The 61909-nt window shown below is 44.4% G+C and overlaps 1 long non-coding RNA gene across 2 annotated transcripts; it reads right to left on the bottom strand.

The window, feature by feature from the left end:
- Positions 1 to 1485: 1485 nt before the first annotated feature.
- Positions 1486 to 53439, bottom strand: LOC107393337 (uncharacterized). 2 transcript variants are annotated; one of them, XR_011521329.1, is made up of 4 exons: positions 53224 to 53439; positions 41102 to 41239; positions 23145 to 24785; positions 1486 to 2101 (listed from the first exon to the last, which is right to left on the bottom strand). It is a non-coding gene; the product is annotated as an uncharacterized lncRNA (long non-coding RNA). The 2 variants fall into 2 exon arrangements; XR_011521328.1 differs by lacking the exon at positions 53224 to 53439 and adding an exon at positions 49356 to 50539.
- Between the last annotated feature and the right edge of the window lie 8470 nt (positions 53440 to 61909).

The raw sequence follows: 61909 nt of genomic DNA, 5'->3' as shown, positions 1-61909 counted from the left end.
TACATTGTGCAAGGAGGGAAGAAAAGTAGTTAAATTTTTGTCCACACGTGCCACTTTTTCTCCACTTGTCTGCACGTCAGTCGCCAGGAGGGAGCAGGCCAGAGTTGCACACTGTATACAGACTTTATGTGACATGATCCGTAACTCTATCCATAGGTGTTATGGTATCATTCCCACCATTAAAGAGGTTTTCCACCTTCCCAATGACCCCCGCCTCGCCTCACAGGACACAGAAAACGACCTGATGGCAATGACTTTTACTGTGCAGAGCTGTGTGTGTGTCTGTGTGTGTGTGCTGTTGTTGGTCACTGAACGCTGTGTTGTTAGAGAGTGTGTACGTGGGCTTGGCCTTCTCTCCAGTGAGAGTGGGGGAATCTGGCACGGCCAGTAAGCATGTATATCAGGCCATCTCACGGCTGGCTGGATGCTCCCTGGGTGGCCCGCCATGGTCAATACTGCACCGCTGACTGGACACACAGAATGGGATAATCTGCTTTCTTTCAGGGTGCACACATACAGGTCTCCCTTTATTCTGACCAAAGAGACTCGCTCGCCTGGTCCCAATTTCAGGTCAGGACCAGTCAGAGGGGTGGAGGGATGACAGAGCCTGTTTCAGCCAGAGTAGCAAGGCACACTGGGGGCACTGGGGCATCGCCTCCGCTGGCCGTCGGGGTGGAAACAAAAAAGGGTGTGAACCCTGCAGGAAGATAGAACCTGTGTGTGTGTGTGTGTGTTAATGAATGTGTATCTTTGTTCTGAGGTTTCTTCAGCCCCAGCAACTCGTTTCAACACCCCTGCTGCTCTCGTACAAAGACACATAATTGACACTACAGATTTAGGCCAGAACGGGTTGTCCCTCCAAAGCTTCAGCCACTGCTGGACGAACCGGAGGAATCAAATCTTACTGCCACATCAACAAAAAAACATTTACTGACCTAATTTAAAACATGCTTTTAACTTAAAGGAATGTGGAATTGCTAATCTTCTAATTATAATCATCTAATTAATGAAAAAAAAAACCACAACGTACATTTTAGGAACAGAATCTTTGTAATGAGTTTCTATTTCTTTATTTAGAATAAATGCAAATATGAAGAAATAAGTCATCCTGACGGTGGCACAGGAGTTTAGTGCTCGCTCCGTAATCGGAAGGTTGCAGGTTCGAGCCCCGTTCAGCCTGTCGCTGTCGTTGTGTCCTTGGGCAAGACTCTTAACCCACGTTGCCTGCTGGTGGTGGTCGGAGGGACCGGTGGCGCCAGTGCTCGGCAGCCTCGCCTCTGTCAGTGCGCCCCAGGGCAGCTGTGGCTACATTGTAGCTCATCCCCACCAGTGTGTGAATGGGTGAATGACTGATTGTGTTGTAAAGCACCTTGGGGGGTTCCAGGACTCTAGAAGGTGCTATATCAAATGCAGGCCATGTATCCTGTTAGATTTAACCCAAATTATGAAGCAGAAGCAGAAAAAACAACTCGGGAGAGATTCTCATTTAACTTTTTCACGAACTTTATTGAAGACATCAGAACTTGTTTTGCCGTTTAAATCAATACTTTAGAAACAATAAATCATTACACCACAGCAGTGATATACAAATATGCATTGGCTGATTTCTTTTTCCCATGCAGAAAACAAACTGCAGCAAACTCTTATCGAGCAATTTTACAGTCTAATACTTGAATTAACCGGGTGACAAAATAAATAAATAAAAGAGACCACTTGGGGTCTCATTCAATCTCCGAGCTAAAATTGGTTTCAAAAATAGTTATTCATATCTAACGAAACAAATTCTGGGGAAACATTATGCTGCGGATCCACTTTACACTTTCTACAGCTCTTAAATAGATTTGACTGTTAAACTTACCTTTAGAAGCGGCTGAGGCTTGCCTGTTCGCATCAGCGGGGGCTGTTGACTAGACGGCTGATTGTCTGACTTAATGATGTGTCTGAAGCACCGACTGCTGGTGCAGGTGTGGAGCTGGCTCGTCCGTGTGAGGCTACAGCTAAACATGTTCAAACAAGCTAGCTACAGGCAGCATGTGGGCTTTGTTCTGGTGGAAAATCTGCTTTTCGTCCTTAAGGTGGATTTTATCCCCCCAAACTGCATCTGTGGAGACAAAAGCATACAAAAAGTTTTCTTTAGTGAAAGAAGGATTCTGCAGATTGTGCAGTTATTCCAGCAGGAATTCTCCGGTTCCAGCCGGGCATCTAAAAGTAAAAGTTAAGAAAACACTCTGAGGGTTTGTTTTTTCTGGTTTTGTTGTTGCAGAAGAGCACAAAACCTATGCAGAGCTATTTGGGTTACAAAGTTGAACGCCTAAATTATCCAAACAACACACACACACACACACACACACACACACACACACACACACACACACACACACACACACACACACACACACACACACACACACACACGTAACTGTTAATGACAACGATGAAGGAGGGAGGAGGACGTTCGCGTGTGCATGGACGTTTGTGCGTCTATCAGCTGTTTGCATCAGTGGCGCGCGTGATCCTGGAGCCTGCAGACAGTCATGGGTCAAAGGTCAAGGCAGAGCCTGTCTGGGACTCTCGACTGCTACACACACACACACACACACACACAGACAGACTGGTAGGGGGTGGGGGCAACGGTTCTACCAGACTAATATCCCCTTTGGGATTAGGATCCAGACAAAAATACATTGACCCCAAACACACACACACACACACACACACACACACACACACACACACACACACACACACACACACACACACACACACACACACACACACACACACACACACACACACACACACACACACACACACACACACACACACAGCTTCTGATGCTGGATCTGCTTGGTCAGAAAGCATGACTCGGTCACGCGGTGTGATGTAGATGGAAGCAGCAGCAGTGCTGAGTCTGAGAGGAGCATCCAATTAGCTTCGAGCGCCACCTTAAAGACGAGAGAGGTAGAAACTGCAAAGGTTTTAAGCATCATCACAGACCAGAGGTCATCAGCTTGTCTGGGCCAGTGGGCCTCTTGTCTGGGACTGTTCAAGGCCCGGATTCCTTTTGAGCAGACTGTGTGGCTGTCCTTTGATTTCTTTTCCTTTTCAGACTTAGGTTTTTAATCTGACTTGTAATGTGAATCAGTGCATAAATGTGGAATTTAACAAAATAAAAAAATGCTGATGATAATCATTACAAATGTAATAAAAACAAGTGAGATGAGACCTCCTTGAACCGTCACCTTATCGTGGTGGAGGAGTTTGAGTGCCCTAATGATCCTAGGAGCTATGTTGTCTGGGGCATTTAGTGCCCCTGGTAGGGTCTCCCATGACAAATTGGTCTTAGGTGAAGGGTGAGACAAAGAACGGTTCGAAGGATCTTTCATGGCGGTTAAAACGAAGAGTCGGAGTACCCGGCCCGGAGGGTTACCGGGGTCCCACCCTGGAGCCAGGCCTGGGGTTGGGGCCCGTGAGCGAGCGCCTGGTGGCTGGGCTTTCGCCCATGGGGCCCATGGGGCCCGGCCGGGCCCAGCCCGAACCGGATACATGGGCTCGTCCAACTGTGGACCCACCACCCGCAGGAGGAACATGAAGGGTCCGGTGCAATGCGAATCGGGTGGCAGACCAAGGCGGGAGCCTTGGCGGTCCAATCCCCGGACAAGAAAACTAGTTTTTGGGACATGGAACGTCACCTCGCTGGCGGGGAAGGAGCCGGAGCTTGTGGCAGAGGTTGAGCGGTACCGGCTAGATATAGTCGGACTCACCTCGACACATTGCATTGGCTCTGGAACCCGAGACCTGGAGAAGGGTTGGACACTCTACTTTGCTGGAGTTGCTCCGGGTGAGAGGCGGAGGGCTGGGGTTGGCTTTTTGTTAGCCCCAAGACTCTCTGCCTGTGTGTTGGGGTTTACCCCGGGGGACAAGAGGGTAGCTTCCTTGCGCCTTCAGGTCGGGGAACGGGTCCTGACTGTTGTTTGTGCTTATGGGCCAAATATCAGTTCAGAGTACCCACCCTTTTTGGAGTCCCTGGGACGAGTGCTAGATAGTGCTCCATCAGGGGACTCCATTGTCCTGCTGGGGGACTTCAATGCTCACGTGGGCAATGACAGCTTGACCTGGAGGGGTGTGATTGGGAGGAATGGCCCACCTAATCTGAACTCGAGCGGTGTTTTGTTATTGGACTTCTGTGCAAGCCGCAGTTTGGCCATAACGAACACCATGTTCGAACATAAGGATGCCCACCGGTACACTTGGTACCGGGGCAGCCTAGGTCACAGGTCGATGATAGATTTTGTAGTCGTATCATCTGACCTGCGGCCGTATGTTTTGGACACCCGAGTGAAGAGAGGGGCGGAGCTGTCAACTGATCACCACCTGGTGGTGAGTTGGATCAGATGGCAAGGGAACATGCCGCGTAGACCTGGCAGACCCAAACGCATAGTGAGGGTCTGCTGGGAACGCCTGGCAGAAGAACCTGTCAAGACGGTCTTCAACTCCCACCTCCGGCAGAGCTTTGACCACGTCCCGAGAGCAGTGGGGGACATTGAGTCCGAGTGGGCCTTGTTCCACTCTGCGATTGTCGAGGCGGCTGTTGCTAGCTGTGGTCGTAAGGTGGCCGGTGCCAGTCGTGGTGGCAACCCCCGTACCCGCTGGTGGACACCAGAGGTTCGGGGAGCCGTCAAGCTGAAGAAGGAGACCTACAGGGCGTGGCTGGTCAGTGGGTCTCCGGAGGCAGCAGACAGGTACCGGATAGCCAAGCAGGGTGCAGCAGTGGCAGTTGCCGAGGCAAAATCTCGGGCGTGGGAGGAGTTTGGTGAGGCCATGGAGAAAGACTATCGATTGGCTCCAAAGAGGTTCTGGCAAACTGTCCGGCGCCTCAGAAGAGGAAGGCAGCAACTCGCTCACACTGTTTACAGTGGGGATGGGGAGCTGCTGACGTCAACTGAGGCCATAGTCGGACGGTGGAAGGAATACTTTGAGGAGCTCCTCAATCCCACCAATGCGCATTCCGAGGAGGAACCAGAGCTGGGAGGCCTGGGGATGGACTGTCCGATCTCGGGGGCAGAAGTTGCTGAGGTAGTCAAACAACTACACAGCGGCGGAGCCCCGGGGGCGGATGAGGTTCGTCCTGGGTATCTCAAATTTATGGATGTTGTGGGGCTGTCATGGTTGACACGTCTCTACAACATTGCGTGGTCATCGGGGGCAGTTCCTAGGGAGTGGCAGACCGGGGTGGTGGTCCCCATCTTTAAGAAGGGTGACCTGAGGGTGTGTTCCAACTATAGGGGGATCACACTCCTCAGCCTCCCTGGAAAGGTCTACTCCAAGGTACTGGAGAGGAGGGTCCGATCGATAGTTGAATCTCAGATAGAGGAGGAGCAATGTGGTTTTCGTCCTGGCCGTGGAACTGTGGACCAGCTCTATACCCTTGCAAGGGTGAGGGAGGGGGCATGGGAGTTTGCCCAACCAATCCACATGTGCTTTGTGGATTTGGAGAAGGCTTATGACCGTGTCCCCAGGGGCACCCTGTGGGGGACGCTCCAGGAGTATGGGGTGGGTGGCTTTCTGTTAAGGGCCATTCAGTCCCTTTACCAGAGGAGCGTGAGTTTGGTCCGCATAGCCGGTAGTAAGTCGGACCTGTTCCCAGTGAGGGTTGGACTCCGCCAGGGCTGCCCTTTGTCACCGGTTCTGTTCATCACTTTTATGGACAGAATTTCTAGACGCAGCCATGGTGTGGAGTGTGTCGAGTTTGGTGGCAGGAGAATCTCGTCTCTGCTTTTTGCGGATGATGTGGTCCTCCTAGCTTCATCCAGCTCTGACCTTCAGCTCTTGCTGGGTAGGTTCGCGGCCGAATGTGAAGCGGCTGGGATGAGGATCAGCACCTCCAAATCTGAGACCATGGTTCTCAACCGGAAAAGGGTGGCTTGCCACCTCCGGGTCGGGGGAGAGGTCCTACCTCAAGTGGAGGAGTTTAAGTATCTCGGGGTCTTGTTCACGAGTGAGGGTAGGAGGGATCGGGAGATCGACAGGCGGATTGGTTCGGCGTCTGCAGTGATGTGGACACTGAACCGATCTGTCGTGGGGAAGATGGAGCTGAGCCAGAAAGCCAGGCTCTCGATATACCGGTCGATCTACGTCCCAATCCTCACCTATGGTCATGAGCTTTGGGTAATGACCAAAAGAACGAGATCGCGGATACAAGCGGCCGAAATGAGTTTCCTCCGTAGGGTGGCCGGGCTCAGCCTTAGAGATAGGGTGAGGAGCTTGGACATTCGGGAGGGACTCGGAGTAGAACCGCTGCTCATCCGGATCGAAAGGAGCCAGTTGAGGTGGTTTGGGCATCTGGTCAGGATGCCTCCTGGACGCCTCCCCGGGGAGGTGTTTCGGGCATGTCCTGCCGGCAGAAGGCCCCCGGGTCGACCCAGGACACGTTGGAGAGGTTACATCTCCAATCTGGTCCGGGAACGCCTTGGGGTCCTGCTGGAGGAGCTGGTGGACAAGGCCGGGGAGAGGACGGCCTGGAGCTCCCTAGTTGGGATGCTGCCCCCGCGACCCGGACCCGGATAAGCGGAGGAAGACGACGACGACGCCGACGACGACGATGAGACTTTAATCCCTTAAAAAAACAGAAATATCAAATGCTTTTATTGTGAAAAAAACAGAGTTAGTTTCACCATTAGACATGGCTATGGGATAATTCTGTAAACGCATCTGAAGCATTGTGATTTGTTAACAAGGAAAAACTAAAAAGAAAAACCTCTAGACATTACGGCAGGACTCAAGCATCGCAGCAATGAACATCCGCTGGTTTGGGCTGATTATTTGTAAATGATTGATAATTTAAGACTTCACCTTCCAAATTACAAACAGAATGTGACCAAAAGTGTGCTATCTGACATTGATTCATGGTAGGTGGAGGCAAATGTGAACAAAGGACAGCGCAAAGTTAATTAAATCAAACAGAGAAGAGTTTATATGATCAGTTCATACTCATCATTGGTAAGCATAAAAAATTGGGCTGCTGCGGACAAAAACATAAGAAGGCCAAAAGGTTTCAGCTTTATAGACTGCATCTAAGTGTGGAAATTCAAAGGGAGAGCCTAAAGCAGCAAGCTGGATAAGAAAACACCAGAACGCTAGACATTAGTGAAAAAAGTCACAAATCAAAGAGACGAGGAACCACAGGATCTAAGCCCAGAGTGAAATGGGTAAAAAGGTCAAACTCAGAGAAGCTGATGGGCTTCACTGCAAAGCCATTGGGAAAAGTCCCCAAATAAACCAGAGTGTTAAGCCTGCTAATCCCCATATTACTGCAACATCTGTGAGGCCCAGACAAGCTTCACCAGTGATTACCAAGACAGATGTAAACAATGTTCCGGATAAAAAGGAGCAGAGAGGGTTTGGCTAGGCGAGAAGCTGCTGGTGTAATAAGAAGGTTGGGAAAATATGGAGAGCATAAAGCAAGTCAGCTGGTGACGGGTGCAGTGGTGGGGGTAGGGGTGGAGACGAACAGGGAAGAAGCAGCAGCCACAAACTCTAGGAGGAGACGGCAGACCTGGGGGTGCAATGCTGCCGAGCCGGCTGACGAGACGCCGGGCTGACGAGACTAATTTATGCAGAGTTGGACTGTGGGTGAAGAATGGAGGGTGTCTGGGAGCTCCTGAATAGCCCAGGGAAGTGAGGGGCGCTGCTACGGATGCTAGCAGTGTGGGGCACAGGAAGGATGGGGGTTAGGGATCCAACAAGAGACTCAGAGGCCGCTCATTCTGCTCAATTCAGCCCAAGCTGTCCGTCTGACGTCCCATTAGGGTTTGGGACAGGGGGTGTGGAATGAGGCTCTTACCACTCACTCCAGTTCAGTTCTCCAGTTTGGGTTCAGCCACGGGCTTGTCTGCCTCTGCGTGCTAATTCCTCTCAAGGGTCAGAATAACAATAGGCCTACACCAGCTCATGTTATCATCGGTTTAAAAAGCTTTAAAAACTTTTATGTGGAGTTTTATATGAAATCGTTTCTAGTTTCTTTTGATCGGTTCTCACTGGCTGTTGGTGGTAAACCAAACAAGAAACATCCAGACTCTAAAATCTGATTCTTAATCAGGGGTCATTACTGGAAATTAAAGCTTTGGAGATGACTTAATTCACCATTATTATTTAATTATGACTGTTTTAACTTTACCTTTAACCTTTTCAGCAATGTTACAGGAGGTACCAGTAGCAGCTGGTGCTAACCTTCAGAATCTTCTGTCTGTACTGAGTTGAGTGTGGGATACAGAATGTGTGCTTTGTGTGTTTAAAATCTGGCCAATTGCCAATGTGTGTGTGTGTGTGTGTGTGTGTGTGTGTGTGTGTGTGTGTGCCATTCAAGGGCCTGGCGAGAAGCAGAGCGAACAGCCGGGCAGGGTGATGGTTGAGTCTGGTGATGCAGGCAGACAGTTTAATGACTGTCCTCACCCCTGAACATACAAACCAGTGAGCGCCTGCCGTGCTTGCAGATGTACACACACCATATGACAAATGCACATGCATGCGTGATATATGGTGTGACGTTTTCCGCAAAAGACGCCGGGTCTTGTGAAAATGAAAATGAGAAGGAAAAAAAACAAGCTTTCTGTTTATGACCCTGGATAAAAAAAAACTAACTTGATGGGTTACGAATCGACCTCTTTTGAGCATTCATGTGTCCCCTGAAAAGAGATGAGTGTTGAGCTTGTCCTTCAGTGCTGACAACAGCAAATACTGGGTAAAAATTGTTCTAGTAAAAATAAACTGCTGGTTATCACACGTGTTTAAAAAAAAGATGTGTGTGACGTAGCGACCCATTCACAGCCGTAAAACAGACGCTGGGCCCCCTGTGCTTTGTGTGTGCTAAGTTGAGCCTGGCTGCGGCCTTGCATCTTATTCAGCAGGACTTTACTCAGGTCCAGACTTGAATTTGGTCCCCAAACAAAGACATAGAGCCAGCTCATTAAAAAAACATGCCATCGGATCAGACCCGGGATGAATTGTGTGTTTTTTTTTCCTTCGCCCCTTCCACCATAAGTGACCGTGACGTGCTTTGGGCTGAATGAGAGGCCGGTTGGAGATCCGCCACATCCCTATGGGAACCACCCCTTCACAGAGGGCTCTGTGTGTGTGTGTGTGTGTGTGTGTGTGTGTGTGTGTGTGTGTGTGTGTGTGTGTGTGTGTGAGTGGTGTGAGGGGGACACAGCTTTGTTGGTCTGTTAACATAGCTTTTTAAAGCAGCTCTTTATGGACTCAGCTAAGCAAGCTGCAGCCTCTGGATTCACAAAAAGTGGATCTAGAAATAACTGAACTAAAAAGTAAGAAAACATTAAAAGATAAATACGATAGCTCTTAAACTGAAAGGCCTAGAACTTCTTAGCATGATCCTTATCACTGAAAGTTTCATCTGAGATCTTATATTGAGATATGAAGGAGTTTTGTGCTGCCTGTGTCGAGGAAGACGCTCAACCACAAACCCTTCAAATCGTGACCCAATGTTAGTAAGACTGACTGAGTTACAGTCACTTAAGTGCTTGCTAAGGTCAATTAGCGGTGGCCTTCATCCTGAATGGGATTGATTGTAAAGGTTAATCAGATGTAGAAGTACCTCAAATGATTACTTTGAGAGTTTCATTAAAATCCTCCAGTTCATGAGAACATTCGCTAATGAACACCAACACACACGCAGGTGCAAGAAAAGACCCCAATAAGAAAGAACCTGTTTCACCTTCCAGCAATGGGCAATAACAAAGGCAGTAGGCATTTCATAAACAATCGCCTAATTTTCTTTGATTTATTATGATTCCTTAGTCTGAACTGGTTTAATCCAGCCTTGTTAAAATGAATCATGCACAGTAAAAACAGAGATTTGCTGCAAGCAAACGCAGCACGAGCAGGTCAGTGATGTGCGTCCTCTGATACAGTCAGCCCACAATCACCCAGAGGACCACTGACACACTAGCAGAAACAATAGCTTTGTGCTAAATGTGTGTGAGTGTGTGACAAACACAGTTTTGCTTGGGAACGCTGGGCTGAAGACCCACTTAGCTCCTCTGGACAATAAACTGGAGTCAGGTTCAGAATGTTGACAAAGCACAGATTCACAAGTGTGTGTGTGTGTGTGTGTGTGTGTGTGTGTGCGCGTGTGTGTGTGTGTGTGTGTGTGTGTGTGTGTGTGTGTGTGTGTGTGTGTGTGTGTGTGTGTGTGTGTGTGTGATAATTACGTCAACACTCTCTCTGTATGAACAAAGCACATGGGCTCCAGAGATTAGCACCCGCTAAAATGAAAATGCACATTTCCCTTCTCTCCCCTTCCCGCGCCCCGCTGGCTGTGCACGTGCGGCAAGGACCCCCGTTCTCACTGCTCTGCTGCCTGCTGCACGCCTGATGAAAAAGCGAAACGACAAAGGGGTCCACATGCCTACAGGCAAGAAAACGCAGGTTTGTGAATTGCACCCCGGCTGTAAATATACAACCATATAACGGAGGGGTTTCTCTGCAGCGTTGCACATCGCCAGCTGTGTTGCACGTTTTTCAGCCTGATGGGAGAGACAACGGGACTATGCAGCCGCTGATCGTCCACCAGGCCAGGGATGTTGACGGAAATGCTCGGAGCTCATCATTGTCATCAGAAATTAGAGCGACGACTGTAAAGCGCCGAGATTAGGAAAGGCTGCTCAAAATCAGCAGACCCTTGTGTCTTCAGCCCACCGTCATGTTTAGGATGCGAGGGGTGTACACGATCCAGACACACGGATCATTATGGAGCTTCACAAGAGTACAACAAACACAGATTACACAAATAATTTCCTCCTGGTAGGAGATCAGACAATAGCTCCCCATGTGGCAGTTTAGATACATGAGAAAATAGCTTTTCTTTACATCACAGCCAGGCATGCACCCAAACCTCTTTATTGAAGGTAAATCTGATCCTTTTGGTGACATAAATTCTTCAGACACACGTGTTTTTAAATTATTAAGAGCTCAGTGAAAAGCCACTTTTGCATTGAATGGAATGGTGCAAAAATAAGGAACACATATAAATGGCAGTGCCTAGAATCTGTGGTATGGAAAGATTCTAGCTCAGATTTATCAGCGGCAGATTGCATTAGAAGATAAACAGACAGAAGTTTACAGGATAAGATTTCTCCGTACTTTTAATCAACCTGATGAAACACAAAGCCGGCTGTTTTTTACCGCAAAGAAACATGAGGCAGATTGCAGAGGGAGAAAAGGGAAGCTCGACGATAAACCTCTCGCAGATATAGTCAGCTAGTCAAACCATCCTGTCAGATCATCGCCGGAGGAGAGCAGGAGGGGGAAAGAGAGACGGCGAGGAGTGGAAGAGAGCAAAACTGGGGTGAAAAGGGTCGGCAGGGAGGAAGGCTAAACCCCAGAAGCAAGCAAAAGATGGTGTGTGTAGTGCATTCATATTTTAGCATGCGTGTGTGTGCGTGGGTGTGTGTGTCAACCCCAGCTGGGCAGACATTTACTTGACATGCTGATAGGGATTTAAGCAGTGGGTGGGTGGTGTGTCTGACCAAGGTGAGTGAATGAGGAGAGAAGGGGAGCCTGTGGGGATTGGAGGATGATGGGAGGAGGTGGACCAGAGGGGCTCACAGAACTGCTGCTACTAAGCTCGGTTTTAGCGCGAGCTGAGGCGATTAGGAGGCAGAAATGTGTGAGGAGAACGAGGACGGAGGGAGGTGGGGTTTTTTATTTGGTAGGGGAACCCTCCAGGCTATCGAAGAGAAGAGGGACACGTCTATTGAGGTGATGAGGGAAAGCGGGTTTTTCTTTCAGACAGTGTAATGAAGCACAAGTCCCCCAATGGAGAAAGAAAGCAGGCTGCTGCTGCGCGTGTTAGCTTGTGCCTTCGCTCCTCTCCATTTCTACCCTCTCTTCATCCGTCTTCACTTTTTCACAACCCCTTTTTCTCCTCTCCTCCCCTCATGCGCTGCAGTCCCTCCTCTTAAAGGGCTTACGCTGTTTATATCAAAACGCTGTTGCTCACAGTAGCAGGCCCACTGTCTCGTATGTGACACACACATTTCTAAGTTTCTAGGAGCCGTGTCTCTTTAGCAAGAGCAAAACAATCAGCAGTCTTAAATCTTTTAAGGGTTTTCTGCCTGCACATGGATTATTTATGTACTTAAGTGTCAAGTGGGATTTTTATTTAGTATAATTATTGTTGTATTATTATAGAATCACTTGATAAATTTAATATGAAAGTTAATATTTGTTATATTATCATTACCAATCAAATGTTTAAAATTTTTATAAATTTGAATCTTTTGAATATTATGTAACGTGCTGGGTCTTAAAGGGTTAAAAAAAGCTGGCTACAATACAGGAAAAAAAAGGTAATTTGGGTGTGATCGTTTAAAATGTTTTAATCTAAAATCCGATTCAAAGAAGCCCAAAAGCAGCGCGCGTAATGAACGGCATACATGTGTGATTGAGGTGTGCACAGCCGATGAAGCACAAGCAGACATGTTAAATTACAGGAGGCATCAGACTGAGACAGACGGGGTGGGGTGGGGGGGGGGGGCTGTCAAAGTGTCTGACTGTGTTTGGCTGGGGGTTGTTTGACCATGGGGTTGACTGGGCTGCAGCTCTGATATCTGCCACGATTTGGCTCTGGTCCGACTGGAGACTGGCCAGAGGCTGACTGAAGGGGAGGGGGTGGGGGTCCCCTTCCCCTCCGGTGGACTCGCCTCTGGAGTGAGGCAATAAGAAGCGGCTTATAAAATAAGCAAACACAGAGGCAGCTTTCAGACAAACCATACAGCCAACCGGGGATGAGCTGCAGACTAATGACGCGCGCGCGCGCACACACACACACACACACACACACACACACACACACACACACACACACACACACACACACACACACACACACACACACACACACACACACTGCAGCGGTGACCCCCTTCCCCCCTCCTTCTCTAACCTTGACCCTTGAGGTCCTTCTTAACCTATTTCTGAATGGAAGCCCGTGCAGCTGGGGTGTCTAGCCATGAAGCAACCACAACCCCCTCCCTCATCCTCAAGCTTGTTCCCACGCTTCACCACTGAGATGCTGTCTCTTCATCTGAACGTTTCCACCTAATATATCATGTGGCTGCTGTTGCTGCATCATTTGCCCATTTCTACTGGACACAGCGATACGACAGACGCGTGTTCAGTTTGTAACTGTAAATATGGTAGTTTAAAAAATTATGACATTTTTGATTAAATCTTAAAAATATTTTCCATTGCGATCTCATGTAATATTGCAAGATGTTAAATTATTTGAAAATGTAGCTGAAAGCTATTAATTTGAAAGAGCTTCTAGTGAAAATGGCTTCCATGACTGATTTCCGCCAGGATCACTGTATCACTAGTGTCTTCCTCATTTTATTTCTAGCTTGTGTTTATTGTGTTTGATTGTGTGAAAGGTGCGTTTTAAATATTCATTTACTAACGGCGTGAAGATTACTCTTACCTACACTACATTTGAGGTCAAACTCCGACAAACTGATTGCATTGCTGAGTTTTTGCTCCTATTTAAATTTGTATTTTCCACATTTTACCAAGTTTTGCTACCTGTGTTTGTTTTACCTGTTTAGTGGTGCAAGGTGACTTGGTGACAACAAAGGACTATTATTCTGTTCTATTCTATTCTAAACTGTCAAAGTTGGGGTAATCAGCTGTTTCTTGATACCAAAGCACTCTAGTACATTCTCACATACTTCATTTCATTCAGACATCATTTGGATCAGAATCGTTTCCTGTTACATCATGGCAACAAGCGCTGCTACATGCTACAGTTACCTAAAATAAAAATAAGTTTAGTTCTTTCCATAACAAAATAATGACTACATTATATATATATATATATATATATATATATATATATGTATATATATATATATATATATATATATATATACATACATATATATGTATAAATGTATAGATGTATATGTATATGTACATACATATGTATATAAGTATATGTCATGTTAGCGTTTAATTTTCTAACCCACATGCAGAATCAGAGCCGGGAGACAAAGGTAAGAGACAGTAATGATATTTATTAAACAAGGGGATGACAGGTGAGGCACTCTCGAGGAAGCTCTGATGTACGGGGCAGAATTTTATGGTGGAGAGGTGTAGATGCAGAGGAGAGGGTAGGTCTGGCCTGAGGTGGAGAGGAGCTCAAAACAGGGTCCAAGCCTCAGAGACGAGGAATAAAGACGATGACGTGTCCAAAACATTAAGCGAGGCAGGTGGGGGAGAGAGAGAGAGAGAGAGAGAGAGAGAGAGAGAGAGAGAGAGAGAGAGAGAGAGAGAGAGAGAGAGAGAGAGAGAGAGAGAGAGAGAGAGAGAGAGAGAGAGAGAGAGAGAGAGAGAGAGAGAGAGAGAGAGAGAGAGAGAGAGAGAGAGAGAGAGAGAGAGCGGGTTGGCTGGCTGAGCAGATGAGACGATGTGGAGAAGAGATCCATTGGTTATGGATGGAGAGATGATGTAGAGTGATATCCTAACGAGTTAATCATCCAACATCGTGTAGGTCTCTGACTGCTCCTCATGTAGTCCGCCGGTGATTGCAGCTGAATGGCTGCAGCAGGGCAGCTCTCCGGCACCGCCCACCTGCAGGAGAAGGGTAAGTGTGGGGAACGATATACCTCAGGCCATGACAGCACCCCCCACCCACCAAGAGGCGCCACGCGGCGGCCCCGAGAAGGAGGAGGAGGCACGAGAAGCCTCGAAGTCACGGACCAACGACTGGTAATCAATCCAGGAACGGGGAATCCATTGCCGGTGTTCAGGTCCATAGCCCTCCCAGTCGACGAGATACTGGAACCCCCGACCCCGAGGGCGGACGTCCAGGAGGCGTCGGATCTTGTACCCCAAGCCCCCACTGGCGAGCTGGACCGGAGGTGGAGGGTCAACCGGAGGACACAGCAGGCTTGACTCGACGGGCTTGAGCAGTGAGACATGAAAAACTGAGTTTTCAGAGACGAGGGGAGGCCGAGTCAGAAACAGGTGGGGTTGATGACGGCCGAGATGGTGTAGGGGCCTATGAACCTAGGCGACAACTTCTTGCAAACAGCCTTGATAGAAATGTCTCGTGTGGAGAGCCAAACCTGTTGACCGGGAGTGTAGGAGGGCGCCGGCCGCCTATGCCGGTCTGCCAGATGGCAGTTGCTATCAGCAGTCCTTTGCAATGCGGCCCTCGTGTGCGTCCAGATGCGACGTGCGCCTCGAATGAACTGCGGGATGGAGATCGGTGACTCAGATGGAGAGGATGGGAACAGAGGGGGTTGATAACCGAGTGTGATCTCAAACGGAGAGTAGTTCGTGGAGGAGGAGGTGTGGACGTTGTGTGCATACTTGATCCAGGGAAGATGCTGACACCAACTAGAGGCAACATGGCTTCCAGCTCTTGATTCATGTGTTTGCACTGACCGTTAGTTTGGGGGTGGTATCCTGAACTGAGCGCAACTTGGGCTCCCAGACTAGCAGCAAAGTCCTTCCAGAGTCGCGACAGGAACTGGGGACCACGGTCAGATACGATCTCCGTCGGGGTGCCATGGAGCCTGAAGACATGCTTTATCAAGAGCTGGGCCGTTTTGATGGAGCTGGGAAGGTGCTTGAGTGGTACAAGATGACAGGCCTTAGAAAAGCGGTCCACAATGGTCAATATATACCATACCATACCATACCATCTTTATTTATAAAGCACATTTAAAAACTGCATGGCAGCCGACCAAAGTGCTGACACTCATACCTTGAGATGGGGGAAGACCAGTCACAAAATCTAGAGCAATATGTGGCCAGGGTCTAGAAGGAGTGAGAAGGGGTTGAAGTAGCCCGAACGGAGACCGTGTGCTGCTTTTGTTTCGAGCACAGGTGTGACAGGCCAAGACGTACTCCCTGACATCGCGGTACATGAGGGGCCACCAATAGGTTCGGTGTAAGAGGGCCAGTGTTCTACCAACCCCTGGGTGGATGGAGAACCTCGCTGTGTGAGTCCAGTGTATTAGAGAACCCCTGCAAGAAATTGGAACATAAGTCTTATTGGGAGGCACAGTACCTAGACCGAGGTTGTTCTTGTGGGCCTCCTCAATCTTCTCTTGGACCTCCCAGCTTACGGTCCCAATAATGACTGAGGGAGGAAGGATGGTTGTGGGCTCTGTGAGGAAGGATGGTTGTGGGCTCTGTGTTGGTATCTGAAGAGAACTGCCTGGATAATGCGTCGGGCTTAGTGTTTTTGGATCCGGGTCTGAAAGAAATCACAAAGTTGAACCTGGAAAAGAACAGAGACCACCTGGACTGGTGAGGGTTAAGCCTCTTGGCTGTCTTTAGGTATGAAAGGTTCTTGTGATCGGTCCAGACTATGACCGGGTGCTCGGAACCCTCCAACCAGTGTCTCCATTTATCAAAAGCCATCTTGATGGACAGCAGTTCCCGATCTCCCACATCATAATTGTGTTCTGCAGGCGTCAGTCAACGGGAGAAAAAAGCGCAAGGGTGCAACTTGTTGTCTGAGAGGCAGATCTGAGATAAGACTGCTCCCACCCCGGTGTCAGAAACGTCCACCTCTAGGGTAAATTGCCTCAAGGGATCAGGACGGGTGAGTACTGGGGCGTTGGTGAAGAGGAACTTGAGTTCAGAAAAAACGGTAGCAGCAGAAGGGTTCCAAACGAAGGGCTTGTTTATGGAGGTCAATGCAGTGAGGGGTTCAGCAGTTTGGCTGTAGAAATGCAGTTCTGCGACATAAATTGGCAAAACCCAAGAACCATTGCAGCTGTTTCCGGGTAGTTGGTACAGGCCAATCCAGCACTGCCTGAGCCTTCTCAGGGTCTGCTCTCAGCCGCCCGCTCTCAATGATGAACCCCAGGAATCTCATGGCTGGAGCGGGGGACTCGCACTTCTCCCCTTTTACATATAGTTGGTTCTCCAAGAGTCTCTGTAAGACGGCTCGTACATGTTGACAGTGCTCCAACATGGTTTTTGAGAAGATGAGTATATCATCAAGGTAAACTGTTACAAATTTATCAATGAAGTCGACCAGCACAGAGTTCACCACTGCCTAAAATACAGCGGGGGCATTAGTTAACCCGAAAGGCATCACAAGATACTCAAAATTACCTAGTGGAGTCTTAAAAGCGGTCTTCCACTCATCTCCCTCGCATACTCGAACCAAATGATAGGCGTTGCGAAGATCTAACTTGGTAAACACAGTAGCATTCTGAACTGGCTCGAAGGTGGACGACAGCAATGGTAAGGGATATTTGTTCTTTATCGTGATCTGGTTAAGACGCCGATAATCTATGCAGGGACGAAGGGAACCATCCTTCTTTGAGACAAAGAAAAACCCAGCTCCTAGGCGGGAGGTGGAAGGTCTTATAATTCCTGAGGTTAATGATTCTGAGATGTTTTTCTCCATGTATTCATGTTCGGGTTTGAGCAAGTTGTAAAGGCGACTAGAAGGTAAAGTGGCTCCCGGAAGTAAATCAATACCACAGTCAAAAGCTCGGTGGGGGGGGGGGGGGGGGGGGGGGGGGTAGAGATGAGGCATTATCCTTACTAAATACCTGAAGGAGATTGTGGTAGTCGGGAGGAACTCCTGATAAGTCTGGTTGAGTAACTGGGGGGGCTAGGCTGGTCCGAGGTGGTCACCGTGGCTGCTTGAAGACAGGTGTTGAAACAGCGGGAACTCCAGGACTCCACACTACTTGTTCTCCAGTTAATGTGTGGGTTATGGGTGACGAGCCAGGGGTGACCAGGAGACTGGGGGGATGGAAACACAAAAAACGTTAACTGTTCGTGATGATTACCATAAATTCAAAGGGGAATGGGTATTGTCTTATGGGTGATGGGAGAGAGAGGATTTCCATCCAAGGAGGAGGAGGCCTGTAAGGGTGTAGGTAGAATGAGTGGGAATTTGGAGTCGGTCCACAACTGCTTGATCCACAAGGTTTTGCTCCCTTCCAGAATCCACTAGAGCTCGAAAGGGAAGGCTGTGCTGAGAGAAGGAGACAACACAGGAAAGTAAACACCGAGATAAACTGTACGCACTTGCACCCACCCGAAATCCCGGTTTTACTGGTGGGTTCTCCCTTTTGGCTGGTCTGGACATTGAGAGACGAAATGTCCAGGCTGTCCACAATAAAGGCAGAGTCTAGAGGACATTCGCCTGTTTCTTTCCTCCAGGCTGAGTCGGTGGTGGTGGAGCTGAACACTGCTCATGCAGATGGCAAACTGCCGTATCTAAATTGTGCAGATGCTGATTAGTCAGAGACAGCTGTTCAAGTAAAGTACGGAGTGTGGAGTCATGTTCGTGGAGAATTTCGGAAATTCTGGATGGCACATATTCTGCAAGGTTAGCTGATTGGTCGGATGATTCTGTCATGTTGGCGTTTAATTTTCTAACCCACATGCAGAATCAGAGCCGGGAGACAAAGGTAAGAGAAAGTAATGATATTTATTAAACGAGGTGATGACAGGTGAGGCACTCTCGAGGGAGCTCTGATGTACGGGGCAGAATTTTATGGTGGAGAGGTGTAGATGCAGAGGAGAGGGTAGGTCTGGCCTGAGGTGGAGAGGAGCTCAAAACAGGGTCCAAGCCTCAGAGACGAGGAATGAAGACGATGACGGGTCCAAAACATTAAGCGAGGCAGGTGGGGGGAGAGAGAGAGAGAGAGCGGGTCGGCTGGCTGAGCAGATGAGACGATGTGGAGAAGAGATCCGTTGGTTATGGCTGGAGAGATGATGTAGAGTGATATCCTAACGAGTTAATCATCCGACGTCGTGTAGGTCTCTGACTGCTCCTCATGTAGTCAGCCGGTGATTGCAGCTGAATGGCTGCAGCAGGGCAGCTCTCTGGCACCGCCCACCTGCAGGAGAAGGGGTAGTGTGGGGAACGATATGCCTCAGGCCATGACAGTATGTGTATATGTATATGTACACATGTATATATATATATATATATATATATATATATATATATAGACTTCATTATTCATATTTTTAATGTAAAAACACTACAGTTATGTGCTTTTTCCTCTGCAATTTTCCATTTGAGGTATAACAGTTTGCGATGCAATGCATTATGGGCCACCTTGCAGACCCAAGTCTGCAGAAGCACTCATCAATGCATTCCTGATACAATGGGCAGAGCAAGGGCACATCCGGGAACATTGAAAGCCATGATATGTACTTAGGATTAGAACAGTTCTTGGGCCAACACTGTTGATGTTTTTCACGTCCGTGAGTACACAACTAGGCATAGTACTGAGGAACAGCTTTTCTTGTGGTTTTTAAAGACCAATAAGCTCTGGTGGCCATCTTGATTTGGGCTGACTCCAAATGTTATTCAGTAGGTGTCTATCTGACACTTTCTTAGAGTTTCAATGAAATCTATCTGCTGCTTCATGAGATTTTGCTGTCACCTAAGCATGCATGTACGCACACAGACACACACACACAGGCACACGCTCACGCGTGCACACACACACACCACATAATGTAATATTGTGAATGTAAGTGCTCATACGCATCATTTTGGGGGTCCAAACCCCACCACCTTTACATTTTCATTACAGCCAAGTCTCCAGACCGCGTTATACCAGCATGGCCTTTTTCTGGCGAGCAGGCAGTTTAATCACACATACAGCTCTGCTCCATTTTCATTTCCTTTTCATGCAGCCTCCATCCCACTCCAGCTTCATAATTCTCCCCTCTGAGCTGTCTAGCCCGTCTGAGTGTTTGCAGCCTGTTGAAATGACATAATCAGTGACTTGGATAAATGTCTGACTGTTTTTCCTTGAGTCTATAATCAGACTTGGGGCTTAGCGTTGCAGCTATACGGTGAAAGCTCAGCACCAGCACTTGACTGGGGAATTATTTTCCTAAGACGGGTGGTTTCAGCTAAGGAATGTACTCAAGCATCAACGGAGTGAAATAGATTTGGGTACTGTGCATATTTTGGCCCAAACAAAACCAGAATAACATTTCAGACTTTCTGACAAATTAAAAGCTTATTCCTATTGTCTATAATACATGATTTTATAAACCATTATGTATTTTAGACTCTTTAAAAAGGGTATATAAGGACACACATCTATCCAAAACGTTTGTGAATCTCTGAGCAGAACAAACGTATCAGAAATCTGTAAAACTAGATTTTAGAGGTGTGTAAAAATGATCACTCTGACATGTTCTGGTGAATCAAGCCATGCAAAATGATGATTCTTCTTATGTGAATCAGGTTGAGTCTAATTTGAGACCCAAACCAGATCACATTGGTCACACGAGGGAGGGAGCGAAAAAAAGACGTGCAAACCAGCGCTGGATGAAATGAGTGAAGGCTGTAAATGCTTTCAGCAACTATTACTTCAGAGGGTGGACCACATTCAATCAATACCTAAGCAAATAAAAAGCAAGAGGCAGACAGAATGAAAAAAGCTGCAGTGGAGTGGATGACAATCACGCGCACAAATGAACACCCAGCATTCAAGTCTCAGTGAAGATGATAGAAAAACACTCTAGTTAAGAAAATCTTTTTAAGTCTTTGCACCTGATCAGTAATGGTTTCTTTAGGTAACACGGCTTGTTTGCTTGAAGAGACGTTAGAATTTATTCTGACTGGAAAAAAAAATCACAAATCAGTGACCGATAAATGAGGTCTTTAATAAAAAAAAATCCAGATTAGTAGCAATTTCTTATGAACACAAGATCACAAGCAAAGAAAAGATCCTCTTTAATCCAAATGAACACATTTGAAATTTTGTTGTTTGAAAAACAAAATGTTAAATAATTAAAGCAATTCCAACTCTTATAAATTTATTTTTAAGGTCCTGTCTCTGCCTGAGCCTCAGTGTGGACGTGCACGTGTTCTGCATATTGAATTATGAATAACCGCAGCAAACGTGGCCTTTGTCATTAGAGTAAAAGCTTTCAGCAGGGCACTGGGAGCAGGATGGCTCTTTCCCCGTGACTTTAGACACCCCAAGTGTTTGTGCAGCATCCACGCATCGCTACAGAGCTGGAGGCTCTGGCTGTGATGCTAATCGGAGGTTCAATACAAAGCATGGTATCATAGGATTAAATGTATGAATAAAAGGTAAAATAATTTACTAATGCACTGTATTTTTCTGACTATGTTTCAGAAAAGTAAACACGTTTTCACAAATTAAATAAATCTGACCAAGCTATTAAAACTGGACAAATCAAACAAACTATTGAAGGTAATACTTGTTGTATTTGATCTAAACTCTTTACTGATTCTTTCCTTTAGCTCAGCTAGGCTAACACATTTAATGTGGATTCCTCACCTCCGCTGTAAGATGGATTAAAACTTTCTCAGTCTGATAGAAAATGAAGTCAAAAGATGAAAATCCCTGTAAATTCCACACAATATTGTGTTATTTATTGTGCTTGTGCAGATCTTACTGTACGATGCTAGAAAATGCATAGCTGCTATATCACTGTTGAGTTTGCGATCAGTTGTGATAAACCCTCATGTTCCATCATCACGTTGTGCTGGCTCGGGGATTTAGAGGAGTCTTAGTCTTAAGGAAACTTTAATTTTGAAATGTATTGGACGCTTTTGCACCACTGAAATTGCAATCATTATTATTTAGGATAAATAGATAGATTTAGTGGGTATTTGCATCCATATTCATAATGATGAATGAAGCAAGCTGAAATCTGCGTTTTGATTCCATCCATGCAGGTATCTAATTAGTCTTTTCTCCTTACACAACCCAAGCACTTTTTTCCAACATGCAAACTCGCAAGGTTTAAATCTTGGACATAATTAAAGGGTGTCGACCCATGTCCCCTTTCTGTGAGGTTGCCAGTGTGAGGCTAACAGATGCCATGCAGCAGATCTTCATTGTGGACGAGTGGCCTAGATTCAGGACGTGTCGCCAAATCAGTCTTTGCAATAATTATCTCTGACAGGTGAAAACACACTCAACTTCCAGCTGGCTACGAAGCAGACAACTACACAAACACACACACGAGAAACAAAAAACACACAAACACACACACACATGTCAGCGTCCAACAGCAGCAGCCTAGGATGCGCCAGTTCCCGTTAAAACCATTAAGCACCGAGACATCTCCCGTTCCACGTGCACAGTGTGTATCCTGCTACTTCTGCACTGATACCCCTGATCCTCCTGCGCTTTGACAAGGCGTAATAAAGCCTGTATGAAGCACCGCATTGTGTGGGGAGAACACAATGTTGCATGCTGAGTGCTGTGAGAAGGGCGTACACCGGTGGGTCCCACGGCGCAGCGCAGCACCGCGGCCTATAGCAAGGAGTGCTGAGCATGCTAATGAGGTCATTATGTTATGCCTCCCCCTTGCTTCTGCTCGCCTTTACAGTGTGGGCTTTGCCTGTCACAGGAGGCAGGGTACCCTTGTGATGCAGCCAACCACAGATGTCACATATGGCACAATGAGAAGACACACGAGCATCTCCGAATCAGCCGCTCGGAGAGACACCAGGCGCTGCTGTACTTTCCAGCTGAAGCCTTAAACAGCATCAGCGATTTGCATACAGAACAAGGTGAGCTCACGGAGATGAGAAAAGAAAAGAAAGAAAAAAAAAGAGTAACAACGGACAACATTCATTTGCTAATTGTTCCTGCTGCGTATTCAATCAGGAACCGCTCGGCGCCACGTTTTCTTTCATCCCTGGCACCATTATTTACAGCCGAGGGGGAGGGGCTAAGCACCAAGCACATGCAAAGGCAATTACAAGATATTTGCATAGCCGTTAACAATCACGGGGCAGATGGCAAACAGCGGGCATTAAAAAAAACAAAAAACAGAAAGCGACTGAGCGCCATCTTGGCTGAGGGAGACAGCTGGCAGACAGAAATCAGCCATTTTGTAAGCATAGGTCGCTGCCAGGCTGAGGCGTAGCACGCCGTCAGCTTCTATCTGTGTGCCAGGAGAGTGGCAGGAAAAGGGTGGGGTGGGGTGGATCCTGCTTTAAGATCCGGGCGACTACAACCAGCTCTGTGTCAGATCACTGACTCAGTGAGTCTGCTTTTACTTTGAAAGGACACAATCCTTTGAGCATGGGTGTTATTTAACCACAAGTAAGAAAGTGTTTGTTTTATACTCACGGAGACACGTTCACCTCTGTTGGCGCCCGGTGTTTGGTCAGGAACCCGTCCACTCGTCCGCTCCGGGTCTCACGGTCAAGAATTGGTTCTTCGTTTCTTTTATTTTCCTGCAGGTGTTCATTTCTACTCTGATGTTAAGAAGACTTTATCTTCAAACATTCGGTTGAGTCTCGTGGTGTTGAGGGGGATTTTCGTGTAGGAAGAGTGGAAAAAAGTCAGGGCGGTTCACAGGTACAACGGCAATCTTTTTCACTCCGTCTTTCATTCAATTAGCAGTCGTTCACTTGTTCTGCCATGGGATCCCTCGCTGCACAGCAGTAAGTGGACTTTAGGCACCATATACACACACACACACACACACACACACACACACACACACACACACACACACACACACACACACACACACACACACACGCGCACACACACACACACACACACACACACACACGCACACACACGCACACGCACACACACACACACACACACACACACACACACACACACACACACACACACACACACATAGTGAGGGAGAGGGAGGTATGAAAAGTCGTCTTTCTCTCTTCCACCTCACAGATCAATAGCACACTGCCATATCCTCTGATGGGAGCTGCTGTTCTGAGGGTAGGAAAATCTAAGGCGAAAAGACAGCTTCAGTCTGATACAGCAGATGAGAGAAAAAGTTCAAATTGTCCTTTTATCCTGGCTCATGAGATCTTAGCAACATTGTGCGCTACGTGCTTGGAAATGGGACTGAGCTGAAATGTCCTGTATCGTCTCCGATGGATCCTCATTCAAAAAGGTAAAGGTGGAGTGAGCATTAGGAGCACGGCAGCTGGGGGGGGGAGGGACATCATGTTTCATTATTTTGTCGTTTCTCTCTCTCTCTTTCCTTTACTGTCTCCATTTCTCTCTGACACGTTTTACCAAGCTGTTGTTTGGTGCCAGAGGAAAAAAAAACCTCTGGGTGAACCACACATAAAGACAGTTTCTGGGTCTTCGCTTCCCGTTTTTCTCTCTGTTTCACACACACACACACACACACACACACACACACACACACACACACACACACACACACACACACACACACACACACACACACACACACACACACACACACACACACACACACACAGCGAGTGGGGCAGTTGTGAGGTTGGGGCCCTGGCCCCGGATGGTGCTGGGACTTCTGGAGAAAGATAGAAAGAGAGATGGAGAGAGGAGCTGGGAGTAGTGGTGGTGGTTGGTCCCTGGGCTCTGAGGCCTGCAGGCGATGATGGGCAACCTCTGCTAGCCTCTCTCCTCTGTATTGATTTCTGCCGCTCCACTCTGCCGAGGAAGCTCCTAGCCGGCGGGGAATGAGAGCTCGGCTCACCCGCCTCACCTGCCTCTCTCCTGGATCGCCTGGCCTAGCCTGCCCACTCTGCTGCAGCTTTGGCTGGCCCCTGCTGGCTCTTTGGGACCCCTGTACGCAACACCGGGGCCACAGGAGGAAGCATCCAGAGAGCCCATGGCGATCCACAGCTGTGTTCACCTGCTCTGGGTTCACCCGCTTCCAACCACCTCCTCAAACTGCTTCTTCCACCCACTCTGCACATCTTCTTCCTCCTCCACTGGCTCCTCGCCCTCCTCCATCTGCACACAAACAAGCAGAGACAGAGATGGTGAAGAAAAAAACAAGTTAATCACAACTTTCAGGATTTTACCCACTCCGAATGTCAATCCTGCTCTTTGATCAGGAGGAAGTCAAGGGTGAGGATTTTGGCATCCTTTCTCGGCTGGTAATATGAACCTGCTAACCTCAGAGAGTGCAAACTGCAGAGAGTTAAGTGTGTCAGGCAGTCAGAAACTGCTTGCCAGCGGTACTCTCAGCTATTAGATTCTGATGTGCTGCAGATAGCAAAAGATAGCAAGAGAGGGCCCATTATAAAAATCACCACTGCGTCTATTGAATGCATTAAAAATATTACCAAGAAAAGTTATTTTTTTCTTGCAGGAGCACGAGTCACAAGGCTGTATCAGTTTGGATTTATTAGTTTTCAAGAATTAGAGCAACAATTAAAGTTTAGAGGATATTCCCCACTTCCCTTTTTGTGGCAAGCTTGAGTGTGAAGGAATGGGAATGTTTTGGCCGGGTCAGTGGTACCCCATAGAAACTGTTTTAAAGAAAACATCTCAGCTTTTGTATCATCCAGAGTTATTCAAATTGGTTCAGCAGCCCTCTTCTTATGATAATAGCAGAGGAGGGTGGGGGACATTTCTTTGAGAGGTTCGTGGTCCTGTTGTGTTCCTCAAAAGAAGGAAGAAAGCCATGTCCACATTTAGACCCCCTCCTGCTATCAGCAACTGCAAAATTGCCAAAATACCCTCGCCACAGTCGAGAACTGCAACAGGCCACATCTCTCCACCTCGCTGCGTGCCTTAAAAACAGACTAAAGCCCCTGGGTCGAGCGCCAGGGGAATAGAGAAGTAAAGTGCAGAGGTTTAGAGTCGGTGGGCCGGCAAGGCTTTGGAAGTTAGGGATTTCTGTTGAGGAGCAAGGAGGCGGGGGTGGAGGGGAGTTACACTGTTGGGACAAGCTCGGGAGGGGCCAAGTTGAGTTAGGGGGACATGCATGGGGACCCGCGGTGCGGTGTATGTCTCAGACACAATAATACTATTCATTGGGCTCAGACATGGGTGTTAACTCCCCTCTGACAGAGCACAATGGGACTCGGCAGCATTCAGGCAGCCTTGGTGATATTGTTAGTTCAGGGCTGAATTCTCCCTGCCGCAGGACAGAGCGCCCGCATTGTGCCCGTCCAGGCGGGATGGACGGAGGGAGGTTTGAGAGGTGAAAAGCAAAGAAAGAGAGAACTCTACGTCTGTCTATCTGTCAGGCCTGAAGGAGGGAGGACAGAGGGAGTGCAAGCCGGGCAAAGTCGATGGGGTGATGGTGGCGGGGGGTGCCACTGGACATATTTGTTTCAGGGTGGAATAAACAAGGAAAGATTCTGAATCTGAAAAGAAAATGTGTAGGAAATGCAACTCAGTCAGCTGAGAGCAGGACTGGAGGGACATTAGATAAGGCAGGGATCATGGACGTAATTTTTTTTTGGGGGGGGGGGGGGGGGGGGTTGTCCCCCCCACTTTTTCCAAAGTCAAGTTTTGACCTCTGCACTTTTTACCATCTAAAAACAATATTATGCTATACTAAATTGACACTGGTTGAGCTCTAGGACCAAGTGGAAAACAACTGTTTGTGTTGAAGCCTGTTTCCCATTACAGCATACTGTAAAGATACCTCCCCCCCCCGTGCCCCCCCCCCCCACACACACACACACACACACACACACACTTCTAAAGTGAAAATTACGTCCATGGCAGGGATGCAGCAGGAGGCAGTTTTGTGGACCACAAGCAGCTGGAAAGTTTCAGAGCATTTAGTGCACAAAAACAGGAAAGAGAGGGAGATATAAAATGTGGAAGTTTGCTGACATTTGTGCAAAACGTACACTGAAGGCAGCAGAAAACTGTTCTTAGTAAATGCAGTGTGTGGCCACAAGTTGTAGACATGACATTGCAAGAAAAATGTAAATTTCCAGTTAAAATTACACTAAAATGGTTCGTTTGACCATGTAAGCAACGAAAAATTGTTTTGTTTTTTTGCTAAATAATTTAATGGAGGGTCTCTGAAGCAAAGCAGACAAATATGTGAGGATGCAGAAGGTTCGGTTTGATAAACTTGTCTAACCAGTGACTAAATGTGACACACAAGCTGCGCTGGCACTCTCACTCAGAGTATCACTGCTCCTCCTGCACAGAACAACCTGCTCTCATGAACAGTACTTTGTTTGTTTCCCCTCTGGTAAACTCTGACCAGCCGTTCCCATAGCAACCATCTCGTTCTCAGTGCAATCATGTGTGTGTGTGTGTGTGTGTGTGTGTGTGTGTGTGTGTGTGTGTGTGTGTGTGTGTGTGTGTGTGTGTGTGTGTGTGGAGGCAGGAAGAGTGAGAGAGGTAGAGTAAGTGGGGTAGTGTGGAGGTTTAAGATCGGGACTCCATCATATTCTTCATGCACACAATAGGAACCTTTACTTGGTTCAATGAATGTGCCCTGCTGGATTCTGATGAACAAACAATAAGCTAATTAGAAAATGATGTCTCAAGTCTTCGACATGTGTGTTTTTCCCTCCAACAGTCTGAAGCTAGAAGCTTAAATCCAGTTGTGATGGTGGAATCCCTGGAAGGCCGGCACATGGCTCTCGTCAGGGGGCTAATGCCCTTCAAAGGTGGCTAAGTAGTGAAGGTAGTGCCCTTTGTCCCTAGTGGAGGATTACACTGGTCAACCAGTTCAGACAAAGTACCCCCCTCCTGGGATGGGAGGACCAACCTGCTCTCCACCAATGACAGGGGCAGTCAACTGATCACTAACTTAATTTAGGACAGATGAAAGTAAAACCAGGGGAGGACGACCTGTGCAGAAGTCAGAGAGGGGAGCTGAGAAAAAAATAGAGTCATGGAGTGGTAAAAAGGGATAAAGAGGTGAAGAAAAGATGACAAGAAAGAGGCATGAGGAGCATTTGGGGACACGTTAAAATAAGAAGAGACACGGAGTTAAAAAGAGCAATGGGGAGCAGAGCAGGGGTGAAGAGAAGGCTTCTCTAGACACGGGATTAAGGAAGAGGAGATGAAAGGATCAGGTCTAAAGGTTGGTTTATGCTTGACGCGTCCGTGAGGTTCGCACGGCTCCGCGCGGAAAAGTTGCGTCATTTTAACAACCACGCCCCTCCACCGCGCCTCCACATGGCCCAAAATTTCCGCAACGCGCACCTCGGAAATTTTCTAACCACGTGGATGGTCGGACATGGAAAAACATGGCGGACCGGCAAGAACTAGCTATGGCAGAGGTTCGTAAATACAGACATTTGTATGATTCAGCTCTCAGAGATCGCCGTGATCAACATGTTGTTAATAATTCTTGGAGAGAAATAGCTCGCACTGTCGGAAAAGACGAGGACGCTGTTAAAAATGCTGGAATGCCATGTTGTAAACACTAATTTCTACTTCTACTAGTGTAGTGTTGGATGTATGCCGTAGAGCTCCATGCTGCCCCTACAGTTTGGGAGAATATTGGCTCACCGCAGAGACAAGCCGCATGAACCATAAACGCTGCGAGTTGTGAAGCACGTTCCAGCCGCGAGCCGCATCACCGCGCGGAAAGTGAATGCGTCAAGCATAAACCAAGCCTTACACAGGACAGGAGACACGGCCACGGGAAGAGAGACCTAAACTCCGAACAGGGGAATCAAGCAGAAGAGGGTGAAAGAAAAGAGGAGGACGTGTCCGTGACCTTTAAGCACGGGTAGATGAGACACTAAAGGTTTTCTTACAACAGGTGGACATTGTGACGACTCCCTCTCTGCTTGGTGTTTACGCCACAGCAGACTCACCTATTCAAATCCAATGACAAATGCAGCAGATAACTCTATTAGTAAGGACTTTAATGGAGGATGTTTAGGGGACAGGTAGCTCACCACAGACAGATGTGGCTCTGCAACACTTAACAACAGGGACTTGGCAGCACTGATGATTGAACATGCCAAATCCCATTTGTCAGAGAGCTGTGTGCTTTTGTATCGACACTCTGTAACCTTGTGGCTGTGTAAAAGGAGACGTCAGCGTACATGTCTGTGTGTGTGTGTGTTTATATGGGTGTGTTTTTCTGGCAGGTGGATTCTCAGCTAGATTGGTGTGTTGATCTTAGCTGCTCTCCTCACTTCTCCATCTATGTTTTTCTCCATCCATCCTTCGATACCTCGCCGGGCGTCTCAATTCCCCATCATTGCAAAGGAATAAAAAAAAGGGGGGTGACAAGACAGAGACAGAGAGGCTATCTCAACACCTCCTCTCCTTATTCTCCCTATACCTCCCCTTCTCCCTCCATTGCTTCCATCCCCTACGGTAGAGCTGCCAGACAGGAGCGCTCAGCAGCTCTACGAACATTATTGATCCTGAGAGCAAGTCGGCCAGAGAGTTGGTGTCTCTCCCCCTTTCGCTCTCTTTCTTCTATCAGAGCTTCACCCCCAACCACACAACTTTTTTTCCCCTCCCACCGTGCCTCACTCCCTTCCTGCCTCTGCTTCATTTATCAAGGTTAAAGAACTCTTATAAAAAAAGGAAGAGAGGGTCGCCTGGATGTTATCTGACTTCATGAAAGAAATCCCCCCAGGCCACTCCACAAGCAGAGAATGCTCTCTGCGAGACCCAGCTCTGCACAAACGCGGGCATACACACATGCATAATGCGATGCGAGCTGTGGACCCCCTCAGATAACCAGAAATAGTGAGTGAGCGTGTCCAGTTGGGGTCAAAGCATCAGGATAACAATGGGTTTGATGGGAAAAAGCATTGTAAGGGAAATAATATATTTTGTAATATTCTACAAATAATTAAAGTTATTTTAGTTTGAAAGATTAATGATTATTTACCTAAAACTAGTGAATAGAGTTGCAGTATGGAGCCCATAAAGGGATTTTAAATCTCGACACAAGTCAGGTTTGGGCCTGTGATGCAAACAGAGCTTGAAACATTAAGCCTAAGTCCTAACCTGCAATAAGAAAGCTGGACTAAAAACAGCTGGTGCATGTTAAAGCACACAGTTTGCTTTTATTTTTGCAGCAATTGGTTCACATTCTAACATCCTACAAGCCTCAAGTCTGCAGCAGATTCATATTATTTACAGAAAACACAAACAATTTATTACAAATGTTTCATGAAAAAATCATATTTTCTGTTTCACTTATGAACAACTAGAATAAATAAATGTCGTAAACACATTTTAGCTATCAGACTACACAAACAGAAAGGGGTTTCTGTAACAAACTTGATAGAAAATCAGTTTACCTGGAAATTTTCCTCACAACAATCTAGATTTGTTACAGAACCGATAAACAGATGAGTATAAAGTTAATCTGAGAATAATATAGCATTGTTTAAGGATTCCTGAGTAAATTTTAAGTTTTCTGATCCTTTAGTTGCTTTGTCTGAAAAACTCAAGCATAAAGAGCAGATTTAAATGTCAACTTTAAAGGTGTGCAACACTCGTTAAATCAATACATTTGCAGTGCTCACTAGTAGCCTTGTTGTCATGTTCTGCGTCTCCCTCATGTGTCTCCTTGTGTTCTCCATCCCTCTCTAGGTTCCACTTATGTGCCTCCTTGTGTTCCCTAGCCCACCCCCGGTTTTTTCCCTTAGGTGTTCTCCTAAAGGTTGGTTTATGCTTGACGCGTCCGCGAGGTCCGCACGGCTCCGCGCGGAAAAGTTGCGTCATTTTGCGTCATTTTAACAACCACGCCCCTCCACTGCGTCTCCGCACGGCCCAAGATTTCCGCAACGCGCACCTCGGAAAATTTCTAACCACACGGATGGACAGACGCGGTAAAACATGGCGGACCGGCAAGAACTAGTATGGCAGAGGTTTGTAAATACAGACATTTGTATGATTCAGCTCTCAGAGATCACCGTGATCAACATGTTGTTAGTAATTCTTGGAGAGAAATAGCTCGCACTGCCGGAAAAGATGAGGACGCTGTTAAAAATGCTGAAATGCCATGTTGTAAACAGTAATTTCTACTTCTACTGTGGTGTAGTGTTGGGTGCATGCCGTAGAGCTCCATGCTGCCCCCTACAGTTTGGGAGAACATTGGTTCACCGCAGAGACGAGCCACACATACCACAATCGCTGCGAGTTGTGAAGCTCGTTCCATCCACGAGCCGCATCACCGCGCGGAAAGTGAATGCGTCAAGCATAAACCAAGCTTTAGGTTTCTGTGTCCCTGTGGTTCCCCAACCCCCTCCAGGTTCTCTCTAGGTTTCCCTTACGTTCTCCCTTTAGTTCATTTTGCTCCTTTGCCCATTTTTAGGTCTGGTTTCCTCCCCTGCTCTGTTGTGCTCCTCATCTCTGTTTATTAGTCTCACCTGTGCACAATTCCCAATCACTCAGCCCTTGTGTATATGACCCTGTCTGCGTCTCAATGTGTGGTTGGTTCATTGCTGTTTTTGTCAGCGTTGTCTCGTTCCCCCCTCTTGGTCTTGGTCTCTAGGTATTTGGTTTTCTCTCTAGGTCTCTTGGATATTGCTCTTTGGATTTTTTGACATTTGGATCTGGGCTTCCTGCCCCTTCTTGTATTTTTGGTTTGTGGACAGTTATTCCTAAATAAAGGATTTTACATTTTACTTCGCTCCTGTCTTTGTGTCGCTCTGGGTTTCTGCATCTTGGGTCCTAACCTCCTCCTGGCTCGCAACGTGACACTTGTAAATCTTACAAGGAGGGGTGGGGTGACACTGGTGCACTATTTCCAGGAACTAGAAGTTACCCACATCACAGTAAAGCTTCAGACGGTAGGATTTGGAGTCTTATTTCCTGATATTTGGACACCTCGTCTTTGATTTGATAACAACAAAGCGACTCTAATCTTGACTTTCAATTTGGATGTTTTATCTCCACAAATAACGCAAGTTTGAAGGAGTTCTGCTGTGTGGTGGGAGTTGCTAATGCTAACAGTTAGCTTATAGCCAAGACGTTCTCTGCAGTTTTCTGGACACTAAACCAGATAAGTGAGTCCATGCATGTTAAGTGACAGTATGACGCAGATCTGTCAGGTATAGAGTTTCATCAAAAGCTAATGCGGGGGATAGGTGTAGGAGACTATTTTCATGTTCAGCCTGCATGAAAAAGTCAGAATGACTGATTATAATCAGAAATAAGATTTTCAGTGTTCCACACCTTTAAACAGCTTTTGTCCTTTTTCATAATCTGGCAAACCATTTCTTTCCAGATCACGTTTAGACACACGTTTTGCTTTAGTTATTTGGCTAAAATAACACATTTTAATTGTTTTCAGATGACTGCACAATTCCAGCGTGATTTAAGAAATTACTAAAAGATTTGTTTAACTTTTGGTTCATCAAATGTTTAATTTTCCACAATGTAACATGATACAAGTTTAACATACACCTAAAAAAGTCACAGTTCTGATTTAGAACTAGCTTGAAGGGGCTGAACTACATAAAGCTAATTTTTGTCAAAGTTAACAAATGTTGTTAAGAGACAAAAATCCTTTTTTTAATAATAAAACAATGTTTTTGTTTGCTAAATGTGTTCAGGTCTCCTAAACCCAAAACCAATGAACAGACCCAAACTTTTAAAGTTTATTATAAGACGACATCCATCATTAAACAGCTTTTTATTATATGTTAACCAGAAAATCTACTCTTTACCCGGTCTGTTGACAATTTCACTAAATCAATAAAAAAATAATGAGCATCTAATCAACGTGTGAGCTAGAAAAGCCTAACTGTTCATCACTCTGAAGCTTTCTGTAAAACCCTGACCTCATCACTTAGACATGTGCGTTTCAAGCCCATAATCTATCTGGAGATCATACACTTTCAACAGTTCCAGCCTTTAAGAGACTGCAGCATCCATTGTCCCTGTTTGTAAAAAAAAAAAAGGAAAAAAAAAAGACTGGAAATGGCTCTACATGTGAGTACATCCTGTCTTCCATTGTTGTTGCTTTTACTCTGCCTATAAAGGTCTGCCTGCCTTCAACAGCCAGGCAAATGCGGGCAGCAGCACATTACAGAGCCATACTTCCCCGTCTCTTTGTGCTCAGTAATTGCCACAATGCATCTTCTCATCCTGCTAATTAAGTGAGTCTTTCTCTATCTCTATTGTCTACATCACCTCTTCACTCAGCTGGGGGGTGGGGTGGGGTGGTGGTGGTGGTGGGGGGGGGGGGTAGCAGTATCGAAGGAAGAGATGGAGGTGAGGAAGATGAATGATGGATGTTTACAAGGTCAAAAGGTTATGTGTCGTTTATGTTTGCTGGTCTGTAAACGTCACATTTCTGGTGTCGGATGAAAGTTTTCATTATCTTTAAAGTCACAATTTAACTGCATCCACATTTAAAGGGGCCATATCATGGAAAATCCACTTTTTTGAGCTTTTTACTGTGTGGTGTAGTTATTTCCTCATGAAATAAAATAAAAAAAAACATTTTTGGCTGCATTCATGCATTTTCCTGTTTCAGCTGCAAATTTGGAATTTTACTTTGAAAATCCTGTAAAATGTCAATGGAAACTAGTTTCGTCATCACCCTGTTCCGCTCCTGGAGACTAGTCTGGTCTGAAACCTGTCTCCTCTGTCCAGCTCAGGAAATGTGGCTTGAGCGATTAGTGTTATGTAGCCAACTTGGTCCAGTGGTTAGAGCACTAGATGTCTTAACCCTCTCAGGCTCAAAATAAGTTTTGATAAAAGGACAAACAACTAAGTCCTTCAGGAGTACTTCTGGGTTAAAAAATGCTCATGAAATACGTATGTGGAGTAACCAGGTAGGTAGGTTTTATTGTTGCAAATCTGCAACGCCTGCCTCCAGAGGGTTAACCAATCGAATGCCATAGTCATACAGCAAGTGACTCGCCTAAGACGCTCCTGTAGGCACGCTTTTTCAGAGCTGGCATGAGCGGAGATTCACTGAAATGAAGTGTTTTAATTCTGGGTATAAAGGAGATAAATGACATCTCAATAGTGCCAATGGTAATATGTTATCATATACTGTGCCTACATTTGTTGTCAAAGGTTTAGCACAGCATGATCTGGAACGTTTAAAGGAGAATCACGTCTTTGTACATTTGAATTTAAATCAGCTGAAAGCTGTAACAGGCTGAGCTCAATGGGAGAGAATAATCTAAAACCAGCAAATGTGGAAATGTCCGACAGCTATAATCAAAGGCATTGTGTTTGACTTGACTTCTTCAGTTTTTTCCGGGGTGCAAATTTTAAACAAAGTTGGTTTTATGTATCTCAGTGAACTGAATTAGCTGTTTAGGTTTAACGGTTTTGCTTTTATGTTACTGACTTACAGCTTTAAATGGCGTTTTATATGACACGCTAAAACCTTCTGACAAATAAAGAGAAAATATTTTTGGTAAGTTGTTGACAGCAGTTTTAGGGTTGGATAATGTGACAAAAAGTAGCTCGGATCGGAATTTAATAGAAATGAAACGTACGATGGAGAACTCAGCAACAATAATGTACCGAAAGTCAGTTTGAGAAAACTTGCAACAAATAGAATGAGCAGTGGTTCCCAGACTTTTCCTTTCAGATCTGCTACTTTCAGGTCAGTGAACGCATCATTGCCAAGCAGAAATACAAAGTGCAACATCCTTACCAGTTTCTGAACTTCTAACAAAGTCTGTATATTAAAGTTTTTCTTCATGACTGTAAGGTGATGTACTTTTAAAACATGATCAACAAGATGTGATATTCCATATAAATATGAATGATCAATATTATTGATCTTTTGATGTTTGAATTGAGATGAAACCGGGAAACCACATCTTTGTAATAATTTGAGACAGCGCTCGTGAAGATAAGGAGGGAGGCCTCCTTCGTTTCACCTCAGCAGAGAGATTTAAAATGTGAAATTATTAATAAAGTGTTAATTTTGATTTACCTCCTGGCTGGCGAGCCTAGTCTCATCTTAAATCAAATATCAAAAGCTCAATAATATTGATCATTCGTATTTTTTATGGAATATCACATCTTATTGATCATTCATTAAAAGTAGCCACTTACCCACGTTACAGGACTCACTAGTTTATGTTAATTGTAGATCCTTGAAGTGATATTCCACCCAAAATAGAAATTTTGAAATATTTCCCAGAGTTAGATGAGTTGGAATGAAACAATTTTAACCAGCCCAGTCATTCTCCTGACCCAGCTGTACTCCTTTAGCTTTAGCTTAGCATAAAACACAGTAAGTGAATGGATCCAACTAGCACTGTGAGTGAAAACATGCTTAAAATCACACAGAAGTAATCCCAATTCTGCTTGGTGCCATAAGTAATCAGACTAAAGGAATCACTGGGAACTACTTTACAGCGACGGTGGCAGAGGAGTGAAGTGCTTGCCCTGTAATTGGAAGGTTGCAGGTTCGAGCCCCGCTCAGTTTGTTGCTGCTGTTGTGTCCTTGTGCAAGACACTTAACCCACCTTGCCTGGTGGTGGTGTTCAGAGGGACCGGTGGCGCCTGTGTACGGCACACTCGCCTCTGTCAGTGTGCCCCAGTGCAGCTGTGGCTACAATGTAGCTCATCACCACCAGGGTGTGAATGTGTGAAAGACTAATTGTGTTGTAAAGGGCCTTGGGGGGTTCCAGGACTCTAGAAGGTGCTATATCAAATACAGGCCATTTACCATTTATGACAAAGCACAGCTCCAAGCCTTTGCTGAAAGGTGCAAGGCAGTCCCATAGACACGTGCTTCTTTAAACACAGATGCACACAATGTTAGCAAACCTGCATTAAACACACACACACACACACACACACACACACACACACACACACACACACACACACACACACACACACACACACACACACACACACACACACAGGTACCAGTGAAGGCTTACAGACGTGTTTTGTCATATCCCAAGTCTAAAACAGCACTTGTGATTCCCACTTATCTAATGCTGGGAAATATGTCTACAGACAAAACTTTGGGTGGAATATCCCTGCAAGGTTAACCTGAATGAGTCAAACTGAATCAGCTGATAGGATTTGTTCAAAAATCACAGACTATAGGCACATTTAAAACAAGCAACACATAAAAACAGGTGTTTTACACCTCATGGCTATTGTTTTTAGGTGAAAATGTGTTTTAGGGGGTTTTGTTTACCTATTGTGTGATTTTGTGTTTCCTGACCCAAACTGGGGTCCCAAACCAGCCCTAAAGGGCAGCACTACAGTTGCTTTACTTCGGCTAAATTTTGAACATATTTCAATCCTTCATGATCTAATATCACTGTATCACCCACCCAACATCAAATCCCACAGCCTCTAAACTATTTGACATTTTCTAATTCTAAACATTACCTAGGCTTTTTATTTTCTTATTGGATCAGGTTCTTATTTTCACAGTAAAATAACAGTTCAATTCAATTCAATTCAATTTTATTTATATAGCGCCAAATCACGACAAGAGTCGTCTCAAGGCACTTCACATAATAAACATTCCAATTCAGGTCAGTTCATTAAGCCAATCAGAAATAATGTTTCCTATATAAGGAACCCAGCAAATTGCATCAAGTATGGTACAGCAATCCTCATACTAAGCAAGCATAAAGCGACAGTTGAAAGAAATGTGACTGGAACAAGAGACCATCAGCCCTGATCCTATAGAAACCAGTACAGAGGGTTCTGTGGACTCCCATAACATACCATACCACACCATACCATACCATACCACACCATACCATACCATACCACACCACACCACATCACATCACACCACACCACACCACACCACACCACACCACACCAGACCATACCATACCACATCACATCACACCACACCACACCACACCACATCACATCACACCACACCACACCACACCACACCGCACCAAATCACATCACATCACATCACACCACACCACACCACACCACACCACACCAGACCATACCATACCATACCATACCATACTATACCATACCACACCAGACCACACCACACCACACCACAGCATAGCATACCATACCATACCATACCACACCACACCACACCACACCACACCACACCACACCAGACCATACCATACCATACCATACCATACCATACCACACCACACCACACCACAGCATAGCATACCATACCATACCACACCACACCACACCACACCACACCACACCACACCAGACCATACCATACCATACCATACCATACCATACCACACCACACCACACCAGACCATACCATACCATACCATACCATACCATACCATACCATACCATACCATACCACACCAGACCACACCACACCACACCACAGCATAGCATACCATAGCATAGCATAGCATAGCATGCCATATTCATTTCTTTAGCATATTTCAAAAACGGCATGAGAGTCAACCATAGTGCTGCACAAAACAACAATCATAAAATACCACAATACAGATAAGAATCAATAAAAACATAAACAAACAGATATATAATAATAAAAAACAGGAATTGCTATCCAAAAGCCAACTGATAAAAATAGGTCTTCAGCCGAGATTTAAAAACAGCAAAGGAAGAAGACTGCCTAATTGAGAGGGGTAATGCATTCCCAAACACCCGAGCAACATACACAAAAGCCCGCTCGCCCCTTGCTTCATACTACATGGAAGGAGTGCAGAGCAGCAAGCGTCAGTCGGCAGCTGTATTCTCATTTGGCCATGTCCTTAATCTAAACGTTTCTTTAGTGACTCTAACTAATTATTCCCACTTTTTATATTACCTAACGCAACAATTTAGTTTCCCCTTTGAATTGCTAAAATACTTTATCTTCAATGAAACACGCTTAAAAAGTAATTCACAAACTGGGACCAAAACGACCCTGAGTAGTTTCGCTTCAGTCCCACGTTTAGAAAAACAAAAGAAATGTTCTCCCAGCATTTCCAGAGAGAGCACTAACATTCTCTATTATGTGCAATTTCTTAGAAATATAGTAAAAGAAGGTAACATGTATTATGCTTAAAGGGGTACATTTCCTGACTTACCCACACTCATGTGGCACTAAATATGATTTATAATGAAAACGAAATACTTTTTTTATACTTTCCTTTAGATGATCTCTGTTTTGGGCTCTTATTAGACTAACCAGGTGGTTTAGACTTGAGACTGAACTTCTGGAACACACAGTCACTAAACTAAATTCCACTTTTCTCTAGTTGCTATGGAGAGCTACCCCTCCTCAAAACACACAAAACCTCCACCCACACATATTACACACTTGCTTTTTGCTGAAGGCCACTCGCTGACCTCTCTGGCCAGACTCTGTCTTTCCTAGCCCCCCCCCCCCTCTTAAAAAATATTCCCTTCCAACCCTGAACCCCTCCTTGAACTTCCACCCCCTCCCTCCCACCCACCCTGTATGTTTTTCCTTCCCACACTTAAGTTCCTGCCAGACTCTGACAGACAAACAACGAGGGTGACATTAGGAGCCGGGAGACAGACAGAGCCAAAAGGGGGCTGCTTCCCTGTCTGCCCCCACTCCTCTTCGCTCCCAGCACCAGTACAATGCAGCAGGGCATCTGGCACTGGAGTGGTGGTGCAGGGCCAAAGGGGGGAGGGTGGGGGTGGGGTGGGGTTCGGGACAAAGCATCACACACACACACACACTCCTGCTTGGTATATCATTATAGTTTGTAAATGTTGGCTGAAACATATGAACAGTTTAATGATTAATAGTGGCATTTAGAGCTTCGTTGTTGGAGAATCTGAGGTGAACTTTGTGTGTGTGTGTGTGTGTGTGTGTGTGTGTGTGTGTGTGAGGCTGAAGGTGAACACAGTCAAAACACTTTAGATGTTTTACAAACTTTCAGAAATGTTTCTTGGGTAGAAAGTCTAACTGCAGCAGTTTTGCCATTGCTGTTTGTTCATTTGCACAAGATGAAGTAAAACCAGAGAGTCTGCTCTGGAACCCCCCCCCCCCCACACACACACACACACACACACACCACCTATGTCTGCTTGCATACAAGTATGTGTGCATATAGAATAAATGAGTGGTGCATTGTGTGAGCCCGCAGGTTGGCTGTATTAGAGTTGTGACTTGACCCTGGCAGCCTGAAGCAGGGTCTCTGCCTCGCACTGGGCGTGGGAAAAAGGGGAGACCTCCTTTCACAGCTGCTTCAGCCGTTGCATCGAACCAATGGAGGCCCCCACCACCACAAATGCCCCCCACCCACCCACCACCTCCATTCCCATTCACGCTGTAGCCTGCTGCCTTTCAGGGGGACCCCATCCCTCCCTCTTCTGTTCGTTGCCCTTCTGCACACCACCACCAATCTTTAATGCAGCCACCATTCAGCCCTGAGAAGCCAGAGGCATCGCTGCTTTAAAACAAAATACGTACGTATAGATCACCTAAACAAGCGATCAGAATTTCGGCTGTCCGTCTGTCACCCACCATGTCTGGTGCATTAGCGACACATGCCCAGTATGAATGTTCACTCGAAGGGTTTCAATAAATCTGACTTTTTCTGTCTCTTGGTCAAACAGCCCACCCCTCAGTGGAGGTGTCTTTGCCTTCAAACATTTTCACAACGTTTGACACACACACACACACACACACACACACACACACACACACACACACACACACACAGACAGATTCATATTTAGAAAAGAATATTTTAAAAGGTAACAAAATGTGCAGAATAACTGACTGAGTCTGCTCAGATGGTGAACAAGGAGTGTTGAGGAAATGTTCAGATGCAGAGTGGGGGGGGGGGGGGGAGAGAACCTGAAAGAACTCCATCTCCCTTGGCCAGCATGCCATGACGGTATGGAGCAGTGGTCTGAATTGGTTTCTCTGGGGTGGCCGAGCAGGAGAGGTGATGACAAGATGAGCCCGAACGAGGGGTGAAGGATGGTGAAGGGGTCTGAGGAAGCGGAGGAGGAGGAGGAGGAGGAGAAATAGTACACTCTTGTGACTCAGAGATGTAAACCGGGATCTGAGGTGCTGTATATGAGCGGATTACTGCTTTTCCTCTTTTCAAATAATTCCTCAAACATTAAAGTGCTTGGCTGTGGAAGCAATGGTGCAAAGAGCTAAATCACACTTCCACCTGCATGCACTTCCTATAGAACCCAACCTGTGTGAGTCCTCGGAGGGGGGAGCGCAGCAGGAACTCAGACATGTGCGTGCAAACACTTAATTTGCTGTTATGAGTACAAAGAAAAAGTGAAGAGTGTCACTTCTGGATTGATGCATCTCCGTATCAAATATAGCCTGTAGCTACGCCTCCACTTCTAAAGCTCTTGTCCAGCCAAAGCTTGTTTGCATCGATTCAACTAGTTTGTGGATATGATATTGACTAAGCAGCCCTCATCGAGCTGAAGGAGGTTTAAGAGGTGGTCGAATACCACGGAGGAAGATAGCCACAGGCTGTGAAATCTCCTCTGATCTTCTCTTGTCTGATTCTCAAACTCTTCTCTCAGGAGAGAGACAGATGGGGGGGGGGGGGGGGGGGGGCCTATCTGATATAGAACTAGGCCAATGTCACAGAACGCTCATCGAACCCTGAAGAGAAATTAGAAAAAATTACTTCTTCAGTTGTTCCCTGATGACATCCCTCAATCTCCACCAGGGTTGAGGCTTCGACTCCTTCTCCTCCCTGCTCTGGCGCTGCCTCCATCACGCCCTCCACTTTGTTCTCCGCAGGAGGTTGAACACGCACGAGCCCGATGTCGCTCTCAGCCTTGATGGCGTGCCACAGCGGTTAGGATAGTGAGGGAAATCTTTAGTCGTGTCACTCAACACTGAGGCGGAAACTGAGAGGGAAGTATGAGTCGTGTGTGCCTTCCATCACCTTCGATGTAAAGTGCTCTTTAGAAAAACACGCTGCTCACAAGGTTTTACCAGTAAGGAAGCAGAATTTAACGTTTTTGCAGTTTTTATACGTTACTGGGTAATACCCAACACTTCCTCCGGGAATACAAATACACACTGTCATCAAAACCATTCAAAAATTATGAAAAATGTAGATAATGTGTCTGTCTAAGGTTTTAATGTGTTTATAAAACGTGTTTTCAGTTTTCTGAAGAAAATATTCAACAGAAAATGTTTCTTTGCAGACAGGAACGTCAGATGTTACCATGACATGATCGCCTTCTACACACAGCACCCGCAAGCCCACCAAATTCTAGCGAATGCACACACGCAAACATACACACGTATAGAGATATAAAATTTTTATTTTATCGAAAGTCAAAACACATGTTGATGTGAAGAATGATGCAAGTTTTACTTTCCAATCCTTGAGCTAACGCTTATCTCCATGCCACCGGACAGTTCTGAGCCACAGAGTTCAAGTTCAGCAGAAACAGTTCAGGTGAACAGAAGCTAAATGCTTTCTTACCCGTGACGTCAGACTGGTGAAGTCACATTCTGACCCCGTCGCTGACCTCTGGTCCTCAGGTCACGAGGTCAGTTGACTCGCAGTCTCAGGCCTGCTAGTGATGAGTGAGAGTGTGTGTGTGTGTGTGTGGACATACTCCTGAAAAACAGAAAACATAACTTTAAGGAAGGGATCCAGATCTATTGATAATCTGAATTTAATATTAATTTGTTATGTTTTGAAATAAAAAGATTTCTATGAGTAACGTTATTTTATTAGTTAATTTTTTGTATTTTAGGTAATATTTTTGGAAAATTTTATTTAGAAAAAAGCTCAAGACATGTTTCCTACTTTACTTTTTTTTTTTTTTTGTACTTTGTGTAGAAAATAAAGAAAATCCTGCAAGGTAACAAACTATGGTAATGACAACATAAGGAAATTATGTTAAGATTTGTTGTATTGTGTTTTATTTTAGTTCAATTCAGAGCCTGGTTAACTATTAAACAGGGACTAAAAGGCAAGTAGACCTGCTTCTCAGATGATTAAATAGCCTGCAATCTTTTTAATTTATATTTGATTGAAAACTAAAATAATTAACAAGTTAAAAGTAGTAAAAGTTCAACATTCATCATGCTATTAGGAGAAACATTTAATAAAATGTTTTTGTTAAAAAAAGATTTCAGCGTAACAGGACAGGTTAGACAGCAGAACCCTTTTACAAAATCTAAAGTGTGTTTTATTAAGCAACGCAATTAGACATGTATATTTAGGTATTTCTTAAAAAATGTCACTCTTCCATCTTTCTGGGGAAAGTTTATTTTCCTGTTCTCTAATGCAACTGAAAGTGTTCAGTTCAGAAAAGGTCTCGAACACACACACACACACACACACACACACACACACACACACACACACACACACACACACACACACACACACACACACACACACACTCACACACACACACACACACACACACACACATGCACGCACACACACACGCACGCACGCACACACACACTATACTAAACACACCTCGCAAGCGATTACACAAAATGCTCAAAGATTACATCCAGTGAAATCTGGCGTCCTTCGTGGGTTTAAAGCCTGCATGTCCGCCTTTCAATTTTTTCCCCCTCGTTCTCTTGCATGGGTCAGAGGCTGTTGCTAGGCTACCAAACCAGGAATACATAAGTTCAGGGAAAAGGTTTATATAGGCCACCGCAATCCAAGGTAAGGCGATAACAGAAAACTTATAATGACAGAGTATGGACTTAGATATCACAGCAAAGTACCACTTATTTCACCAGGGAAATATAATAATAATAATAATAATAATAATAATAATAATAATAATAATAATAATAATAATAATAATAATATAATACAGAAAGTTGTAATAATTTTTAAAACATCTTACTGTAATAAAATGGAACAACATTCACAAAAATCCAACATTTTTCCTGTTAAAAGAAGTGAATACTGAAACTAAAATGAACGATTTTGCAGAAACACGCCACACACATGCCTGCTTTTCAACATGCTTTAAGGGGGGAGGAGCAAATCTTTGGATCCCCCTGCATTCAAAAGGGTTCTGTTCTGGAGCCCACTGCATTTCATGTTTATTATGCCCTATAGTGACAAAAACGAGGCACTAAGGGTGTAGTAACAATGTGTGGCAGCACAAGCATAAACACATCCATGAAAGAGGCATGTGCACACACACACACACACATAAACCCCCTCACAGCTCTGCAATCTTCTAGCCAAGTGTGACACAGACAAGATAACATCTATAGGATGGTTAGCTAGCAGCAGAGCTGCAACCCTAAAACACTGGCTGTTATTTACAGGATAGAGTCTGCATGGGGTGCCTGCTTTGTCCAAATGTATTTCACAACAAATAACTTTCCTCTTCGCAAAAGCTAAAAATATCTCATGAACAAAGAGACAGGCATACAGCTCTACAGATGCATGCACAAACAAGCTCCCACACATTTTTATATTCTCATATATTCCTTCTTCATCATCTTAGTTTCCTCTGTCACTACCGTCACTTCAACATTGCAACCACAGTGCATGCAGAATCACTAAAGGCTGCAGGGGCTGTAAAAAGACATCCAAGGAAATGTCCGAATGAGACGTGCAAATCATTGAGACAATGCGATGTTTAATGCAGCCTAATGGCAGGTGCTTGGAAGCTAGACCCAGTCTAGACTGGGTTCCATCTGGTGTTTAGGGCCTCCTCCTGACTGTGGAGAGAGGGCCCAGACAGACACATATTAAAGTGGGAAAACACAACGTCTAGCCTGCCTCTCAGTCACTCACCAGACCATATTTGAATCTCAAAGGGGCTCTCCCCATATCCTCCATTTATTAGCCTTCAGCAATGCATTAATTTCTGCTGCAACAGGGCTAAATCTGGGAGGGCGGTGCTGCAGTTGACAGATCCTGCTGTGTTATAAATGCCTAGCTTAACTATACGCTAAATAGGCATGCTGCTCGGTGAATCTGCACACACTGAAATCATTTTTCAAACATTTTTCATCACAAAGGGATGATTATGGTGACTGTAAGGGCCGACATGATTCATTAAAACACTCAGATTTACTAATTTACTGAGTGTTTGTATGTTTAATGTATCTGACTCTCACAGGTTAACAGTCTGGAATTAACACGGATGGAATAATTACTAATACAGACATCTAAGAGGGCCTGTAAGCACACAATACTAGAAAGCACCAAGTCACAGCTGTGTGGCACCACAAAGGCATGGCTGTAGCTTTAAGTACTGCTAGCATCTGTCCTGGTCTGTGACGCAGTACAAACCGAGGCTTGCTGCACCCAAAACACCAGCAGCTACAGCTTTGGCAGCCAACGGCTGACCGGGCTTGTTTAGAATTCATCGCCACATAGAACCTATCACTCAGGCAGCATCTCTTTGACTTGGATGAAGCGGAGGAGAGAGGATGCCGTGCAGCCCGAATAGTCTTATAAAACCAGGCCCACACAAATCTCTAGGTGACCCAGCCGACCCAGGGCAAAAATCGGAAACTCTGCCAACCGTGTTGGCATACCAGACTGCTTTATTGTCTATGAATAAAGAGTCCAGTATCAAACACTGCTTGTGAGAGAAATAAACTGTATTTGAAAAGTTAGCGGGAAAAAGGCCTCAAACCAATCACACACCGTGTGTGTGTGCGTACCTGTTTTTGTGCATCAAGCCTGAAAGTGCTGTTGATAGTGGGCATCAATCAGGTTAAACCCAGCGATACGAGATTATCCCTTTGACAAACATCTACTGAGGTGCAAAACTGCCTTCTTCTCCACTTCATTGCCTGTGACACTGATGACCAATAGTGGCCATTTTAGTGGTTTGTGCCGCATCATAAGCACTGAAAATGGCACTTTTAACTGGGTTAATTTGCTATTTTAGCTTCTCAGAGCCCAACGTACAGAGGATAGCTCTTCTATAGGGGCGTCAGCTGGTGTGACAGTGAAGAAGATGCTACCATTTAAAAGAATGCATTATCAGAAGCACAGAAACTTGGTAAAACATCTTTAGATACATAAGCTGATAATTTTATATAATATTGCAAAATGAGGCCAAGTGGAAGAGAAGCTGGGACTACTGGGGGGGCACGTGACTCCCAGGAATCCTCCAATCAGGTGCCTGTCATCGTGCTCATCTCACCTTATGTCTGCTGCTCATCCAAGGAACTATATTAAATATGAGAGCATATGTACAGACAGTAGATGTTAAGAGAACAGCAACACCAAAACCGGTAGCCTTCATCCTCCTCCTCCTCGCCCCTCCATAAACGAAGCCCATGTCTCCAGCTGCTATGACTGCTGTCACTTCAAGCATCCTCCGTAAATTAGCTCTGGTGGCATGTATCCGTTATTTTCGGTGAATGAAAGCATCCCTCCGTGCGCAGATGACCGCCCATAAGCAGGAGGCGTTTCTCGGTGCGATGCACGGATGCTGTCACGGGCTCCCGGTCCTCAGCGCAGGCTGCATCCATCCATCCGCTCCGGCAGTCCTTGCCGTCGGTCCGGTTCCGGCTCGCTCCGTCGTGACGACTGTAGAATTAGTTTATACTTTCGGTTCTCTAGCTTTATGATATTACATAAACTCATACAGCTAGATAACCAAAGAGAAAAACTAACCCACGTCTCTTAAAGGGGCCGCTGCTGCCGGAGCTGTTCGTGTTGTGGTCACATGGAGCCATTGCAATCCTCCCGCATGCATGCGCGCGCCTCCTCCTCTCGCCCCGGCTCTGTATTTGTTTCTAATATACACACATAGACTACACAACTGCGCACACGCACAAAACAGGTCACACTCCTTCATTAGCATCCTCTTTGCGCAGCAGTCCGCACGCGTTCTCATGCTGCAGTGCTGCGTGCCAATCACTGGAATTATGGAAGAAGAATTAAAATAATAACATGCAAACCGATCCTCTATCAGCCTCAAGGCACCAAAGGAGGACCAGAGCCACCACACAAAGTGCATCGTTCTCCTGCACCCTCCCTCTGTGGCACAATTCATCATCCTCTGAGAAACAAAAAAGAAAAACTGGTGAACTTCATTCCTGAATCTTGAATCCTGAGCATCTGCAGGGTGAAGTCATGCCGCTGCAGGATGATGACACATCCATACATCAATCATCATCTAATGACCCTCATACAGCACGCCTTTTCTCGCCATTAATCCAGTGGTGTCCTGTGCTGCAAAAGACTCGCACAGTCACAGACTTTCACAAACAACCACCTTCTTGTTGCTTTAAATGCCAGCTCACATCGACCTATCTCCAACCGGACCACAGTTTTCACGCAGCGAATTAATCCATGACTTGTTTTGAAAAGCATGACAAACTACCCGGCTTCAGATAAATGTCAACAGCGTGATCTGAACAAGTCTGTTTAGTAGGAGCCAGTCGCGGGTTTGGCGCGTGCCAACCAGTCCGAGTCTTTGTGATCAGATTGTGAACGAGCGTTCGTGGTTGGATTACACAACATATTGCTATTATTTAGACTTTTTATGAGATCAAATTTTTAGAATTAACATTTAAAAGAAACAGGATTACAAATGCAGACCAGAATGGCCAAGAAACATTTTAATGCTTATTACAAGATATTTAAATTCACCAAGTGCTTCTGAGGTGTTCTGAGGCCAGGTTGGGTGCGCCTGTGACTGGCTCCCACCACGTGGGATAATGGGGCATCAAGTTATATAAAACTAAAGCTATTTCCTTATGTGTGTGAGCAAAACGAACTAGAAAAAAGCGAACTGCGAGGGTAAAAAGAGTAAGGAAATAAGGTGTGAGGCGCAGCAGGAGGTGTGTGTGTGTGTGTGGGGGGGGCGGTGTCACACTGGCAAGGGACAAGCGCGGTGTTCAGCGAATTAGGCATGCTTGTTGGCACACACACACACACACACACACACACACACACACACACACACACACACACACACACACACACACACACACACACACACACACACACACAAACACACACGGGTGAGTATCAGTGGTAGGAGGTGGAAAGGGGCGAGCAGAGAACAGGTCAGATGCTGGAGCTCTCTGAGACTCCAGCCAGGTGGCTCCGTGCATGTCCATCAGTGGAGCTAGAAATGACATTCTCTGGATGCACGCGGCACTTGTACACCAGCCTGCTACAAACACCTGTCTACTCAGTCTACAATAACCTCAACAACAGCAAGTTGCATCAGCAACCTCCTCCATCATCCATCCAAATGAATCAAACATGTGGGAAATTAAAGGATTTATTTATAAAAACGCTTTGATGAGAAGAAAAAAAGAACACGAGTCAAGCAGCTGTTCACAACCCAGAGAATGTTGTTAATATTTAGGTGTTTTTTATATTGCTTCGAAGGAAAAACTATAACCTGCATGTATTTTTGATTTTTCTCATAGGTTTGATCATAAAATGTATTAAATATTTTTATATTAGTTCATTTCTTCAATTAAATCTGATGGTCTAAAAAGATAAAATCAGCCTAAACTTCATTTGAATTAAAAAAATAACAAGTTTCTGTTCATTATATTCATGACTGCAATAATTAAAATAGTTAACCCAGCACACGTGTGTGTGTGTGTGTGTGTGTGTGTGTGTGTGTGTGTGTGTGTGTGTGTGTGTGTGTGTGTGTGTGTGTGTGTGTGTGTGTGTGTGTGTGTGTGTGTGTGTGTGTGTGTGTGTGCTTCAGTCACTATGTATATCGGAATCAGCATTTAGTCAAGATTTCTGAATTGGATGTTTGAAAATAAAATCGTCTAAGAAATAAATCAGATTCATGGTTTATTTTACTTTTCTTGCCAATAATTTTAACAATTAAATAACGTTACTATCTTGGCTTGAGGTCACCAGAGCAGATTCATATGTTTTGTTTTGTTTAATTTATTTTAACGGAATAAATATTTGATTGTGATAATTAATATTACAGTCACATTAAAGCATATTAACTATAAAATATTCAGTTTTGAAGAATTATTTTTGCTATAATCAGGGAATCACAGAACTAATGAGCTGTATAACAGTGTGTGTGTGTGTGTGTGTGTGTGTGTGTGTGTGTGTGTGTGTGTGTGTGTGTGCGTGCGTGTGTGTGTGTGTGTGTGTGTGTGTGTGTGTGCGTGTGTGTTTGCTTTACCTTGCTGTAAATACTGTACTATCATCTATCTATCCTCTCATCAGACTCATGTGGTTTCAACTGGACACGCCCTCTTACTGCGTCACATCCTGTACACCAAAAACACTGAGGCGTCCAGACACAACTATTCAATTTTATTTTTAACTTTTGCTTTTCATTTTCCCATCAATCACTTTAAAAAATGCACATCTGCATGCCTGTGTTAACACACAACATGTTTCTATCTGAAACCATACTTTCTCGATTAGTATCTAATTGTTTTGAATATAAAAATTTTAACATGTTAAATTAAAACAACGTTTAAAATATTTAAAAAAATCAAGTTTAAATACCAAATGTTTTGCCGAGATGTATTGAAAAAAAATCGAAGAGACTAAATTTCAGCAATGAGTAAAGTTATAAATCTCTGTCCTTGGTGCTGAAACCAACGATGTTCTCTGAGAGAAAGTGATAATGGATGAATAACGCTGGATTTGGGATTTTAATGAGCCAAATTTGATACCACTCAGCAAATATGCACGTGGGAATTTCTAATCATTTAATGTTCAATTTGTTCTCCTATTACAAGTTTTTTTAGCATGAACGTATTTGTGCTGTGCTCGATAAAAGGCTAATATTAAAAACGTTGCCAAATTTAATGCTATTGATATTAGAAAGTTGTTTCAAATTTTCTTAAACTGTCACCAAATAAACACACAACTATATATCTACAGTATTTCACACGTTTTATTGGATATTTGCTGTAGCTAATTAATTGGGCCTGCACTTGTTGCATGAAGAAAATTTTGAGAAAACATTTCATTTAGGCTCTTTAATTAATTAATACAACACTTTTGTTGATTTTTAAATGTTTATTTTAGTATACTTGTTATCTACGATACGTTCTGTAAGTTTCCGTTTAAACCCTGAAACTACATCCTGTCCCACTCTTGAGGGCATCCCTTCATTTATAGTTAAAGAAAAATAAAAAAGCCAGTATTTACTTTTCTTTTTTTAAAGCGCCTCTCGTTTGCATTAGCTGGAGCGGCCTTATGAAATAAATCCTCACTGTAGCGCCTGGAGAGAACATTTTCCCACAAACAAGTGACCGAGAAGAGGGAGAAAAAAAGGAATGAATGAAAAGAAAGCAAAGAAATCTCAATAACAGATTGGAAAAAAGTCAACATCAAGTTCAACAGCGTGCTGGCGCTCATTAGCATCACAATGGTGTCTGGGAGCACACAAGTCTTCTTAACAAGAGGCTCTGGCGTCAAGTCCCTCCACCTCCCGGCCGAGGGGACATTTTCCCAGGCTCTGCTAACAATCACACAACTGTTTGCTTTCTAAACGCCACGCAGCAAAGGGGCCTCATCATCAGCGCTCACGGAGCACCTGACAGCGCGCTTCTGTCGGAAACTTCAATTATAATTATTAGGCTACTACTAATACCACCACCACCACCACTACTACTACTACTACTACGACTACTACTACTGTTATTATTATTATTATTATTATTATTATTGTTATTATTATTATTATTATTATTATTATTATTATTATTATTATTAGCATCGCTCACTTCTATAAGCGTCTACTACAAATCACATTAAACATACTTACTGTAAATCTGAGTAAATCCCCACTGCTCCGTTCACGTCCATTCAGTCATTTTAAGTTTTTCTGTTTGTCAAAAGCTTTCAGTCCAAGTAGAAAGCCCAGCGACACGCGCCTTCAATGACAGTGAACCTGCACCCTGGCTTAAGCCAACGCTGGTTTCTACTACAAATATAAAGTTTCGAACTGTTTCCTCTTATTCATTTGACCCAAAGCATCGACGCAGCGAACGTTGTTCTCTCTCCTCAACATCTCTTCTGCAAGATCAGATGACAGTCTGCGTGGAGCTGCTGCGTCGCTGGTCCCCTCCCCGCTCTCTCTCTCTCTCTCTCTCTCTCTCTCTCTCTCTCTCTCTCTCTCTCTCTCTCTCTCTCTCCCTCTCTCTCTCTCTCTCTCTCTCTCTCTCTCTCTCTCTCTCTCTCACACACACACACACAAACACGCACGCACGCAAACACACACAAGGCTGTTCTGCGGGACGTGCACTGAAACTCAAAGTTATGTGACCTTCCTAATTTTCTCCTCCTTCATTACGACTCCAACATCTAGTGTACTGAGGCCACGTGCAGCTTCTAGGTGCGCAGAGAGAGGGAGGGAGGGAGAGAGGGGTCGAGGACGAAACCAGAGCATCTTTAGGAGACAGGTGTAGCAAAATGGTTGTTTAGCCCGACTGCAGTTATCAATTTTTTGCACAGATAACGTGAGGGAGATGAGTTCCCTCCACGACCTTTTCTCCGCAGCTGCAGGCAAAAGTCCCGATGGCACAGGATGAGTGATCTCCACACCTACGTCTCGCTTCACTGAGGCACCTGCGTCGATTCGATCGAGCCTCCTAAAGCAGCACTAACCAAACGGCTGCGTATTTGAACGTCGTATTCCACGCGCCGGCGAGTCGACAAGAAGGACTGGAACGCGGAGCTGCTAAGAGCGGAGCAGGCGGCGGTGCTGATGCCGCAGCTTTTAGCAGGGCGAGGAGATGCTGAATCCTCTTCGTGCTGCAGCTCCCGTGGGTCACGTTGCCTTACGTGGCATCACGTCTCCTTGTTCTGGGCGTAACGGAGCTCACGGGCGCTCTAGTGACGAATGTCGACTCTAATGCTGACAAAAATTGCTGAACAAGCCCGCAAACGCTAAAAATCCCAGTTGCAGGTGCAGAAGCAGACGAACAAAACCAGTCAGATCTTGAAAATAAGAAATAAGATCTGGAAACTGACGTGATCGCGTGCGTGCTGACGTCAGGCGTCAGTGACCTGTTGACTTCAAATGTGGAGCCGTTACTAGTTTATAACAGCCATTTATTTATTAGTTAGATAATGATATTTCATTTATTAAATTTACTTTGCATCCTTTGTGTGTGTGTGTGTGTGTGTGTGTGTGTGTGTGTGTGTGTGTGTGTGTGCCCTAAGGAACAAAACTTAGAGATGTGTCATGTCCGTGTGTATTTATCAATATTTTTCTACCAAGAAGCCATTTAGAATTTATTCAGAATTTAATAATTTCCTGTTTAATTTCAAATATTTCAGTATTAATTACTGCATGAAGTTTGGAGTTATTGCAATTGTCATTTTATTGCCATAACCTTATTAGGCCTTAAAAACAAATGCCCCTCATGAATTAGAACAATAAAAACATTTTAAACATTATTGAAAACTTTAAATTTACAAATAACCATCCAGTCTTACTTTGAACATTTTTCCAGTTTCAATCACTAAGTCAGATAAAAGTAACCATCTAAAGATTTTTGGTGAATATTCTGAGTTTATTTTTTTACTTAAACATGGGGCAATACTTATAATTATTTATGGTCACTTATGCATGTACTGTACACAGTCTCATGGATGTTGGGCCTTTTCAGGCCTGATCCGTTGGAGCTAAACTCCGACCCCTACAGACAGAAAAGCAGCACTGCAGCTGCAGCCCGGGCCTTAATGACTCCAGCCTGGAACCGAAACCACATTAAAAATTCATCACAAAAATAAAATGGGCTCGTTTAAAATTCCATGAAGAAATTCAGCCCCTATTCAATTTAATGGAACATTTTCAAGCATAATTAAAACGCTCCTCATCACGTGATCGTATATTTATTGAATAAAGAATGTGTGTATGTTTCTGTTTGAATGTGTCAAAAACAGTAGAAAACAATTAATGAAATAATGATGCGGTCTAACATGCGTTAAAACGGGTCACCTAAATACTTTAAACAGTGTTTATTCCCTATCTTTAAGTAAATGATTCGTTTGTATGATTATTTAAATCAAAATGATTTTTTTATTCTGTTATGAAATAAACTTGATTATAGTCTTAAACGTTATAATCCATTAAAACAGTTGTAATTGAAACAGTACCACAAAATGATAATCTTTTGGAACAGACCTGATTTGAGATTTTTATTAAAACACTCTTTAGGTTTTATTAAAAATAAAGGTATATGTCGTGTGATTTTATTAAATATTGAGTTTTTACCTTAGCAGAAGTGTGCGTGTGTGTGTGTGTGTGTGTGTGTGTGTGTGTGTGTGTGTGTGTGTGTGTGTGTTTACAACAAATAAAACATTTTCAAAAGTGAACTAACCCTAACCAAACTGCATTTTTAAAATGCCCCAAATGTTTAAATGTGTAAGTTTATATATTAAATTATAATAAAATTAATATTTAACAATAACTCTGAGGCTTTTGTTAAACTTCATGAATATCATTTTATGTTTTCGTGTTTATTGATCATTGGAAGTTTTTTAATAATTAAAAAATGTCTAAAATGTTAAATATTTTGGGACAAAAGCAAAACACTGAATTGTTCAATGTATCTTCTTCTTTGGTAAAAAGTAAAGTCATGAAAACACTTTGCAAGAAAAGCTTATAGAAGTAGACAAGAATAGATTTTCTCAAAGAGGAGATGGACAGTTCCAGCATTTTTATTCATATCAAGTTAATTTATATGAGAAATAATTTATCACTATTTCTAATTTAAGTTCCGTTTTTTAAACTTCTATTTTATATGTTTATTATGTTACGACACAAAATAGTTTCTATTCAAAAGAAAGAAAATTCCTTTACTGCTTTTTCAGCAACAGTTTTTGAGCCATTTAGCTTCACATTAACACATAATTTGAAAAATGGTTTTAAAAATATAAAAATGTTATTTTCTCTCTGACATGTCTCGTTTTGTATCACCATTTGCATTTAAATAATCATATGAACACTTCAGCAAAAACAGACATCGCTCCCTGAGTCAAACTCATTGTGGTCCAGCTTGAACAAACGTCATCACGCATGACCACTCAGATCCTGTTGCGTTCAACTGCTAATAACTGACCGATTCAAATGGACACTTCTGGGAATTGTAATAGCCGCTCTTCAAAGATGCCAGAGCTGACATGGGGACATAGAGTGTCAAAGGTCAAACATGAAGACCAACAGGGTGCCAGTATTCTTCCGTGCTCCGAAATTAGCAGCAGCCCCGAGTGGTTTTGTTTGAAGATGTTGATTTGTCAAGTACAGGAGATCTGATGTGAGTCACATTAAAGCAAATGTTCGTCAGCTGTTAAATTGTTAGAGGTATGTGCTTTAGTTGATGCGTAAACCAAACCAACCAAAAACCACTTTCCATGGAATAACTAAAGATTTTTGCTTTCACCGTATTAAAACAGGGAGCGTCATTTTTTAATCTAGAGAGAGAAACAAAACAGTGGCAAGAACTCAGCCAGAGATGGACTCTTCCAACCGGACAAGATTGTTTAATCTGTCAACAACATCAAGACAAAAAGGTCCAAATTAAACGCCTTCACCATCCCTCTCTGAACCATCCAACTAGAACAAAATAAAATGTTTGAAATTTCAAAACATTTCAGATTACTCTAATTAGAAACACAGAACTTACCTTTCAGCTCCGAGACATGCGCGTCCTGTCTCCGCCACGTGAACACAGATAGATGGCCGCGCTACATTGCCGGTTTAATTAGGAGCAGGCTGAAATGTATGCTAATAAGCTGTGACATCAGTCCGAGCAGCCTCTCTCCGCGTAGAGGAGGACAGCAAAGGGCCAAAGTCGCGCTCCTTTTCCCAGCCCATTCCGTCGGTCAAGTTCAAGCGCGCCGCGGCGAGCCGCCTTTTGTCATTTAAAATGTGGGAACGCATAAAGAGGGGATGATGAGAGACGGCCCATCTGTGCACGCGGGCCAGAGGATGATCCCGGAAACATCTGTATGCACACACACACACACACACACACACACACACACACACACACACACACACACACACACACACACACACACACACACACACACACACACACACACACACACACACACACACACACACCAAAATTAGCATGCTTGTGCATGATCACAGTGAAGGAGTGTAATCCTTCATGTTGGAGACCTCCAGCAGCAACAGCAGAATCAGGCTGGTCCAATGGAAACACTCAGATCCACATGGACTGATGTAGTGAGTGTGTGTGTCTACCATGTGACACCTATAGGTCAGGTCATATTTAGAGCGTGTGTGGGTTAATCTTACATTTAGACAGATTCTGTCTCAAAAACATTTTTATAAATCACATCAAGGCTTTCGAGTTTAGTACAGCTCTGACACACCACTATCCTGGTCAATTTGCTTTATCTATTAGAAATGTACAAACAGCATACGTTTATAAAATAATTTTATTTACATGAAAATTGGGATTCTGGAAGCAAAAACATCACACGGATGATCAGTTATTGGGAGCATAAAGGAACCTAGATGAGGCGTGAGTAAAGAAAAAAAATTAAAGAAAAATATATTCAATTCAATTCAAAGATACTTTATTAATCCCAGAAGGAAATTAGAGAATGATTGATGTATGTTTGATGGATCTCTGATCATCAGTTGGGCCAAGGACCAATTCTGCTGATTTTTCTTCATCTTGTGTTTTGGTGATGGATCAGTAGTAGACTCCTGTTTAAGGTCTGCTTTTTTGTGGTGCTTCTGATTCACCGCCACAATCGATAGACTGTTTTTAATAGTAGCTGTGCATAAGAATTGCACACATTTAGCTTATTGCTTTGGTTTAAGACGTCAAAGAGATATGTTTTGCAACACATTCCACCTTACTCCATGAACACACATTATTATCTTGAAGCGACAGATTCTAACAGAGCACCGATGCTTTATTAATCTTTTGCGACTGTGTTTGGTCGGAGTCCAGTGCAGGGGCTAGCGACAGATCACCATTAGAGTCATGCAGGTTTTTCTTCAACACATCCCTCTATAAACCTGCAATTAACAGTCATGAGTGTCTGTCCTCCTTTGAATAAATCCCTGTGACAAAGCAGATCTGGTTCCCACAGCTTCGGCTGCAGAAGAGACAGCAGTCAGAGACAAAAAGGAGAAGGAAAAAAATAGTGGGCAAAATTAAAGCAGACATGAAGGGGTAAAAAATACATCACTGGAGGCGGGGGGGAGTTTCCATTGACGGGCCACCATCGCAATAGTTGCATATATTCAAATCAAGTAATGAATGCCATGCAAGGGGTGGACAAAGAAGAGCCAATGAGAGGGAGGCAGCCAGGGGGCAGTCGCTGGTATCCCAGCAGCATCCTGGGTGAGACACGGGGAAGTGGTGTGGGAACCAAGAGGCCCCTCCGAGCTGAGATGAGGGAGGGGAGCCACTTGTAACCCCAGATTGGATTTGCATTTTATTTGTGTCCATTTTCCTCAGTAATTTCTGCCCCGGCTCTTCAGCCACAGATGGTGAACATGGCAAAAGGATTAGCATTTGTGTAAGGGATGATAATGATGGAGGTTTCTTTCACCCACACACACACACACACACACACACACACACACACACACACACACACACACACACACACACACACACACACACACACACACACACACTCCTTTTTTCTCTTTCTTCTCAGTGTGGACTTAATTTTTTTTGTCTTGGACGTTTAAAATGTACAGAACATTTGCATAATCATGCCAACCTCACAGCTCCCATTGCAACATCCTGCAGACAAACTGGTAGGGCAAATGGATCAGACATCGGCAGAAGGGCTGACACCAAAAAAAAAACAGCTTTAGAGGACCCCCCCCCCCCCCAAAAAAATAACTCCAAATGCTAAATCCATACTTAAAAAGACAAAAGATCTTCGGAACGAGTGTGAAGAGGCAGATGGGACATGCTGAGCTGACATTATGATGCATGTACAGGATACATGTGGACACTCTCACAGACCTGGACCGAACTATGAGGGAGGCGTCTGTGCAGCTGTCTCCCCAAATGCCTCCTGGATTATAATCTGAAAACATGGTGGCACATTAACCAACAGCAAATAAACGTTGTGCATAATGTGTCAAGATAACTGCAGAGAGTATTTTGTCGTTACAGCCATCAAAATGAAAATGAATGCTCTAATGCACAATTACATTAAAGCGTGTGCTTTCTCCGTCTTTACCCATCCCTGTTGAGCAGCGTTTTAATGCCAAAGCAGAGACTAAGAGGAGCATATCTGAGACTTTAAGCCTGAACATTTGCATAATGTTTGTTTTCATCCAGTGAAATGTTAAGATATGTGATGGTGGAAGCATGAGACCTGCAGATTATCATTAGGAGGATCACGCAGAGGTATTGAGGGGCGCCGAGGTAGAACGTGGAACTAAGATAGATGCAACTTTACATATTAATTAGAGCTCACAAGAGAAAGCAGGGTGGCAAATTAAAACCACTTTATGGATTCACTTTTCAGTTTTCTGTAATTTCTTCCCCATGACTTAAATAAAAAGTCATGCTAACAAAACAAATACAGACAAGTAATGAAGCTAAATAGGTATTTTTAAAAATGCATAATGCCATGTGACACCAAAAATCAGAAGTAAATATCAATTGAGCCACTGAAGCAAAATTTTACTTTAATGAGGTAACTTTTGCACTTCATACCAAAACGTATTTTGGAACAGCCTAGAAGAAGAAGAAGAAGAAGAAGAAGAAGAAGAAGAAGAAGAAAATATCATTTCTATAGCACCTCTCAAGATAAAAATCACGAGGCGCTTCACAAAAACAAAAACAAAAATATAAAAAAACTGTAAAAATATAAAAAAGCCTTTAGAAAATGTTTAAAAATATATTTAAAATGAGCAAAAATAAGCAATTGCGATTTAAAAGAAAAAATGTTAAGAAAGAGAGAGGGTGACTAGGAAAGAGGAAAATCAGTGGATCCTGAGGAAGGTGGAATAGGTGGGGAGAGCAGAATAAAGAGAGAGTGGTGAAGAAGGTCATACAAAAGCCAGCTTGAACAAGTGATTCTTCAGCTGCTTTTTGAAGGAGACCACTGAGTCCACTGATCTCAGGCTCAGGGGGAGAGCGTTCCAGAGTCTGGAGGCCACAGGAGCAAATTATCTGTCACCTTTGACCTTTAGCCTGGTGCTGCACAACCAGTAGGCTTTGGTCACTGGACCTCAGGGACCTGCTGGGGGTGTAGGGAGTAAGGAGATCACCAATGTATGATGGTGCTTGACCATGTAAGGCCCTATAGACCAGAACCAGGATCTTGAAATGAACCCTGAAGTTGACTGGCAGCCAGTGAAGCTGGAGGAGAAGCGGGGTGATGTGGGTGTGTTTGGAGGACTTGATCAGAAGCACAGGCGTTCTGAACCACCTGTAGACGTTCAGGGAGGTTCTGCTCAGACACGCGAAAAGAGAGTTACAGTAGTCTAAGCGTGAGGAGATGAAGGTGTGGAGAACAGTCTCAAGTCCAGAGCGGGACAGAATGGGACTCAGCTTAGCAATGTTCCTGAGATGGAAGAAGGAAGAGCGAACAAGAGAACTGACATGAGAATCCAGGGTGAGAGCTGGGTCAAAGGTCACGCCAAGATTCCTGACAGAAGGTTTGGTGTGAGAAGCAAGCTGACCAAGAGAGTCTCTGACTTTGGGAACCAGCTTGTCTGGGGCACAGATGAGGATCTCAGTCTTATCTTCATTCAGCTGTAGAAAGCTCCCAGCCATCCAGGTTTTTAATAGAGTCTAAGCAGGTGTGTAACAGCTGCAGCTTAGACATCTCATGGGGCTTAAAGGAGATGTACAGTTGGACGTCATCTGCATAAAGATGGTAGGAGATTCCTTTGAAGGAGCTCAGGATGTGCTGAAGAGGAAGCAGATAGAGGAGGAAGAGCAGAGGCCCCAGCACAGAACCTTGTGGGACACCATGGGTAAGAGAGGTGGTGGAGAACCTAAACTTGGAGACGGCCACAGAAAAGGAGCGCTCAGAGAGATAAGAGGAGAACCACTCCAGAGCAGTTCCTGATAGTCCTACCCAGTCTCTCAGCCTCTCCAGTAGCAGGTGATGGTCAACAGTGTCAAAGGCTGCAGTCAGGTCCAGCAGGACCAGAACAGAACAGTCCCCTGCATCACTGTGAGTCAGAAGGTCATTAGAGACCCTAAGAAGAGCTGTTTCAGTAGAATGAGCTCTACGGAAACCTGACTGGAAGCTATAATAAATGTTATGTTCATCAAGAGCAGCTGTGAGTTGTTCAGCCACAACCTTTTCCAAGATCTTGGAGATGAATGGAAGTTTAGAGATGGGTCTGAAGCTGCTATGGAGAGAGGGGTCGAGACTCGTTTTTTTAAGAAGCAGGTGGATTACAGCGTTCTTAAAGTAAGCAGGGACCTGACCAGAGACCAGAGAAGCATTAATTATAGAGAGCACGCTGGGACCGATGGACTGAAAAGCACTTTTAAACAAAGATGAGGGTAAGATGTGGAGGGGGCATGCAGACGTCTTCATAGAGTTAACTAGTTTGGTTAACTCAGGCAAAGAAACAGGAGCAAAGCTATCTAAGATGATGGGTCTGGTTGGAGTCGGGAGAGGCAGCGATAAGGCTGAAGGAGAGATGCTAGATCTAACCTTATTGACTTTGTCCACAAAGAAAGACAGAAAGTTCTCACAGTCTGTAACAGAGTGGATGGAGGCTGTAGGACAGGCAGGAGAGACAATGCTGCTGATGGTGTTAAACAGCACCTTAGGGTTCCCTTTGCTCTGGGACACCAGGTTGGAAAAATAGGAAACCCTCGCGTCTCTGACTGCAGAGTTAAAGGATGTCAGAAGGTCCTTTAGGTCCAGCAGATGGACGTGGAGATGGGTTTTCTTCCACAAACGTTCAATTTTTCTGCATTGGCTTGTCAGACTGCGAAGGCTGTCATTAAACCAGGGAGTAGGGTTCACTGCAGGAACGGATCTGGTTCTGACAGGACAGATGTTGTCCAGAATGGAGAGGCAGTGCTCGTTAAACTGAGAAGTTAAGGAATCTGGGTCGTTATCAGAAGAGCAGGGTGGATCAAAAGCAGCATAAAAATTGCTAGCTGTGCTCTCATTAAGAAAATGAGAACTAACCATACGGCGAGCAGGAGGTGGGGACGCAGAAACTGACAAGTTAAAGAAAATGCAATGGTGATCTGAAATATAAACGTTCTCAGGACAAACACTGCCAGCATTTAGACTCAGGGTAAAAACAAGGTCTAGAGTGTGCCCCTGGTGTGTGTGGGGCCAGAAACATGCTGGGTAAAGTTGAAGGAGTCCATAAGGCTGGAGAAATTCATGGCAAAGAGATCGGAGGGATGATCAACGTGGATGTTAAAATCACCAACAATCACCAGTCTGGACAGCTTCACAGTGGAGGATAGAAAGTCACTAAACTCCTACTAGTGCATGTCCAACTTCCTCAGGAATCTGTTGCTTGTTTTTGCAGTTCCTGCACCAAATACAAAGCAAAGCTCAAGAAAAGTTTGAGAAATGTCGTAAAACTAATAAAACCAGTTGATCTAACGTCTCACAGATCAGCAATATTCCCATAAAAGTTGCTCTAATCATTAATTACTTCAGTAATATTTTATTTTGTTTAATTATTTGCAAAATATGAAGCTGAAAGGCAGTGGAAATGTGGGGATGAAGTTGTATTCATTGTTCATCATTAATCATTTAAAATATTATTTTACCTAGAACTACATCAGCAATAAGCTTAGGATTATAAATACGCAATTCAGTGCAACCCAATAAATTGTTCACTTTTTTAAAATTTTTTAATACAAAAAAGTTTTTTCCTCTAGTCTAAAATAATTATATTAAATCAGAAAGATTGAATAACAAAATGCACTGCAATATGTAAAAATCCTAAATGTTATAATATCTTTCATAAATGGACTTTGTGCATTGACAAATTTTAACATTTCGCCTAATAAGCTGTGTTGTTTTAGCCTGGCAAGTCAGACTATATAAGCAAGACTTTGGTCTAGTTCACTAGGCTAGTGTTGTTTACCTGTGTAGAACACACTATGTGCATTTACCAACACATGTACACACTGGAAAAGCTCCCAGCTCACTTGACCCCCATCTTGACCAGTGCTAATCTTCACTGGTTGGATGAATAAGGCACTTATATTATTAATGCCTTGCATTGTGCTTTTTGATGCACCATTTGTTCAAAATCAAATCAAATACACATATTTGATGTAAAATTGAAGGAGAAGAACAAGCTGTAATGAGCCTCCCAATGTTTAGTCTAATGGGTCAGTTTTGGGAGACGATACAAGCCTTGAACCAAAACATTCTAAACAAATAAAGGACAAATGTAATTTGTTTGTATTCTGAAAAGTGAAGATGATAACAGAAAACAGGATTTAGAAAGCGATTCATTTCCATGAACCTCTGGGGGCTGGGATGGCTCACGGTAAAACAGATGTAAATCGAGGTCTGCAAACTAGTTTCTAGCTTCTTCAACAACTAAATACAACAAATACTGTCTTTAATACAACACTAAATATGAGTATAAAAGAAGGGTCATTGACACCAATGACAGCACCTTCCTGTGTATGTACACTGCAGGCCAGTTTCACAGATGGGCTCAAGCCTAAAGACAGACTCATAAGTTAATTTGAGCTAAAAATGAAAATAATAGCTACTCTAGGACTGGATCGAAGCTCAGGTGAATCCTCAGAGGATGTAGATTTAATAACTGATCAGCAAAGTTTATGACAAAGGATGGGCTAATGGAATGATCTGAATAAGCACAGATAGGCAGCAAGAAGAGTCACTGCTGATAGGAGCGGCCTACTGAATTACACTGATAACTTTTGGGTTATGAGAGTGACTTTTTTTATTGACTACCTGAATCCAGAGCACTGAGCACATAACAGAGCATGTATTTGCTCCAGAGGTTGGTTTAGCATGTGCTTGGAGTGTGGAAAATTGTTTCCAATGTTTAAGAAACACTTCTTTTCAGCCCAGAGAGAATCAGCAAGGTCATCATAGCTACAGCTGTGCTGCACAACCTGAGACAGCAAAGCTGGCCAGAGTTGCTGATGGAGGATTTGGACCAAGCAGCTGTGCCCACAGCTGATGGAGGCAATGGTCAAAAAGGACTTCAGATGAATAATAATAATAATAATAATAACAAGAAGAAGAAGATGAAGAAGATCTTTTACATAGTGCCTTTCAAGATAAAATGCGCGAGGCGCTTCACAAAAACAAAAACAATTAAAGTATAAAACGATTTCAAAAATGATAAAAAAATATGTTTAAAAGTAGAAAAGAAAAAAATGTAAGGAAAGGGAGAGAGAAAATGAATGGGAAAGAGGGATATCAATGAAAGGTGGAGTAAGAGCAGAATAAGGGGAGGGTGGTGATGAAGGTTACACCAAATCCAGCTTGAACAGGTGAATCAACTGCATTTTAAAGGAGACCACCGAGTCCATTGATCTCACGTGGGGGGGTGGGTGGGGGGGGGGTCCAGAGTCTGGGGGCCACAATAGCAAATGATCTGTCACCTTTGGTCTTCAGCCTAGATTTTACCCATAAAATGCAAAGAAACTTAGGAATGCATTTATGATGTTGTGCAGAGTACACAAGGTGGTATTGTGTTGATTAGAATACTCATGAATACTTCATGAATATATCCAAACTGATTTACAAATACCTTATTTATTGGCCAACATTAACCGTTGACTCATTAATTCCATCACGGATTTCTCCTGTTAAACGAAAATCTAATTTAATTGTCATGTTCTCCTGTAAGACATTTCATTGTTGGCTCAGGAAATTCTCTGGCCAAGATTTCATAGATAGGTGTTTTTATTACCTTCTGTAAGGTGGTGCACCCAACATGGAGGATGCATGTTCACGCATAATCAATTATTTCAAACTGTTTACATTTTCTTCATCTGTATTTTCTTCAACAGCTCTAGCTGTTTTATTCTTTTGTATTATTCTTTTAACCTTGTGTGTTTTTTACCCCTGTACAACACTGGTCAGCTCACATGCTGTGCTTTATCAAATAAATGGAATGGAATCTGAAAGGTAAAATACACATTAAAAACCAGAAAAGATGGACACAGATCAGATGTAACTCATCCCATTTGGAAGTGGCTTGGTTTAACGGATCAGCCATATTAACCGAAAGTATTTCCTGGAAGGCATCCAATTAATTTGCCTCATTTCTTTCTGCAGACCCATCACTTGATGTAAAATGTTGCTTTCTCATGTTGTCACTCTTTCTTTACAACAAATTTTTGGTTTTCCCACAGAGCCTGG

The sequence above is a fragment of the Nothobranchius furzeri genome, chromosome 8 (assembly GCF_043380555.1).
Source record: "Nothobranchius furzeri strain GRZ-AD chromosome 8, NfurGRZ-RIMD1, whole genome shotgun sequence".
Classification (NCBI taxonomy): Eukaryota; Metazoa; Chordata; class Actinopteri; order Cyprinodontiformes; family Nothobranchiidae; genus Nothobranchius; species Nothobranchius furzeri.
This window is presented reverse-complemented; position numbering and strand designations above follow the sequence as displayed.